The sequence below is a fragment of the Quercus lobata genome, chromosome 7 (genome assembly GCF_001633185.2).
Source record: "Quercus lobata isolate SW786 chromosome 7, ValleyOak3.0 Primary Assembly, whole genome shotgun sequence".
NCBI lineage: Eukaryota > Viridiplantae > Streptophyta > Magnoliopsida > Fagales > Fagaceae > Quercus > Quercus lobata.
The window spans coordinates 10296209-10357772 of record NC_044910.1 but is presented as its reverse complement, the minus strand read 5'-3'; the positions used below and the strand labels follow the sequence as shown (position 1 = coordinate 10357772).

Sequence of the window (61564 nt, the reverse complement as noted above, 5' to 3'; positions counted from 1 at the left end):
GACTTAAGGAAAGCCCTGAGGCATATAGGTGGAGGGCTATGATGCAAAGAGGAAGGATATATAAGAGAAGGGGAACCTCCCAGTTATGGGGATGATTCTCTAAGAATTTAAAAAACAAGAAAGTGAACAGTGAATTATTTGGTATAGATGTGTCGTTCATATATAAGAACTAGACCTCTGACTCACCCGAGGATCTCAATATCCTCAGTTGTTACTTGAATTATCTTTCTTCATTACTTTAGGTTCCTTGGCTTTAGACCTGAACTTAGTCCCAAAATTACGTTAGAAATATTTTCCCATTCTCTATAAAAATACTATTGTGTAGACTTGGTTTGTTCTCAGTGGACTTGGGCCATCAATTTCCTAGTACTTACAAAATATATATATATATATATATATATATATATAAAGTAGGAAAAAGTATTATGTATTTTATATATACTTGAAATACAAGATACCATCTCTTAATCTAGTAGGTATCTTACCAAATCATGCCATATCATTACAATGCATGAGAAATAGTATAAGTGGTTAGTCATGCATAAGTACTCTAATCACTCTTTATTACCTCAATCACTTATTGCATGAGAAATAGTTAAGCAGGGAGTCTCTCTAATCACTGTTTATTACCTCAATCACTTTTTTTATTATATATATATATATATATATATTATTTTTTAAATTATGAAAAATAATATTTTAAGCAAAAAAAATCTAGGACCACGAATAAATTCATAATTTTGTCACCTTTGAATAGCAAAAAAAAAAAAAAAAAAAAAAAAAAAAGTAGTTAATGTGAAAGTCACAAGTAGATTGCTTTACTCTTTTATTATATTATGTCTGAACTTTGAAGCGAACCAGGCGGGACCACATCACATGCATACTTTGTCTCTTTGTCAATTAAAGTACCTCCAAACACCAAAAAAAAAAAAAAAAAAAAAAAAAAAAAAAAAAAAAAAAAAAAAAAAGAGTACCTCCAAGCACTATGCTCCACAAAAGTACCATCCTCCTCAAAGGTATGTGACATCCAGATTCTATAGATGTCCAAATTAATTATATAAACAAGTAATTAATTGCATTTGCTTATTTTGTTGAAACTGAAAATTTTTTTGTTAAAAGTATTGTAAATAAATGTAAAAGTTAACTGAAATAGTATAGTGAGATCCATGAATAGAACTAAAAAGTGCATTAGGGCCTATGAATAGTAGCAAAAATAAGATTAATAGTAAAATAAGTTGGGTTTTTAAGCTGGAGCCAAACACACACTTTGACTCTAATTACCCCTTCCCCCTCCCCTAACTCTGAACTTATGAAGGTGGTGATAATTACACATTGTATGTACGAGATACACAAACATAACTAAAATTGTATTTTTGAAACATGATTTCAATTATAATTATGAAATGTTTCAATTAGAGTGTGTACGACAATATATAACTTAGCATGTACCAAAATAATTAGTGACTCATAAAAGTGACAGTTTTCCCATGCCATGCCTAACATTCAAAAAAAAAAAAAAAATGGCATGGTTTGGCACCCTCACACTTTTGACATTCAAGCGACATGATTTATAAAATGGGAAAATTATTTATCGTTGTTGTTATTATTATTGTTGTTGCTGTTGTTGTTGGTGGTTCAATTATGAAAAATAGCTAACAAAATTAATAATTCTTTTATTTTCTTATAAAAAAGTTTATAAAAATACTTACTAAATCAATGTTCTTAGGGTATTTGTTAAATTTTCCCTATTCTTATTAGGATTTGGTGTAGATGATGGCAAGTGCCTTTTATGGGGGTTTGGATCCTTTCCATTTCCAAGTATCCATTAAAGGGCCATGATTTAAAGTGGAGTATATCTAGAATCTAGATTGTACTAACTCATTTAAAAACTTATAATTCTAGTTTTGTTTAGAGAACTTATAACTCTAATTTAGTTTAATCACAATTAAATTTATCCATAGTCAAAATTTAAATGAGTTGACACAATCTAGATCCTAGAATATATCCACTTAGTATCACGACCTTTGATATAGAGAGGAGAGGAACCTTATCCCTTTCATGGTTTTACCAAAAACTATAAGGTTGTGGTTTGAGTACAAAAATCACTCTCCAAAAAAAAAAAAAAAAAAAAAAAAAGAGGAATAAAGTTGTTTGCCATCACTTCTCTAAAACTCTACAAAAGTGAAAGTTTTGTACCCCTTTTACCTGTGCAGTGTATGTTATTTAAATGAGAAATGATATCTCTCCAACATTTTCAGAACAAATCTTAAGTGGTAAGTTGTTATGGATGGACAAAAAGGTAATTTAAGTTGTGGATTCAAATTAGAACCAATAACAACTTAATATCTATAATTTGTTCTAAAAATATTGTAAAAATGTTATGGACGTAGTCACGTAGCACCTCTTGATACCAACATTGCTCAAGAATAAATAGAAGCTCCATGAACCAAAGCTTTTTATGTTACCCAGCGCCAGCGACTAGTGGAGAATCTAAGAAGTTTTCATTTCAGGGGACAAGAGTATAAATAATTTCTCATAGTGGACTTTGTAAAACACATCTAGATTATGGAGTTATCGATGGAAATTTATAAATGATGGGGTATCTCTAAGTCTAACTTTACCTAGATTCTTCTCTATTGTTTCTTATTTTGATAATTCTTTTTAAACGTTTATAATAATTGATTTTGTTATTATATCCCATATATATGGTATATCAGGTGTGAGAGTGAGAAGATATAAAAATGTAACTCTTTATAACTTATCATGACATCTAAAATGAATAATAATCTTCTATTTCATTCTAAGTATTTTATTTTGAAGGGGCAAAATTTAGCGCAATGGACTTTCACGACATTGGGCCTGACGGATCCGAGCCCATGGGCCGGCAATGGTAGAGCCCAGTGGCCTAGAGCAGTTCCATACTCTTGGCGCGCACGTGTGGTCTCCAAGGAAACTAGAAACCTAGCGCAAGGAGCATTCCGGAAGATACGCGCGTTAATCCCCTCTACAAGGAAATGTCTTGTCCATCACGTTTGGGATTACTCAAGAGGATTCCCATAAGGAAAAGACTTCTAGTCCAAGGAAGAGAAGCCGACTTTCTTCTACTATAAAGCTTCAATACTCTCGCGAATCAAGGTACACATAATTTACCCTCTCTAGCACTCTAGAGTTGAGAACAATTCTAATTTGACCGTCGGAGGGTATTTGGTCGACACCACACCGGTGCCCACAGCGAGATCACTTCTTTCTTCTTGCAGGTTGTTAGCTTGAACGAGCGTGGATTGTGTTGCTCACTGGTGATATTACGACATCATCATATTTTATAATTTTTTAAGTTACTAACTCTAATATGCCATGATTAGTGACTTTTAGGTTAAACTAGTCGTGAATCTGCGCGTTGTGTGTGATAATTATTTTTCTGGTGGTTTTATTATTATTATTATTTTTTTACAATTTAAACTAATCTAATAATGAGTAATGTATTTTGTAATTATATTTTTATTTATTATATGAACAATCATAAATGTAATATAGGAACAATCCAAAAACACCAAAAAAACGTAAACTAAAAAAAATTAATAAAACTTAACAATGATTAATTGAACCAATATTAGGATAAAATTTTGTTTTTGATAATCTATTAAGGTTATTTTCTTTGTAGAAATTATAATTTTGGCCGCCCAAAACATATTATCAAATAAATAATTATTAGCAAAATCTAAGAGTTAAATTTCTATACATGCATTGTTATAAAATAATAATAATAAAAATAAAATTGCAAAAGTTAAAATTTGTCACCTATCTGATTGTTTTCGTTTGGCTAACCTTTACTTTTCTTTAAATAAATGGCATTATAGAGTACTTCTAATACAACTATTAAGAGTATTTTGTCCACCACTAAGGATTAGAAAATAAACAAAAATTAGTAAAGTCTCATAGTTTAACATCTAAATTGAGCACTATAAAAAATAATATTATGTAACAGAATAAATACCAAATTATCCAAATCATGCTATGTAATAGAATAATATTATATTTTTATATGCTATATTTAATTCTTTAGAACGCAATAGGATAACATTTAACAATCAAAGAGAATAAAAAAAAAAAAAACAATTTAAAAAACAAAACTAAATCTCATTAACCTAAAATAGAGTTTTAAAGAATATAAAAAATTATCAACCTAAAGTATAGATGCAAGAAAAATAAAAAAAATCCACCAAAAAATTTAGAGAGAGAGAGAGGGAACCTTTTTTTTTGTGAGGGAAAACTATGCATAGAATAGAAGAGATAGTGACAAATTTATAGTAAGAGGGTGTGAATAAGAAGAGACAAAAATAAAGGAAGATGAAAACCTAAAGCTTGAAAGGCTTCATCGTTTTGTTTTTTTTTTTTTTTTTGTTTTTGTTTTTGTTTTTTTTTTTTTTTGGATAATTACACTTTACCCACCTGTGGTTTGCTTCTAATTTGATGTGCCTACCCGTTGTTTAAATTTTGACACTTTACCCACCTATGATTACCACTGTTACTATGTCGTAACCCACCTCTCCCTCAGTTGTTACTCTAACACAGAATATGTAAAAAATAAAAGCCCAAAAAGATCAAAACACTCTCACTCAAATCTTGAACACGAAGAACATGAAGAACATACCCAAACATCTGAAAAATTACAGGAAGTTGAACCCAAAAACAATATCCAACACAAGCCAAATCCCTGAGCTGACCGACCAACAAGAAAAACAGAAGAAAAGAGAAGAAAAGAAAATAAGATCAAAACATGCTATTTCAAACCCAAGAATATGAATCTGGCTCAAATCAAATTTTTTTCAAACCTAGAACACAAACAAAGCTGACCCATTGATGTCGGCCTGTCACCACCTCATTCCGTTACCCATTACACTCCAAAACCACTGGTTTGCCCCAAAATTACATCAAAACATCACAAATTTTCCGATTGGGTCAATTGATCAAATACCCAACACACAAAAAATAGAGGCCTTTCTTTTCATTTATCTGACACTGGGGTCTAGCTAGGGGAAATTCGTTGAATGACAGTGAGCTTATAACACACTAGACCCACATAGCAAATCAAGACGAAAAATCAAAAATTCAAATCTTTGTAGGCTGAAAATGCTAGAAATGTATGCTCTGTATCATTTAAATAACGTAGAAACCACAAGCTAGTACATTTCTAGATTAGTGGCATTTACGACAACAACAACAGCATTTACGTTAAGGCGTCGAGCTCCAATTCCCAAATGACGTTGTCGTCGTCGTCCGTGACGATGTCGATGTCGTTTGACTGGTTCAATAGTGGGGATCATAAGAACATTCTCAAATCTCAAGCCTATGAATCCAAACAAAATTGTCAAGAGGATAGAAAAGATTGAAAAAGAAATTTGTGGTGTGTTTGATTTGGTTTTAATCTTTGGTTGCAGTGGCTATGGGTTATGTTTAAAATTTATGGGTTTAATTTTTGGTTAATCTTCAAGATTTCTGGGTTTAGTTTTTGGTTTGGGTTTATGTTCAAAAATTTTGGGTTCACTTTTTTTTTTTTTAGATAATAGACAGAACTATATTAATGTAAAAGAGTAATCGTATACAAATATAAAAATATAAAGAAAAGAACAAACGTCTGGGCTTGCTCTAGTGAGCCAACTTAAGAGACAAATAGGAAAAGATAAAGTGCAAGTCATATTATGTTCTTCAGATTTTTGGGTATGTTCTTCATGTTCTTTATGTTCAAGATTTGAGTGAGAGTGTTTTGATCTGTTTGGGTTTTTGTTTTTTACATATTCTGGGTTAGAGTAATGGCTGAGGGAGAGGTGGGTTATGGTATAGTAACGGTGGGAATCACAGGTGGGTAAAGTGTCAAAATTTAAACCATAGGTAGACACATCAAATTAGAGGCAAACTACAGGTGAGTAAAGTGTAATTATCCATTTTTTTTCCCTTTAAGCTGAAAAGACTCACACAAAACCCTAAAGCTGAATTGAAAAGGCTTTGGGTTGGGCTTGATAGTGGAACTAAATAAATAAGAGGTGAGCTGGATTAATTATACATATTTATTATAGGGTGATAGTGGAAGTAAATAAATAAGTAGTGGGTTGCATTTATAGGGCTAAAAATTGTAAAAACCATTTTAAAATTGTAGGAAAAATTATATTTTAAAAAAGAAAAGAAAAAAAAAATGATGTGGCAGCTGATATGGCGCAACGTGAGAGCAGCATTAAATGCTATGTTTCAACTTTTAGTAATATATAGATGACATTTCAAGATATTTCTAACTGAGAGTATTTTTCATTGTTTGATTTTTCTCCATTACTTTATAAAGAAAAACATTTGTGTTAGTGAAGTAGGATACAAATTTTCTGTACCACTTTTTATGTTCCCTCTAAGAGAACCAATATCCAAGTTTGCATTTGAACAAAAGAGAAGGATTGTGGTTGATTAGAGGAGGAGATAGACAAGTTTTATTTTGAAGAAAACAATCCAAAGGCTCCTTTGATTAACCTCTCGGAAGCCGAGGGTGAGTTAGAAAGAAACTCCAGCATTCGCACCCTTCCCCTTGTAATCGCCTGCCCGGACAACTCCTTTGACGAAGAGGAAGATAATATGGCCTTGAACAAGGGCAATAAGAGCCTAAGGGAGCTCATGGCTGCTAGGGGCAAAGGGTCAACCTCGAAGGCACCCATTAAGTCTCAAGCTCCCTCCAACCTTCCTCCTGCTCCTCCATCGGTCCCTTTCGACCTCGGCCTAAAGGCTAACCCTGACTTGAAAAAGAAAAGGCCAGCCGAGTCGCTCGAGGAAGGCGACGTGGGTCCTCGGCATGGTACAAAACATCAAAAGGTGATTCCGGAATCTCGGGACAAAAGGGCCTCGTCCGTGGACAGCGGCGAGGAGCAAGATAGAGCTGAAGTGCGCGTGGCATAGCGTACTTGGAGCCCTCGGCTTAAGGTGGATGAGGCACCGATTCCTTGGAATGCCTCGGTCCGAGAATACCAGAGGGGCCGTGCAAGATACATTGCTGTAGCCCTGGAGCAACCCATGCTCCTTCCTAGGGACATGGATGCTTACAGGCGTTTCTTGCAAAATGAACTCTTCCTGTCCCTGAAGAGGGACCTTGCGATGGTAAGGCAACTTATTCCTTTATACACATAAATATTGAATCATATTTTTTTCTAACTCATGTTGTTTTGTGATCTTTGGGTAGATTACTCAGCAAGTTTTTGTGGCCGAGGAGTGGTATCGCAATGCTCACAAGCGGGCTGATGTTGAAGCCCTTTCTCGCGCCGAGATGGAGAAAACACTAGGGGCTATCAAGCAGGAGCAATACAAGCTAACTGAGAAGCTGGAGGAAGCACAATCAGCTCGTCTGAGCGCCGAGGCTGGCTTGAAAACTACAGAGAAGCAAGTTGAGGACCAGCGCTAGAAGTTGCACGTGACTGAGATTAATCTCGCCACTGAGAAACAGGCTGTCTTAGATCTCAAAGCCTCGTTGCAGAAGGCCAAAGAGGAAATCCAACTGGCCAAGGAAGCAGTCGAGGCCGAGAAGAGAGCTGCATTCCAACTTGGCGTGGAGGAGACGCAAGTAAGGCTTGCCAAGGAGCTATCAGAGGTATGTAGGGACTACTGTAGCATTACATGGGACAAGGCCCTCAACGTTGCGGGTGTCCTTGTAGACTCTGTTTGAAGGCTGCATGAAAAAGTCTTCTACCCCTTGGAGATTCGGGAGGTCCCTGCTGATGCCCCAGAATCCTTCAAGCAACCTGCGGCTATCCCAGATGCTATCCCGTTAGCTGAAACTACAAAGGGGTCTAGCCAAGTTACTGACCAAGGTCAGGGAGCCGAGGGGGAGAAGGGCAAGGCAAAGGCAAGGGCAAAGGGAAAAAACTCTCTGCCAAATCAAAGGATCCCGCCAAGGAGAAGGTTGCAGAGGCTGAGGATCATGGAGTTAACCCCCAAGCCAAGGATGTTCCTCCTTCTCAGCTAGACCAAAATGAAGACCCTCCTGCTGAAGCTTAGCCCCTAGGGTTTTTCTTGTAATATCGTTTTGTAGTAGAAGTATATTTTTGTTTTTGTTTTTGATGACATCTCGTCCGAGCGTATTGTACTATCTTTATTACTTAATGTGAATGCTCTTCCTTTCATCCTTTGTCCTTTTGCCTAATGTTGTTTGGATTTTATTACATAGTTCTGAATTAATGTAACTGTGCCTTCAGTTAGAGTTTGCAATAATGTTTTGCCAATATGACTAAGTGTTAAGGGTAAAACTATGCAGTGAATCTTAGTTAATGAACGCTGACATGCAGACAGTTTGTATACTGCGCATAAGTATAGGTTTAAATTTGCCTTGGGTTTGTTTAGGCTTCAAGTCCTGTTTAAAAATCTACATATATGCATTTTAAGATTACGGAATGCATAGTTTTATCCCCATATTTGGTTCGAAAGACCTGACCCACTTTAAGATTCGTTTGATCTGTTTAACGCTCAAATAGATGTCATAAGTTATTAATTTTCCCAAAACTTGTGGTCCGAGGAGCCATGCAGGACTTAGGTTCTGTTTAACACTTGGATAGATGCCATAAATTATTAATTTCCCCTAAGCCTGTGGTCTGAGGAGCCATGCAGGACTTAGGTTCTGCTTAACACTTGGATATATGCCATAAGTTATTAATTTCCCCAAAGCCTGTGGTCCGAGGAGCCATGCAAGACTTAGGTTCTGTTTAACACTTGAATAGATGCCATAAGTTATTAATTTCCCCTAAACCTGTGGTCCGAGGAGCCATGCAGGACTTAGGTTCCGTTTAACACTTGGATAGATGTCATAAGTTATTAATTTCCCCTAAACTTGTGGTCCAAGGAGCCATGCAGAACTTAAGTTCTGTTTAATACTTGGATGGATGCCATAAGTTATTAATTTCTCCTAAGCCTATGGTCCGAGGATTCATGCAGGACTTAGGTTCTGTTTAACACTTGAATAGTAATGAACCGCATGACTTGCAATTACAATAAATCATAATGCAAGCAAAACTGCTTTTATTAATAATAATACATTCTTAGATTATTTACATTCCATGGACGGGGTACAGCTTTCTCATCTAAGTCTTCAAAATGATATGCACCTATTCCTGCTATTGAAGTGATGTGATATGGACCTTCCCAGTTGGGCCCCAGCTTTCCCTAGGACGGGTTCTTGGCATTACCCAAAATTTTCCTCAACACCAGGTCTCCTAGCGCTAGTGGCCGTAATTTTACATTGGCATCATACCCCTGCTTGAGTTTCCGGTGGTAATAGGCTAGTTGAATCATTGCCTTTTCTCTTTTTTCTTCAATTAAATCCAAACTCCTTCCTAGCAGTTCGTCATTGTTGCTTGGAGTGAAGGTGCCCATTCTTAGCGTTGGGAAGCTAATCTCTAGGGGGAGGATAACCTCGGCCCCATAAGTCATGGAAAAGGGAGTCTCTCCTGTTGACCGTCGTGGTGTAGTCCGATAGGTCCATAGGACGTGTGGCAGCTCTTCCACCCATCTTCCCTTCGCATCATCTAATATCTTTTTCAACCCATTGACTATAACCTTATTAACAGCCTCGGCCTGCCCATTCCCTTGGAGGTAGGCCGGAGTGGAATATCAGTTCGTAATTCCCAAGTTGCAACAGTATTTCCTGAAGGCCTTGCTATCAAATTGAAGGTCATTGTCCGAGACGAGGGCATGAGAGACTCCAAATCGAGTAACGATATTCTTCCAGATAAATTTCTTTGCATCCACGTCTTTGATGTTGGCCAAGGGCTCGGCTTCGACCCATTTGGTGAAATAGTTTGTGCCGACCAACAGGTATCTCTTATTTCCTGCTACTTTAGGGAAAGAGCCTACAATATCCAGGCCCCATTGAGCGAACGGCCAAGGACTAGAGAGGGGATTAAAGACCAAATGATCAACAAGTGTAAGGTCTAAATGATCAGAAAGGAGCTATATAATGTGGAAGAACCCCATGAGTGAGGGGGTGAAAAAGGAGGGAGAGTAAACACTGTAGCATACTAAACAATCTTAATATTCAATTGTGATCAGTATACGTTAAACTTTGGCCTCCTCGGACTAAGAATCCATTGACACTGATGTCTTTTATTTGTGCTTAATTATCTCTTAACTTAATATTAGCTATTGCCCAACTCATTAAGATCTAGTTCTTTGACTCATATTCTACAAATTCATTGTATTGGGCTTATTATTAGACCAGGACTCCATACATTTGGGCTTGGGCTCCAAATCTTGCCCTTATAGATATATATATATATATATATAATTTTTTTTTTTGAGAAATATTTCAAAATGGATATTTGACGAAACACGCTAACAATATTTTTTATTTAGTTAATATATATATATATATATATATCTGTATAAGCCAAAGCATTTCCTCAAATAACAGTAACTTGCAAGTAGTTCCTTCCTTGAGCATAAAATTAAATAGCTTTTCCAAATTCTTTCCTCTCTTTAATCTGTCAAGACTTAATCATGACTTTGCTTCTTGCCTATGAAATGGGAAGTATTCTTCTCACTGGCCAAGTCTTGTTGTTCCTTGGATCACATAAAACATATAAATTTCCTTTGGTGTCTGTGTAATTAGCCACCCTATCCCTATCGTGACACTGATACCCCTTTCAAGGGAAAACAGAAATATGGGTGGAGCTTTGCAAAAATTTGCTGCTGGTATAACCTCTAGCTCTATGTCTTTTATATAAAAAGTGGTGTGCACAATTATGTTACATATTGCCTATTCCATTTTTCTTTTTTTGTTTAAAATTCTTTTGAACTATGATAAAGCTGATGTTTTGCTGGTAAATATATGGAAAATGTGCATACATATACGTCAACGTATTTAAAAAGTCCATTGTTGAATTGAATGTTATTTTAAGATTATGTCCATCATGATGGGATCATGGAAAATGTATACATAAATGTTATGAAATGTTATTATTCAATGTCTATAAAAAGTTTGTTGTCGGTTATCCAGTTGAATTTAGTAAATGTTATGATCATCAAGGTGCAATTGAATTGCCCCAACATAGTCAGCATAATCCACAGTAATTGGAGCAGAAGACAGTAGGAGCTAACATGATTTCATAAAATTCTAGATGTTTAATCTCTCATCAACAACAAAAGCAAATCATTTCTGATACTTACAGAAAAGAATGGCTCATTCAAATGCCATGTAATAAGCACAACTTTGTGAATGAAATCTCACAAATTGTCCAAATTGGAAAACTTATCTCATGTAGAAGACCAGCCTTGCATTTTTCTGCACAACATTTTTATGTGTAGATTGTGGATTACTAACACCATTTACTTGTTTTGTTATATTTATAGATTTTCAAATTGACCCTTGTTATTGATATGACCAGAAGGGCTTCTTATTTTTTACTTTCTCATGCAGGAAGTGAGGAAAAGGCTAAAGAAATCAATGAAATTATAGATAAATGCTATGACGCACATTTTACCACGGAGCAGATGAACTATGTTGAATTCTTTCGAGCAGTTTGCGAAACTGTCGAGTAATTATCTACCTCTTTTTCTATATTAGAATTCATTAGCATTGATAAAATTTGCTTATTCTAATCAAATTTTGACAGAGATATCAACAAAAAGCTCGGTAACACACAATTTCGTGTACCGAAGACCACAACACTCACCTTAGCCTACAAGGTAAGAATTGATTCCATCAGGCACCTTCTACCTTTTAAATTGATATGTTTCATATGTTCACTAATTTGATAATTTTCCCTCCTCTGCAGCCCCCCTGACAGGCAATGTGGATGACCTGTGTGTGACCCTTAGTTTTTTTTTTATTATTATTTATTTATTATTTGGGAGACCCTTAGTTATTGATCCTCTTTAGTTTCTTTGCATGTGGCATTAATTACATGTATGTTTCTAGCACATCCAAATAGGGTAGGTGCAACTGTAGTTATTAAATGTGATGAGCAGTCCTTTAGGCCCAAGATTTGCACAAACAAAACAAATATTTATCAAACTAATCTTCTATGAGTCGTTTGGAAAATCAAACTAATATTTGGTCCAGTATTATGGATTGTACCCGATGCACAAAACTCTTACTTTTGCGAGTTTGGAAGGGGTGGTTGGTAAACAACCTTACCCCAAATTTTGGCTTAGTATTATGAGTATTATCCATTTACAATTAACCTTATTATAACATAAATAATCAAAATAATAGTTATCTATTTAGAAATCAATAAAATAAAGGGTTTGATTAACAAATGCTTTTAGGAAATTTGTTAATAGACCACTTAAGGAAAGTTTTAATACTGCTTTTATGGAAAAATATAAAAAACTGTTAAAAAAGTTAATTTCTTTTTTTCTCTTATAAAAAGTTTCTAATAATATTTCCTAAATCAATGTTCTTAGAACATCCGTAAACTTTTTCTCTAAAATAAAATAGAAATAAAATGGGCTTGGTTTAGTTTCTTGGAATTGATCCCTTTTGCAAATTGTTGTCAACCCAAACACATTCAAGATCAATGGATTTTGATGCATTAAAATGAGCTACAGTTCACAAAAACGCTTGAATAAACAGAGGTTGGAGCTGCCAAGTTATCATTGTCTTTATCATCGTATAAGTTAAAAACTAAGTCCCACTTGAGAAAAGTGGTAGCTCATGCTTATGTACCGTACAATAAAGCTTTCTATACCTTATGTTAATCATTGATTTCTACGAAATTAAATGCTGATAAATGGTTAATATCATTTGCAGAAACATTTCAAAAGCAAAGAAAAATCATTGAACAAGGATGAGTTTCAGGATATGCTCAAAGAAGTGATTTTTGATACAGGAGTTACTGGCATTGGTGGAGCAAAAGATTTAATCCTTTACATCTTTGGTGTCCCAATAACTACATTTGTTATCAAGCAAAGCATAATGCCACGTGCAATTCCTAATGAAGTTTTCATCCCAAGCATCACTTCAGCCACAGTCTTCATTCTTGCCAAACTCAACAAGATATGAAAAATATGCAATTGTATTGGTTAAAAAAACAGGTTTACTAAGGACCATTGAATGGAAATTATAATGTTGTATGATCTTCTAATACTTGTTATTTATTACATGGAGTCGACACAAGGCATATATGCTCTTGTACTTGGCTCAATGATTAATAGCTTTCCGTGTGTAAACTAAACTATATGACACAAAACTATGCTCAATGTGATACGCAAATTATACAGATTTGATTGTATTAGATTGTTTGAGTGCGTGTTGTGTGGGCGTGAGCTCAGGGGCGGCTTGATGTATTTGAGGGCGTAAGGCAAAAACTAACATTGAGGCTTTATATATATATGACTTAAAAAAAAATTAAATATTACTTAAACTCTATTATCTTGTTTGATATGCAAAATTATTACTAATTAACATTAACCATGTAATTTTTTTTTTTTTAGAAGTCTATAGACACAAAAAATTTGACAAAACTTTTCACACCTATTGATGTGGTAGACTAATAGTGGTAAGTAAAATAATAATGTTAGTGGTGGATCTAAGTGAGAACTAATAAAAGTTTGCCAACTCAATTATTGTGAAAAATGTTGTAAACTTTTTTTTTTTTTTTTTTGGTGTGTATTGCTCTCTTTTTTATTTTTTGAGAAGTGCTACATTCACAATATTTTTTACAACAAATCCTAAGTGTTAAATTGTTACTGATTTTAATTTGAACCTACTAGTAGAATTATATTTTTGTATCAATAACGGCCTGTAACAACTTACTACTTAGGATTTTTTGTAAAAATGTTATGAAAAAAGTTGTAGACACACTTTTCTCTATTTTTTTCTTGTCTTTCATTTGATAAAAGAATGATTTTATTTGTTAGCTAATATTTGGACTTAATTAATAAAAAAAAAATAACCCTATTGGTTAAAATTTGGGGGCATTTTTTCTACTTGGGGCCTTTGGCGATTGCATCTACTGTAGGGCTGTCACTGCAAGAACTAAGTCTATTGGGTGTTTACTAGGTGGATTTTTTGTTTATATGAAAGTTCACATAAGAAAGTTCTATCCTTATTTTAATATAGCTTAGATCTAGTGTCCAATTGGACCCGTCACAATGGTGACACACTTTTCTTTTTTAAAGTGATAATTATACATCAATTATAATATCAATTGACTAAATTTTATATATATATATATATATATAAATTCTTTATACAGTATGTAGGGCAGTACACATTGCGGTGCGGCCGGTTTTTTGGGGCCTTTTTGTGTCACACCTACAGGGGCAGTTTCCCCTCGTCCCTAATTGCACCTCATCTGTGGAGGAGAAGTAACCGGTTTACACAAGGTGCGGTGCAAGTTACCAGTTCAGTTAATTCCCCATTCTCTTAGGAACTAAACACAATGCAATTAACGTCCCCAAACCATGTCATGATCATTTAAAAATCCAAATATTCCAAAAAAGAGAAGAAGAAAGAAAACAAAAAAATTAAGTACAAACAGATTCACAATATTTCTCTCAAACTTACCCCCATTTAAAATCACAAAAAACCCAAATAAAAAAAACTAAACTAAACCCATAAAAGATCAAGCAAAACCATTGAAAATAAAATACATAAACAAACTTGGTAGGGGCATCTGAAGTCAAAAGTATTACTAGAAATTCCTGAGAATGTTGTGACAAAAAGGAGAGTGGAGATGGTGAAACTCCAAGAAACGTGGCATCGAGCTATAGATTGTGGCGGTACCAAGCAACAGAGGTTGAGAAGAGAGATAGAGAGAAGAGGTGATTGGGAGGGAGTCTGATGAGAGAGTGAAAGAGAAAGGTGGGTAACATAAATAAACATAGGGTTTAAAATCAAGCCAACTAAAACGGCGTCGTTTTATTTTTAGTTTTATTTTTTTTTTAAATTTAAATTTTATTGTAAAACGACATTGTTTGGAACTGATATTAAAATTAATATCAAGTACTAAAATGACGTTGTTTTTATATTTAAAAAAGAAATTAAAAAAAAAAAAACCTAATATTTTTCTTCTACCTTGCGTCTTTTGCTTTCATGCCTTGTTTGAGTTTTCTTCTCTCTTCTAAAACATAAAACTATATACACTGATATATGATATATGTCAAATTATAGTGTGTGTGTGTATATATATAGCAGTGCGGTGTGATTTTTCGTCGGAGTGCAAGATAGCCACTGCTTGTCACGTTGGCAGTCTTCAGTTTGCCTAGATCACCACTGACCACCATGCGTTGGCAATCTTCAGTTTGCCTAGATCACCACTGACCACCACGCCGGACACCTATGGTGGGTCTTTGAAGCGGTCGGATCAGTTTGGTGCCGGCCGGTTTCATTGATGCTGGTTGAATCCTGAACAGGCCTAATAGTATGTCACCATCGTAATGGGTCCAATGTGTAATTATTACTTTAAGTAGACAACCAAAAGAAAATGATATGAAAGAAAAAAAATCAAACAAAAGAGAAAGGAAAATATATGTGTGTGTGTGTTGGTAAAAAAATATCATGCTTTCTGATAGAGAAAAGTAATTGACGCCGTATGATACAATTATTAATTCAACTTTTGAACTAATTAATTTGATGTTATTTTTTGATAGATAAATTTTTAGCATTTGCCCGTTTGGCAACCCTACTCAATACACATTTTTCACATTTCAAACATATTTACACATATTTCAACACACTTTTTCACTCACACATATATCAAAAACACCCAAAATACCTTACTCAAACTTAGTTACCAAACAGATATTTTTAATGAGATATCATTCCTCCATGAATGATGGTATAGGGCTCAATAGAAAATGGGAAAGTCTATAGACACAATTTTTGTCACAATTTTGATGTGGTTGACAACGAGCATTTGAAAAAAAAATTGTGAGTTCATGTGAAAGTGATGGTTCGTCAATTACAGTCGATCATCACATTATTAAGTTGTGAAAAAGTGTGCAGTAGTAGAAAAAATGATAGAAAAATTATATTATCTATGTATGATATACTAATAGGCTTATTCTCATTTATAATATTGCATTTGCTTTCATAAAGGTTGGAACCTCTTGAATGTTTGAAAATTTTTACACATTTTCCTTTCAAAAAAATGAACTCATAAAATTTTAGAGGGCCAAACCATGAATATAACCTTTTAATTATTTTTTAATGAAAAAAAGAAGAGCATTTTCAAGATTTTAGGGGGCCAGTCCGTCGGCCATAAATAACATGCCTCTGTCCTTTGCTGACAAGAATGTTAACTAAACCTTTTTTACCCACAAAACTTCAATATATTGTCCAAACTTCGATTACCAACCTTTGTCTGCTCATCAGTTTGAGGGTGACAAATTGAGTTAAATTGAAGATTAGTTTCAAGCTTTTGCCAAAAGTACTGCACCAAAAAATGACTCATGAACTTGGTGGCAAAAAAGTTCTTAGTAAAAACCTTACAACTAACACTCAGCTCTCTACCACAACTCATAATGGCTATGAGGAAATTGAAATATTCTATTGAAAACTGAAACATTCCACATGATTTGGGCTTGGGTTCGGAAAATGGGCTAAGTTGGACTTACTGATAGTCCTGAAGACTAGCTTTAGAGGAACAAAGAGACAGCCCTGCCCAGTTGAAATCTCTTTTCTTTTCGCATATGCACTTTAAAGTTCAGGCCCATTATCTTTTTCTATGAGTCCCAGGACAAATTCTTGAAGTATTTTCCAGATTGCGAATTTGCGTTTTAGCTCTTGGATACAAAAACATTTTTGCACATGTTACCTTTGTTGCATTTGAGATTTGAAAACGAAAATATATTATATGTACAATAAGAAGAATAATCATGAGAGACAATCTTGGCAATCAGGGGTTTCTCATTTCTTTGTCTTCAAATGTGAATGTTTTCATTATGCTCTCTTTTTGTGAGTGTGTTCATAGGTGGTGTCAAATAGGAATAACAGTGATTAAATTTGGGTTGGGATTGGAAAAGTCTGTCCAAATTCGAAATAAGAATGTTTTGAACTTATAAACCAAACCAACGAAAACCCAACTCAATTTTCCCGTTTCCAACTTCCAGGATTTCTCTTCTCACTCAATAACCATTCCCTTTATTGGGTTAAATCTCAAAGATTTTTCATCTCAAAGGTAGAGAAGTAATGCAAAGCAAACTTTTGAGCTTCTCATTTTTCATATACGAAAGAAGTTTTTTTTTTACAACAAACCATATTTGGATTAGAAAAATGTTAAAACTATTGCCAATCAATATATAAAACTCATGCATACAAACAAACGTGATTATGATTGCTGCCACTTCAAGGATATAATAAATAAATGTTAATTTTTTTTTATTATGATTATTAACATATTGGTTTATAAGACTTATGTAATTGTAATATCTTTAGTATTACTCATTAGATTTAACAAACTTAGGATGATATAAGTGAAATTTTTAATGGGTTTAATTTAAGTATAATTTTAAGTTTCTCAATTGAATTTAATCACATGATTGTATTGACCAATATAAGAAAAACAATGTTATCTTTTCTATGTTCAATGCAATCAATGATTGAGCAATCAATCAGAGAATCTAAGGTAAAACATAAGAAACTGTATCTAAATTTTGGCGATTGTTAAAGTTCAGTTGGTCTCTTTATCTATCCAAAATTAGGAATCAAGTTCCCTAAATTTTTGTAAAGGAACACCCAAGAACAGTAAATAACAACCTTGCTTTTCGCCCTTTATCTCCAAAAGTTACGGCTTGTAGAGGTTCTAGGAGATGAACGAGTCTCTCTCTTTTTGGATCACAAAACCAAAAAAGCACACTAGAGAAAATCATGCTTCTCTGGCCAATTAAGGAATGAAAGTTAATTTCTTGGTTTTTCTTAGTCAAACTTCTTCACAAGAAAATTTTAAAGAAAGGTATAAGAAAGCATGTGAATCCTAGTTTTGAACAAAGTTCTATCAAACACAAACTAAATGTTATTGTTCACTTTCTCACCAGTGACAAGTGTCCACATCTAGTCAGTTCATTGTATACAAACTATGTACACATGCTGTCAGAATAGCATAACGACAAACCAATTGAGAAAACAAAAACAAAAACAAAAAATAATTTGACGACCAAAAATTTACACCACCATGACCGTTTGTTCTGGTTCAGAAAGAGAAAGGCACTCTTTGGTTCAATCGCCCTTTTCGCTTTCTTAACAAAAACTAAGAAAACAAAGAAACATATAGAGAGAGAATGAACATTGAAATATTCAAAATTCTGTGACCCTTAACTATTCTTACATTGGCAATTAACCAGTGCTATTTTGATTCATTTTTTTCATCAGGGTCTTCGTGATTTCTCTCAAACAAGTACATAGTATGGATATCCAATCCCATTTCATGTCTCTATTGTAAAACTTGAGTATGCACATGTGAGAGAGAGAGAGAGAAAGTACTAAAAGGAAAAGTTCAAAAGCATTGCAGAATGAACAAAGAGAGTGGTGTTTTAAAGGCATGGGAGGCCACAATTCGAAAAACACAGGCTGCAAAGAAACGTGCAAACAATTTCTTAGGAACCATGTCCGTGGCCCATGTAGATGACGATGACGATGACAGCAATGATGACAAAGACAACAATGGAAGACACAGTGGGGAAATATACCATGCTGAGAGGGTTCTCCCCAATGGTGATTACTATACAGGCCAATGGTGCGATAACTTTCCTCATGAACATGGCAAGTACTTATGGACCGATGGGTGCATGTACGTGGGAGAGTGGCATAGAGGCAAAACTATGGGGAAAGGTAGGTTTAGTTGGCCTTCCGGGGCTACATATGAAGGTGAGTTCAAGAGCGGTTATATGGATGGGATGGGCACGTATACGGGGAGTAATGGAGATACTTATAAAGGACAATGGATCATGAATTTGAAACATGGGAATGGCGTGAAGAATTTTGCCAATGGGGATTGGTATGAAGGCGAATGGCGGCGAGGATTGCAAGAAGGTCAAGGGAGGTATCAATGGAAGAACGGGAAACATTATGTTGGAGAATGGAAGAATGGAGAGATATGTGGTAAAGGTACATTTGTTTGGACTAACGGGAACAGGTTTGAAGGGTATTGGGAAAATGGATTGCCTAAAGGACATGGAAGTTTCAAATGGGTTGATGGGAGTTTTTATGTTGGGAATTGGAGTAAGGATCCAAGTGAACAAAATGGGACTTATTATCCACCAGAGTCATCCCCAGAAGCCAATCTTGAATGGGATCCTCAAGATGTGTATAATATTGATTTGTGTGATTGTAAGATTTGTCCAGGAGAGAAAGTCTCAATTTTGCCATCACAAAAGAAGCTTGCGGTTTGGAGGTCAACAAAGTCGGGGGATGGTGCTAAGCCTAGGAGAGTGTCTGTTGATGGGAGAGTAAGTGTGGGGATAGAGAAGCCAATGGATAGAATGCGTATATGGGATGGTGATGAATCTAGTGATTTTGTTAGTAGGACACCAATTGAGGAGAGAGATTCTGAGGATGATATGTTGGGTCTACATAACGATGATGTAATTCCAAGGGGGGTACCTAAGATACCATTGAAAGTACCAAGGAAAGCTAAGAGACAAGGAGAGACAATATGCAAAGGGCACAAGAATTATGAGCTCATGCTCAATTTGCAGTTGGGAATCAGGTATTTTTACTGATATAGGATATTATTAGGCTTTTGTCACCTTCTCTTTTCTTTTTCTTTTTTCTTTTTTTGGTGATCTGCTTTGTTCCAAACATATAATCTATGTCATTGCTATCAACGCTATATTGTTTTATTGCTTTTATCTAAAGTTGTTTTTTTCTCAGTTTGTTGGCCTTGTCAAGATGCGTATAGGATTTTATTTAGTTGGATTAAAAAATTCACAATTTTCTTTTTAAGGTGTGGCAATCACTTCTCTTCTATATGTCATTTTTGTCTTCAGTTTTTCTATATGTAATTGGTTCTGTTTGTTTGCTAAATAAAAATTTTAATCTATTAAATTGAATTCGGAGGCTGGACATATTTCCAAAGTCCAAACTCCACTCTAGTGAGTCAAATGCAACTTTTCTGATTTAATCTCATTATTCAAATTTTGTTTCTAGTGCTCAGTTTTCTCAGCAATCGAAGGACAAAAAATAAAACTAGAATTGGCTACATCACTTTAACAGCTGTCACCCAACAATCCTTCCATTCTTACAGGGTTACCATGTTTGTTTCTGAATACCTCCCATGATCTATTCTTGTGAACCATCTAATGGCTCCATTTTCTTACCTTTTAAAGTTGCAGTTAACAGTCTTCTATTTCCAATTCAATTAAATACTAGTAGTAAGTTAACCAGTAAGATTGTGCAATTTGATGAACAAGTTCTAATTCATCTTTAAAGGAGTTTTGTTAAATGATGGCGCATTACAAGAGAAAAAGTGGGTCTAATAATGGAAGAAATACAACTTTCTGACTATTCAAGCTTTGGCCTTTTTGTCAGGCTTACTTTAAGTTTTCTTTAACAATCAAAAAAGGAAGTTTTGTCAACTCTTATCATTTGAAATTCCTGCTCAGGCTATTCTTTTTGGCTACATCACATTCTAGAATATATAATAAGGATTATGATTCTGCTTGCTGCAATGATTTTTGCATGTTTTCTTACAAAAGTGATTATAAAGACATGAAAACTATGATATGTAGCACATAGTCTCCAAAATTGAAGCAATGTATCTTTAATTTTCCTTTTCCTTCACCAGTTTAAAGGTAAATGTCTACATATGATTGCTTTGTGTTTTGTCACTCATTATCAGTATGTGGACTGATTGGACAGGCATTCTGTTGGAAGACCTGCTCCAGCTGCATCCCTTGATTTGAAGTCTTCAGCTTTTGATCCAAAGGAAAAGGTATGGACAAAATTTCCTCCAGAAGGATCCAAGTACACTCCACCACATCAGTCCTGCGAATTTAAATGGAAGGATTACTGCCCATTAGTCTTCAGGTGAATCCTCGAAGTATAATATCTTGTTTCTGTTTTCTTGTTTTCTTTTGCACTTGAGCAGCTAATACTTCATTACCATTGTCACAATGTGCAATAGAGCCTTCCAACCTGGAACATGGGTTATTGACTACTAAGTCTACTATTGCATGTCATCGGAATGTGGGAGCAAGACTCTTATAAAATGATACAATAAGTCACTATTTAAGCTAACATGTTAAACCAAAGTTTTTAGTATCATCTTGTCATTCTCATCTTTTAACTATTTTTCTTTTCTTGTCTTCAGGACTCTAAGGAAGTTGTTCAATGTGGACCCAGCTGATTACATGATTTCAATCTGTGGGAATGATGCTCTCCGGGAACTCTCCTCTCCTGGTAAAAGTGGTAGCTTCTTTTACCTGACCAATGATGACCGCTACATGATAAAGACTATAAAAAAGGCAGAAGTAAAAGTGAGTTTCACATAGTTTTGCCCTTTCTATTTTTTGTTTGACACTGTTTCTAAATATAATTCAGTAATTGGTTTCATGGTGTAGGTGCTATTAAGGATGCTTTCAGCCTATTATAACCATTTTCGAGCCTTCGAAAACACTCTAGTAACCAAATTTTATGGTCTGCATTGTGTAAAGCTAACTGGAACTATCCAGAAGAAGGTAGATGTGCTATAGCTCCATAGAAAACTAACATGTGCAAAAAAAACAAATTTGTATGAAAAAGATCAGGTCATAATTTCTTACCATTATCATACTATCAGTTTTAAATTGTTAATAGCTGCATCAATTAGTATGTATTTATGATTCACATATCTAGAAAGAAAAGTGCTTTCTAATCTATCACTTTTATATGCTCATATGTAATGTGGTTGATAATATAGGTACGCTTCATCATAATGGGGAATCTCTTTCGTTCCGACTATACCATCCACAGACGCTTTGACTTGAAGGGATCTTCCCTTGGCCGCACAACAGATAAGCCGGAGACAGAGATTGATGAAACCACCATCCTTAAAGACCTTGATTTGAACTTTTTATTCAGACTGCAGAAGTCATGGTTTCAAGAGTTTTGCAGGTGAAACATAGTTCATGCCTTTCTAAATGCTTCATTTAATTGCTAGCATGCTACAAAAAAACTATTGCAACCCCAAGAGTTTTGCCACCAAATGGAGCATTGCTTTCCTTTCCATTTTCCTTTATTGGCCTTCCTAAATGTACATTTGTTCCTACAGGCAAATTGATAGGGACTGTGAGTTTCTCGAGCAGGAGAGAATTATGGACTATAGTCTTTTGGTGGGTCTTCACTTCAGAGAAATATCAACTGCTGGTGACTTAATTCCTTCTGGAACTCAGAGTCCTACTGGTCAATTTTCACTCTTTCACAAGATTACTTTGAATTGATATTAATCTCATATTTATGCTTTTTACTTACAACAATGGACTGTTTTTCTTCTTCCAGGTGACTCTGAGGGTGATGGAGTTCCTCGTCTTTCAAGAGCAGACATGGATCAGCTTCTTTTAGACCCATCCAGGTGAATTGTATATATTAAATCATTAAAAAGTGATCAATCAATATGTGAAATAGAATTTACGTAAAACTATCTCAAAATATATTTGTGATTTGATTTCAGTAAGAAAATGTGGAGAATTTTAGATCTATTACAGATAGTAAGGAAAAAAAAAAAAAAAACCAACAACATTCTTCCCGGGAAGAGAAACACCTCATGAAGAACAAGAATTAGAGAAAGACTAATCATCTGGGAGGATGAAATGGCCTTGATGCTCCTCGAAAGTAAATTTTTCCTAATAATCAGTGGGTAACTAATGCAACTAAGGAAACTTTTCACCAATCATTTTTTACTCAATGACTACATAGAGTCACCCCTAGAATTCAAGTATCATTATAGAACCCCTTTGCCTTTTTACTCAATGACCACAAAGTTCCTACCTAGTTGGTTGGGGAAAGGAAAGATGATAAAAATTGGCTTCCTTACATAATCAGGTTGACCTGGATTATGCAATGATCAGCCATTGAGGTTGAGATTACATATAAAATGTTGTTGTATTATGAAACAGTATTAGAGGTGAAAAATGATGGAAATTATCTCCTACAACAGTAATGAAGTTAATAATGACCACTACTTATATATCATCAATGATGAATTGGTTACAGGTAGTGGACATGATAACAGCACTATATCATTTTTACTCAAAAGTAATGAAAGAATTTGTTTTGACATAGTTGAATATTGGCAATTGCAGGTGGGCTAGTATTAAATTAGGCTTGAACATGCCAGCACGGGTGGAAAAGACTATAAGAAGAAATGATTGTGAATTTCAGCTCATAGGAGAACCAACAGGGGAGTATTATGATGTTGTAATGTTTTTTGGAATAATTGACATACTTCAAGACTACGACATCAGCAAGAAGCTTGAGCATGTATACAAGTCCATCCAATATGACCCGACCTCTATATCAGCAGTTGATCCAAGACAATATTCAAAGCGCTTCCGGGATTTCATATTTAACATATTTACAGACGACACTTGAAAGACTTTAAGCAAGTAGCTTTTGCATTTCAGTTCATCATAGCCCAAGAAGTCTGAATTCGCCAGAACTGCCTCCGGTTGCTAGTAGCATCCTGTCCCGGCTAGAGTACCACTGTGGCTAGAAATTTCACCATTTGGAAGACCAACTGTAGCTTTCGGGGCTAAGCTCCACATCATATTGATTGGTCCTGTTGTCCATTCTATTCTTTCCTTTGCTTTATATGCATCTATAGATACATATACAGTATGTGTTAGCATATTATAGAAAATGCTGTGAGCAGAAGCAGAGGTGTGTCCAATTGTAAAACTGTATCAAAATATATTGTTTTGATCAATTTTTTAGTTTCAAGAGATATAGAGATTTACGATTTGTGGCATTTGTTTTCAAATGAAATGTATATAGGAAAATTGTATTTATTAATTATTTTTTCTAATAATATTCCTCTCTCTCTCTCTCTCTCTCTCTGTGGTTCAGTGTCTTGTTTTGCTATGCCTGAGAAGGTAGGAGGGGTCATACAAGACGAAATCTATGTCAAATCCAATGATAAGTTCTACTGTGTCACAATGACATGCCAACAAAGAAAAGGTAATTTAATGAATCAATTGCGAAAAAAGACATGTTCTCATACCCATCTTGGAATGGTAATACTCACAATTAGAATTTGCAAAATTATAATAAGACCTAATGGTATTGGGTAAAAGCGGGATAAAATCCCTTCCCATTGAATCCTCCAATTTCATCTAATTTTGATTTAGATGTAAAAAATGTGGCATTTAAAAATCGAATAAATGTCACATGTTTGACATCCAACTAAAAATTAGAGGGAATTGGAAAATTTAATTCAATTGGTACTTTTATTTTTATTTAAGGTTACACCTATTATGAAGACTAGATAATTTTCCACGCAATGCGCGGATACTTTGCAAATTTATTTGAAATATATATATATAAATATATATATATATATATATTTTTTTTTTATGTTTTTTAAGACCTACTTATAACCAAGGTTTTCAGATCCGGACCTTTCAAAGAACCGGAGAAGAGAGAGGCTCAAGGTTTTTAAGGTCGGACCGAGGTTCAACCGAGGTCGAACTGTGATGACGTCAAAATTAATTTAATATTAATTAAAATACAAATAAATGTATTAAATGTGTAAAAATATGAAAATTTACCCTTAAAAAATATTATGCAGTTAAAAAAACTTTCAAATGTATTTTCGTTATTTTTATAAAGTGAATAGAAAATAATAAATATAAAGAAGCTTTAAAAAATTGTATTTATTAATCTTTCGAATAAAAAATGCATTTTAATTTAAAACAAAATCATTTTTAACATAAATTTACAATTTTCATATTCATATTTATTGATGTAAAAGAATAATTCTTGAACAAAAAAAAAATAGAAAATACTATTAAGTAAATAGTGATAAAATTAAATTCAAAACTATTAATCTTGTAAAATTAAAATAAATAAAATATAAATGTCAAGAAGCACCCAAGGAAGCCTATTGGTTCAGTGGTTGGCGTGTTGGACAAAAGTCCAAAACTCCTGCGAGGTCACTAGTTCTATTCTTGGAGCACGCGTTTTTCCCAATTAAGTGAAGGACCCGTTTTCTTTGGCTAAAGAACCGGATTGGGGCCCGGGTCACGAGTTTTCGGGTCGGACCGTCCGGATTTAATAACCTTGCTTATAATACTCATTCTGTTGTATAAAATTTATGTTTTATCATAATATTTTTGAATGCTTTGAAACTCAATTTTCTTAATTCATAATTTATATATATATAATTGTCATAAAATTGGTTTCCAAATATTGAGTGAAATTGCTCTACTAATCTAAATTTTTGGGGTTGGAACAATCAAGATTTTTGGACATTTTTAGGAGACTAACTTATTATATTATATGTAGACTTTAATTTTTAAATTGATTAAATGATTTTAAAACTTGAAAATTATAAATCTGAATTCAAAGTATAAAATACTCTCATATCCTAAAATTTCAAAAATTCAAGCAACCTCCCAAACACTTCCTCAACTACTCAATTTTCACAATCAAATACCAACCCACAAATTTGAAACACCCATTTCATTATGTTAAAGAAAAAAAAGTCATTTTTTTAGTATTGGAATATAGAGAATGTGATAAAATAAAGAAAAAAAATGGTTAAAAACATTTCCATTTATAAAGATTTAATTGTCTTTAGTTAGGCTTCCACATAAAATAAAATAAAAAATAAAAAACTAACACAAAAAAACACTATAAAATCATCATTGACTTTCACTTTTATCGTCATATCTAATATTGATATTGCACTAAATAACAGTAAAAACTACAAAGAAACCTAAAAATTATGAGTTCTAAAAGATAATAAAAAACAACTAATCTCATTAATATATAATCAATTAGAATGTTTCTTTCTATTTCTATTTAGTTCTAAAACAAAATACAACTATGAATTTCCTACACCAAACACTCTAAAGATTCGAAGCCAACGACATCCTTTACACAACCCACAACATCTGACATTAACATCAAAACAATAAGTTGTTGTCTTCACTCAATAAAAAAAGTAGGCCATCTTCCTTGGTTATAGTAAACTCATACGGGTTAAAATTAGATGGGATGACGAAGTTAGAGCTAAGTAGTTGTCATTGAAAGGTTGAAAATATATAACATCATTCTTAGTTGGGATGTAATTTAAATGAGATGGCACGAAGGGTTGTGGGCATGTATATATAAAGAAGTAGAAGTGCAAGATGTTTTTAGCTTGAAACATTGAACCAAAGAGAACAAGAGTCTTACAAAGTATCATTATTCTTTAATAAAAAAAGTCTTGAAGTATTGAACTAAAGAAACCAAAAGTCTCTATTTTTTTTTCTTATCTTGTGGCTTTTAATATTATTTCAATTATTTTTTCAAAAAAAGCACCACATGGCAGAACATTTTGCTTTTTTGCATGAGGTCTCTGCTTCTATATATATTTTGATTAGATTGCATTAATTATTAATGCATGAGACTCTAATTTTCTTTAGCTCACAATTTAGGATAGAAAATAAATTGAAAAATGAAAAAGTAAGAAATGATTTTTTTTTTTAAAAGATAATATTATTTTGTATTGCTTTGTCATAAACAAAAAATTGAGAGAAAATAATTAGTATTTTTTTCCCTTACATCTTTCACTTCAAATTTCACCTATTTTTAATGGAAAATTTTACCATCTCTAAAAGGAAGATAATGACATATATACCTTTAAATTTCTTTTATGTCCCTATTGGCAACTCAACTACCACAAACGAAGGATGAGAAATTAAAAGCTCTCTATCTTCTCTCTCTCAACCAAACATGATATTGGGGAATTTATTTGGTGTGTATTTTACTTATATACTAATTGGATGTGACCCAAAAATGGGAAAGAATATTTTTATTTTTTAGAGAGAAAAGTAGGAAATAATATAATAAAAAAAGGCCTTAAACAGTTCATAACAAACGATATTCAGTCTAGTCTAGTCTATATACTTGATTCCTATTGTTTACAAACTAGCATTGATATGCTCCAAGATAGGATTGTTCAATAACTGACAAGGTCGGTGCGATGCAGAATGCTCACCAAAAGTCGATCATGCCAACTGATGAGATTGTTGAATAGTTTCATTTCTAAACTCATTGGTGATTGCTGTCTCAAAATCAGATATTCTCTATGCTTTTAGAAGTGAGACGAAACGATCTCCTCAACTAAATATGATCACTCAAGTTATACATAACTATAGTAGAGTAGTTTATGATCCTTAATTTTCAATTTTTATTACTCTCAAATCAATGTCCTTAAAAAGCCCCATCTAAAACATGAAGCTACAAGTAGTATTTTATGCCTACTATCCACTGAAAAACCTACCATCAATGCACTTTGTTGTTTCCGCTTTGTTGTCCATACTGAACTCGATTCCTCTTAACTAAACAGAATGTTAAATTATTAATTCGGTCTAAAATTAGAAGTTCATCTTGACTATAAAATGGCACACACAACAAACAAAACTCCTACTTTTATGGTGTTTCACCATTTGAGAGAGGTGATTGATGGGTAATGTTACTCATATATAGGCAATCTTACCTCTCTCTCTCTCTCTCTCTCTCTATGTATGTATATATATATATATTCTTTTTTCAAGGCACTAATTCCCAAAACTCAAACTAATGATATCTTGCTTTTAATGGAAGACACTTGCTGTCAAACTAAAGCCTCGTATCATTTATATAATATCTAAAAGTTGAAGTGTAGCATTTCGGTCAACTTCGTTCCATTCAGTTTACTTTGATTTACTTTTTGTCCATTCTATCCAATTCGGTCCATTTTGGTCCACTTGGTCCATTTTGATCCACTTTGGTTCATTCCACTTTAGTGCACTTACTCAAGAATGGGAAAAGACATGTTTAGGTTGAGAATACCTATTCTAAATTTGAATTTATTAAAATATTTAGATCTCAAATTTGTGATTATAAAATTAAGGGAAATTCATGAGCTTTTCTCTATTCTTTTTTCTTTTCTTTCTTTATTGTTTCCCTTGTAATAGTCCTTTGAGATTTTATACCGGTAATTACTTCAACATGTGTTTGGGAATCTAATTGTTTTAAAAGAATTTAAAACGATTGATGAAACTTCGAGAGTAACAAGAATTAGAGCATTAGCATTGGATGTGCTAAAAGCCTATAACACCCAAAATGCTATAGCACACCAAACAACAAAAAACAAGCTCCATCTAGTGTGTCATTTCTAAAAATATTACAAATGTGCTACAATGATCTACTACTAGTAGCAATGACTGTAGCCCTCAGCTATATTTTCTGCCATCCTCACCGTGACTTCATTGATGTGGTTTGGAAGTTTTGGGAAAATTGAAAGGAAGGAGAGTTAGAGCGTCTAGCGTGTATAGCGTGGTGCATATGGAAGAATCGGAATGCAGTAAAATTTGAAGGAAGATGCAAAGAAGCAAGGAGAATTGTGATTGAAGCCAATGCTCTTGTGGAGGAATTTTGTCAGCACTTTGAGGTCCCAAAACAACCTGCCCCATCGAGAATAGGAAGATGGACACCACCACGTGATGAATGGTATAATGTAAACGTGGATGGGGCGGTTCTTAAAGAGTTAGGCAACTGTGGAATTGGGATAGTAATTAGAAATGAAAGGGGCGAGTTAATGGGAGCGATGAGTAAGAAGCTGGACATAGCGCTAGGAGCTTTGGAGGTGGAAGCTAAGGCTTTTGAAGAAGGTTTGCAATTTGCTGGGTACCTTGGGCTGAAGCAAGTTGTGCTGGAAGGAGATGCGCAAGGGGTGACAGATGCACTAATGGGTTGTAGCTCCCCTCCTATCTCTATTAAGATGATCATTGAAGGTATCAAGAGGCAGAAGTGTAACGCCCTGGTTTGGAAAGTCAGCTATGTGCGCAGAACATACAACATGGCAGCCCATTTATTAGCTAGGAATGCACAATTTGTAAGTGATAGTGTTGTCTAGGTTGAGGATATCCCACCCATTATTGAACTTCAAGTATCAAAAGATGTATCTGGTTTGGACTTTGGTCCAGTTTAATGAAATTTGTTGAAGTTTGAACCAAAAAAAAAAATTTCCGCGAAGGTGTTGAGATTTATTGGTTTTGCAAAAGTTTGGTGTTTTTCTAGTGGGAATGCTATAGGTTTTTGTGGTAGATGTGTGTTCATTGGTTGTAGTGGTGATGGTTATTGCAGTGGTTGTGGGTTGGGTATTGGTTTTTGCGGTGATTGCGGGTTGGGTGTGTTGCTCATGGTTTTGGGGTCAATGTATGAGGCTCCGATCTCTTAGAAGTCTTTCGAGTTTAGGCCAGGGAGGAAATGCTCACCCAATGCTGAGTTGCTGACAAAGTGGAATTTTGCAGGGCATTTGTGGTATGGTACATAACGGGTAATTTGAACACAGTTTTGGATGGGATGAAAGTGGAGATGGTGATAAATGCTTAGATGAGGGATGTGAGGGGTAAGAGAATGATTGATTTGGTGAAGTCGACATTGAAACATTGGTTGCTTCGGTGAATCACATTCTTTTTTTTGACTTTTTTTTAACGGTAGAGTTATTTTAATGGGAGTTGCATTAAAATAAGATATAAGATGCAAGATGAATTGTGAAATGATTCGTTAAAGTAGCATTTTTTTAGCACACAGGATGCTAATACTCTTATGAAAACTAAAGATTAGCTAAAGAACAGGAATACCAACAGCCGAACAAAAACCTTCCAAAAGAAAATAGTTACAACATCAAAAACCATGTCAAGCATACAAAATGAAAAATGCCAGCAGTAAGACAGAATGGCAGTAACCATAATGGTTAAAAACACCAAATACGTTTCTATTTGCATAGGATACTTATTTATCACCTAACATCCCAATACACCAACATAATACCAAGATCCTTTTTTCTACAAACCTTAAATTTGATAGCTTGAAGCTTTTTAGCAGTTCAAGCAATAGTTGCAACATCAAAATCAATGTCAAGCATACACAAAGAAACATGACGGCAGACAGACAGACAGGATGAAAATAACCATAATGGTTCAAAACACCAGAGGCGTCTCTACTTGCATAGAATACTTATTTATCACCTAAAATCCCAAATCCACCAACATAATACCAAGACCCTCTAACCACAAACCTTAAATTTACTAGCTGGAAACTTTTACGCAGCTCAAGCAAACTGCCTATTTAACTTTTACAGATCAGTTGCCTGCTACAGGAACTATGGCATTGACTAGTAGCACACCCTTCTGAAACAACTCTTCCTTGGACAGTACGTAGAATAGCTACTTTCTTTCAACTCAACTCCAGACGTTTGCCCAACCCCATGGAAATGCAAGGTACACGTTATACGACCAACCCATCCAACCAGGAAAGCATTTATTTTCAGTAAATTTCCCATTTCTCAACCTACTCTCCTTTTCTCACCATCAGCCAGTCTGGAGAGCTCAACATAAGCTGTATAAAAATACAAGAAAACATATTCAGGGCAATGAATAAGTGCAATAACAAAGTAAGCAACTACAACTCTCCAGTTCCATGTATAACATGTGCCAGTTGTCTCATGGCACAAACCCACAGATTGCATCATAATTGCTCAGGTTGCCACCGGCATTGCAGATAATCTAACTAAAATTCTACTGTTCAGTAAATTTACATATATTTTAAGGAAGTTACCCAAACTTGCACCTAAAGTAGTTTCACTTGTCACAAAACCTACATCCATACAGGATGTGCATGTTAATCTCATTACTAACCTCAGAAACAAGTACAACATACATATTGGTAAGCATCATTTATGCATGCGTGTGTGTAATGCACCAGCAAGTGGCAAAAAAATCATATAATGGTGTAAGCAAAAAATGATGAATGATGAGAGAGAGAGAGAGAGAGAGAGAGAGAGAGAGAAACCTGTTAAAAAGCAGGCACCTGCAACACTCCAAGATCATCCATGCTCTCCAACTAAAACTTAATACCATTGGCAGGACTGCAAAGAACTGAGGCTGTACTTGGTTGTGCCAGTCCTCAGGATTGTTCACCATAATAGATTCTTCATAACCTCAATGTAGAAAACATATCAGCAAATTTCAATGTGGAAAAAATTACACGAATATAATCATGAAAAATTTTAACTTCATCGCAAGAAGATGCTCACTCAAGAAGATCAATTAGAAAATTCAGAAGCAAAAAACACTACTGATTACAAACTTACCACACATAATGATCTCACACAAAGAACCGATCATCCCAGATAGATTGTCCTTGATACTGTTTCGGCAGTGGAATGAAATCCTGATTCATTTTATTAGTTTTCTGCTGGTGCAGTCCCTGGTATGCTTTCAGAGGATCAGGAGCCTGGTATTCCTGCCAGTTCATCTGGTTTTCCACTTGGACTTGAGATGTTGGAACTCGTTTTCCAGGAAATGGAAAACTTATCATCCCCATATTGCCCTTACTTGCTTGGTGATATGATTGTGGTGTATGATTTATGGAATTGTCAAACCTGGTGCAATTAGCTGACGATGGCATCTGATATCCATCTAGCCATCTATAATCATCCAACTGCGAGGTCTCATCCTTCAAAGTAGTGTAAGACAAGGACTCATCATCGAAATTTGGAGCAACAGGCTTAAATCCAGGAGGAGGACCAAAGTGTCTTAGTGGCCGACTCACTGGATTCTTTCTTAAACTTGCTGCCAAGGTTGATGATGGATTCAGAGAGAGACTATCAAAGCTGGCTCCAGTAGACATAATTGAATCAAACTTAGACGGTATCCCAGCATCAAAACCCTGAGCAAACTCATTGCCAGAACTTGTATTAATAGAGTGAGGAAAAGGAAGCGACAGTGCTGCATGCTGCAAAACTCCAAAATGTTCTCGCAAACCTGGTTTCACAACAACCCCATTCTCTGTTCTGTTCAATTTGTTTAATCCACTGGCCAGACGAGCTTGCTGTTCAAGCAGCCACTTTGATGTACTTGGTTGGAAAGATTGCACATGCTGGGGCAGAATGGTAGCAAGTGATGTGGGAGGACCTAACTGTGCATTGAGAGCATTTGGGCCTAAATTTGAATCTAATGCATTCCCTGATACTCTACCTTCAAGTGGAGCTGAAACAGAAACATCACAACTTCCCATATCACCCTGGGAATCATTACCACCAGGGACAAGAGCATCATAAGAAGACAACTCTGGATCAATGAAATTAGCATGCTTATAAGCCACAAATGGTTGAAAAACAATAACCTCATCCTCTTCTTCTCCTTCTGCATATAATTGTGCCTTTGGTGGAAAAACTCCCACATTCATTTTCTTCTCCCGTGGTTCTTGCTCCAAGCCATTTGATGCAGGCATTTCCAAAGAACTAGGAAGCCCAAAATCATCGGATATTTGAGGCTCAGCACCAATAGCAAAGTTTTTCAACCTTGGATCAAAATACATGTATTCTTGCCCAACCCGAACTACACTAACAAGAGACTTTCCGGCTGCTATAATCCTCTGAAAACGAGCTTTTTTCTCCTTGTCACTACCATCACTTCCAACTTGCTTCCGTGAAAAATCAAGAATCATTTGTGCAGGAACAAGAGGGAGAAACCCTCTCAATTCATAGTCTTCCCACAATGCAAACAGATTAGCAATTTCCCCTTCATCATACCTACTCATATTGAAAAAACATGTTTCGTCTTTGTCCTCATTAATGGACATGAATCCACTTGACAAGAGCTTGTTCAAGAATGAAATGCAATTATTCCAGAAAGATGATCTAGCAGTAGCTTCTTTCTCCTCAACTTCACTGCGAGCTGCAATTTCTGGATGACAAGCTAGCCACTCCAAAAATATCAGCACTCCAGGTAGTAAATAACTTTCTGTTGGATCATGCAACTGCATGCATCTCTGAAGTATGTGTCCCATAAATTCAAAGGTAGCAGTATATGCATTCTGAAGAAGAACAGAACGTTGTAACAATTCAGCATACGATTGATTCTCACTTTCCCTATTGACATTGTAAACTGTGAATATGAGAATGCTTATAAGCCTAACAATCATAAGTCCATTCTCTGCGGCACTTGAACCAAAATTGTAAACATCTTCTTGCCCAGAAGAAAGAAGCTCAAGAAAATCACTAATAACCACAGAGAAAACATCTACAAATGTTTCCAAGCTGGAAAATAAGAGAAAAAGTATATATATCAAAAAGGAATTCTTTCATGATTCCATCTAAGATGAAACAAAGGGTGAGAATTAATACCTTATGCGAGTAAAGAGTACACCATTAAGTCGGACAAACCGAATGCTGAAAGCTTTAAATGTATCAGGTATACTGGATTGACTTTCCTTAACAAAACTTGCATCTGTTTTATCATCTTTCAATAGGCGCACTGCTCCACCTTTTCCTCTTCCTTTCCCAGGCGTTCTCACATGTGCAGTCTTGATTGTGGAAGCTTTGCCATCTCCAAGCAGCTGGGAAAAATTCTGTCGATTCTACAGGAGGAAAAAAAAAAAGTATTACACAATTTGCCACCTATAATATCTAAATACATATCTTTTCCCCCATTTTTTAAGGAAATGCTTCTAGCCACAAAATGACTTCTAGGGAAATATCAGTATGTATAATCAGAATAGGCTTTGTATTCCCAAAATAATACAGTTAACACATCTTCTAATGTATGAAAGAAAACCTCATTTCAGGCCAAGAAATAATACCTTCTCAAATGCAATAATCAAATTATCTCTTGCAGTTGAAAAGGGGTTATCAACTGCCAGACTCCGAAAATAGCGATAGATTGACAACAATTCATCCCCGGAATAGGAAGCCAATATTGAAAGCTGAAATAAGCAGAGATGAGCGCATACCAACATGATAAGGCAATCAATTATGAAAATATAAGACAGGTGAAGTAATGTCATAACAAAAATGGATTGGAAACAAAAACCTGATGATGAGGGTTGCCACTTGAAGGCCAGAGTGAAGAAGCTTGCAAATAGTAACTTGATGCGGCTGCAAAATCTCTACTTTTGGAATCAGCTTCCCCATATAAACCTTTATAACGTGATAGGTCACCCAGATAAATCAGACAACGATGACAAGAAATCAAGCCTTTCTTCATCTCAGCAGATTTATTTCCACCTTTAGACTTAACCATCTTATTCTCTTGATCATCTGGAAAAGAACTCAGGGGTAAACCATACTTTGCTCTGATTTTCAACATCAGATCATGATAAAATCCAGTTGCTTCAGAAAGAAAGGTTTTAAACTGAGAGCGTATTTTTGTGATTCGATCAGGTCTTAAAGAAGATTTCGCACCCTGGGAAGTGGCCGAAACATTTGCAGCCACAGCAGCATTAAGTTGTGCACGGAGCTCCTCGATTCTCCTGTAATGCAATTGCCATAGAGCATACTCTATATCATGTTGTTCACAGAAAGCATGATCTTCAAGAATAATTGCTTCATAGTTCTCTCGCATCTGTTGCCAGGCAGTGGGATCTGAGGGAACTCTTGCTTGGGCCAATCTCCTACGCCTATTCTCCAACTCAACATTCTACAGGACAACAAATATGTCAAAAAAAATATATTCATAATTCTTAACACTTCCCCTTCCCCCCACCCAAAAAAAAGTACTTGACGGTAAAAGTTGCTCATAGTAGATAACCAGCTGGAACAGCCAAACTAGTTATTCATGATAAGTTTAATAACAACCCCTATAGACATATGCAATATGCTTACTTTTAATGCCTCATGGAAAATATATGATAAACTTAATTTTGCATGCCTCCTTTTCTTTCCTTCCTTGCAGCACTATGTTGCCAAATATAGATTGACATTTTTCTCATGCCTGATGGCAAAGTTGACAGTGATGCCAAGTGACTAACTCCAAAAATTTTGTAGTACAAAAGAATAAAAATAAATCAGGAAGGGGGGGGGGAGGAAAAAATTGAAGCAAAAGCTACAGACTAAGACCAAACATACATCCACAAATGACATATAAACACAATCAGAAAATTTGAGAACACATGGCACAAAAGTTGAAGAATTTTAAAAATATAAAATAATATATCTGCAATAAAAGTAATGACATGCCTTGTTGTAAAGACGTTGAACGCGGTCCCTCGATGAAACCAAAGAATTATCCATCAGAACTGTCATCTTCGATCAAACATGTGTCACGAAATTTGACTATGAAAAATCCAACTTCAGTAGCAATAAACAGCATCTAACCTGCAAAGAAATTACAGGGAATAATACCGTTCAATCAGAAAACAAGCCTCAAATGAAACCAAAAGAGGAGGAAGGGGGGGGGGCAAAATAAATGAACAACCTTATGCATAATCAATCATATTCAACAATAACTGGTTTACGGCATACTGCACACATTAGCTTCAGACATTAAATTTTTTGATAGGCAAGAATGATTTTATTAAACGAAGAGTACTTCATTACAATGTACACAAAGTAGACTAAAGAATTACCAAAAAAAAAAAAAAAAGAAGGAATTATGTATAAAAGGACAAAGACCCTAAAAACAACAGAATGGAATCTCTATGCATAAAACCCTCTACACAAAACCAATCAAACAAAGAGCCTTTGAAGGTGGCTAGTAGCTAATCTCCCATACTCTCCACATCGTCTGATGTATCCTACTGCATTCCCACCATATAATCCAAAACTCCACAGCAAATATAACAGAACCAAGTCAAAGAAGACCAAACAATATTTTGTAACTCAACTGCTACTTAAATCAAGAAAACACCAATATCTGGAATATCAATTGATAAAGAATCACAACAAAAGATATGCCCAAATATATATTTTTCTCCACTCTGGAGCTCTTATAAGAACCATTTATAATATAATTGAAGCACTAATCAAACTGTAAATTTGGTCAGGGTTATTAAAAGCAAGAAACAGCCAAAGGTTCAAAAACAAAATGTGTAATCAAAGCAAAAAGTAACAAGATTTTTCATAAAACCATAAAAACAAACAAAAAACTACAAAATAGTTTTAGGCAAACCGAAGGTTATCCATATATTAAAATTCTAAGACAATTGAAAGACACCACTCAACTTTCTCTTTTTAGCTTACCAACAGAAAAAAAAGACCACCAAGTCCATTATTTATCAATGCCTCAAAGCTTTATCACAATTAGTTAGAAAACCAATAAAACCAGTTCATAAACATTCTATTTTTTCCAGGCCCAAAACACTGCAGTTATAATTCATAAGTTTTCCCTGACAAACTCAAACTAAATTCTTTCAGCCATCACCATGATACTCTTTAAGCTTTACAGTCACCTCATGCAACTACTTCCCAATTATGCACCAGTGTCCATACATTTACTTTGATATAGACTTTCTCCTTCCAATCTTAAAGACATCCTTAGAACACAAGCAGATTTCTTTCCTATTATATGCCTCTCATCTAAAGAATAATGACAACGCTTCTTCACAAAGCTCATCTAAAGAAAAATAACATCGTTTCTTCACAAAACAACAAAATAGCCCTAATTCCCTAATACTACAAATCCCCAAAAACTCCCCACTTAATGTGTATCAAACCTTTTCTTATTTATTTATGAATAATATAAATTTTATTAATAAAAAAGAACACAGTAAAGAAAAATATGCTATGAGAGCAATAACGTAAGGTAAAGCCTTGTAGGTTGATGTTACTTCTCTTCCTTGTAGGTTGACTAACAAAATTTCTATGAGAGCAATGACGTCAGGTAAAGCCTTTTAGGTTGATGTTACTTCTCTTCCTTGTAGGTTAACTAACAAAATTTCTACTACTGATTATGGCTGCTTGAAAAATTTCAAAAATTACACAGTGAGGTCACAACATCCAGACAGGAGGGGAACAAAAGCAGGGATGCATAACTAAAATCTCATTGTGCTATTTTAGATCTTAGGGTCCTTGAGTTGCATTTACCTATTAACGGAAAAAGAAAAAAGCAAAAAATACAATCTCCAAGTAGAAAGCAAAAAGTGGCTGTCCATGAACAACTACAAAGGGCCCACTTTAAATGACCTCCAGTCTCTTCAATGTGGGGAAAAGCCATACAATATGCATCAAATTCTTAACAACAACAGTCTGAATCTTTATTGAAGAGCCCTTGGTACCTTACATCTGATAAATAAATAAATAAATTCTCTTATTGGCTACTTCATTCATTGCACCCTAAACCAATGACTGTAAGCAACATCATCATCATCAACCTCTTCTTCTTGGTAAACAACCATTGAATATGCATCAAATTCATATGAACAACCGTCTGAAACTCCGAATCTTCAATGAGGAACCATTGATTGAACAATAAATACCTCGATACCTATAAATTCTCTTATTAACTACATCATTCATCACACCCTAAACCGTACGAGCAACATTATCATCAACCTCAGCTTATAAGAAAACAACTTGTTTACCATAATTCCTATTAAACAACCCGATATTTACACGATTTGAACAATAAATATCTTGATATCTAAAAATTCTCTTATTCCTTACATCGTTCATCATGCACCCTAAACCCTACGCACAACATTATCATCAACCTCAGCTTATGACTCTTGTTTAGCATAATTCCTATAAAAAAAAACCCGATAACTACATTATTGATCAAAACAAAAAACCCGATAACTCCGATTAATACGAAAATTACATACATAAAGATTTAAACAGCATCAACTAAAGAAGCGTAACCAATCAACCATACGTAGATCTCATTCGCACACCCTACATTCTTGAATTCCGAGCATAAATTACGTAAAATTAATATTGTTAAAAGCAGAATTTCGAAACCCTAATTTTCAAATAATCCGATCAAATAAATTGGAAAGAATCGCTTTTATAAACTAAACAATTACCACAAAGAATGTAGTTGAAAAGCTTAACCTCAGATCTGCGAAGAAAACGACGTCGTCGTAGTCGTCCGTACACGAATCGCTGTGAAAGAAGAAGGATTTGGGCGATTGTGAGGGACGAGAATAGAGAATCGCAGAGGAATGTAATCTCTCTAGGGCTCAATCACTTTGTTTAGGTGGGTTTGTGAAAGATTTTGAATTTTCTTTCTTTCTTTCTTCGCTTCCTTTTTCGTTTCTGATTTTTTTTTTTTTTTTTTGGATGATCGAATACTTTGAAGTTAATAATGGGTCTTTTTCCGGGTTGGGACTTGGATTTGAGTATAGAGGCGGTGGAGATTTTTTATTTTTTTTATTTATTATTTTTTACTTATTCATTATACTTTTAGATTAAATTCTAATTTACACTATCTAATTTTTTATTAATTTTCAAGCAATCCTTTAATTTTACTTTAATTTTAATTTTTCTTAATTTAAGTCCTTCAACTTTGATTCGTGCTCGATGCAGTTGTCTTCAATCCAATCCACATGGTTATATTTATCAAAACGATTTCATCATTACTCTATCAAAAAAAAAAAAGATTTCATTATTATCTATTCTTGTGATTTTAAATATAAAATTAAATTGCTGGTCAAAAAAAAAATTTAATTGGTTTAATAATTAATATAAATATATATATATATATATATATATATATAAAGGAATTCTCCTCTTACAACTAGACATTTTATGATTCAAAAATACTGTTATTAGTGAAGGGTAATTTCATTTTAAAAACAAAATCATAAAAAGGTCAAATAAAAAATTTCATTTTGAATTAAAAAAAAATTCTAAAATTTAGAATTTTTTTCCCTTCACCTTTAAAAAAGAAATTACGGCTTACCTTTAAAGTTTAACATTTTTATTTGTTTGAAAAATAGAAAATATATTTCTAAATTATAATAGATGCAAATTATTAACCTTTAAAAAAAAAATTAGAAGGGTCTCTGAGTAATTAAATTAGGAAATATATTTCTAATAAAACAATTGTTTTATAAGATGAAAAGGTTATAAAATATATATATATATATATATATATTCCTCTCTCTTTCCAACCATTGACGCAACCTAGCCACCATCAACACCTATATCTTGGTCGCAACCTAATCCTTATTATCATGACAAGGGGCAAAATGGGTAAATATTCTTAATTTTAAAACCATGAAGCAAAACATCGTTTTTTTTCCAAACTATTTAGCAAAATGCCCATATTTTTGGAACTTGATTTTAATAAAATCGAGTTACATGTAGAACTCGAGTTCTATGCATATTTTGTCACTTTTTTTTTTTTTTTTTTTTGAAAATTTAAGTAGAACTCGACATTGCTAATGTCAAGTTTTACTTAAAAATGTATATAGCAAATCAAGTTCCAAAACATAAGCATTTTACTAAATAGTTTGGAAAGAGGGGTATTTTGCTACATAGTTTTAAAATTAAGGGTATTTACCCATTTTGCCCCATGAAAAGCCTTCATTCAAATCTTGGTCCCCACTCCTAATTGCTCCACTCTGCCTCCTTAAGTTCTAAAAAAAAACTCCCTCAATAACGCCTTCATGGTACCTCAAAACTCTTGTAACTTCTCCTCTAAGAACTTGGATTGTAAATCACAATATTTCTTGTTACCTTGAATTATTTGGATTGTGAGAAAATGAAGAGGGAGATGAATGAATCACGGTTTTAAAAACTGAAACAGTCAAAGAACTGAAAATGAGTCCGGTTCCCGGTAAAAAGAACTGAAAATGAGTCCCGTTCCCGATTTTTACCGGTTCAATCGAAAGTTTTCACGGCTGAGTACCATTAATTTTCCCAATTTTTACCAAATTGGTTGTGTCCAAATTCCGGTTGAACCGGTTTGAATTGTCAATCCAGTTTTAAAAATCTAGGAATAAACTGAGTTATATTTTGGATTTCTTGTTACTTTGAACTATAAAATCGAATTCCATATTTTGTTTAGTGGGTGTTAAAATTTATATTTGGTTGGACCTGAGTATAGAAATATTGTATTTGGATAGAAACTTTTTTGCTGAATTTGTAAACAATTTATAGAAATTTTTGTTGATTTTGTATATGGGTTTTGATGAATCAATAAATAAAAATTTCGAATTCTTATGAAAAATTGTGCGTTTGAAATTTGATGTTTTTGTGGGTCTATATTTTTCGCAGGAAAGTTTGTATATTCTACAAAAAATCTGTACATTATATGGGAAAGTTTGTACACTTTGAAATAAATCCAATCCCAATATCTTAATTTCTAATGGTAATGCATCGTGGGCATATATATATATATATATATATATATCATCTGCTAATACACAACCTAATGTTTGAATAAAAATTCTTTCAGGTATCGTCCCATTTTGAGGACTCACAAAAATACCTCACATGGTACCACAATCTATTCTACTTACAACAATGTGTTAAACTATTTCAACAAGTCTATGTGTAAGATATCCAACATCTTATGTTCATATAGCAATATCTAGAACTCCTTTGCAAGCACCATATTAAATCTGCACCTTTTGTGGGAAAGTCTATATATTCTATGTGAAAGTTTGTACATTTTGTTGGAAAGTCTTTACATTTCATGAGAAAGACTATAAATTATATGGTAAAGTCTGTACATTTCACGGGAAAGTCTGTATATTCTACAAGAAAGTCTATATATTGGGTGGAAAAATTTATATATCCTGGGAAAGTTGGTACATTTTGTGGGAGTGTTTATATATTTGGCAGGAAATTTTGTATTTTATGTGGAAAATTTTGCATATTTCATAGGAAAATCTGTATATATTTATGAGAAAGTATTTACATTTTGCTGGAAAATCTTCATATTCTGTGGACAAGTCTCGATATCTTGTGAGCAAGTAAGTACATTTTGGTGGTAAAGTATATATATTTCGTAGGAAATTTTTTAAATCTTATGGGAAATTCTGCATATTTTAAAGGAGGTCTATACATTCAACATAAATAAAGTATGTACATTTTGTGGGAAATGTGGACACCCCCTTCCTCAAAAAAAAAAAAAAAAAAAAAAAAAAAAAAAAAAAAAAAAAAAAAATTGGAGTTTGGTGGTGTCACACATTGGGTGCTTTGGAGACGTGACTCTTATGTGTATATGTATATTCGATGATGTGTGTGTGTGTGAGTCTCTTGTTTATTTTTATTTTAAGGAGTCACCACCAACTATTAGCTTTGTATTAGGTGTGATTGGTCACCTATTTGTATAGATACCACATTTTGTACCCATTAATAAATTTTGGTCCCCGTCTCCAATGATAAGCTTGAACCAATGGTAATTAAAGAGTTCACAATAGTTTGGAAGTAATCACAACTCAAAATTGCTTAAATCGCTTTGAAATTGATACTGAAAAATGATCTTTGCTCACTGTTTTGACTATAACTTTTTATCCACAAAGACATTTTGAGTGAGGTTTGTTCATTGGAAAGTAGACATCCTAGGCTTCAATTTGAACTCAAATTTTGCATGAGTTGAACTTATATCGAGTAAGTTATGACAATTTGAAGTTGGATGAACTAAGCAGTCCAATTTTCTAAGTTTTAAAACTTTATTTTAAAAGCTCAAAATATCATGCTTTGATGTGGGCCGGCCCCTAAACCCTTGGGAACATCCAAATACCATTAAAAAGCTCTGAAAACCCTAATTTTAATTTATAAATACTCATCTTGTGTTTCCAATCAAAATCCTAGGTAGAGAGTTATTTTTTGGCCTCCATCTTCTCTAAAACCCTATTTTCCCTTTTCAAAAGCCGAGAACATTCCCTTAGCACGTTTTTTACAAATTAAAAAACTATCTTTAGTTAGACCTAAGGCAGAAACTAATGCTCTAATTTGATTTCTCAAAAACCTTGTTCTTGAGTTATGATTCCTAAAAACTATTGTTTTCTTTAATTCTTTTGTTCTATCAATCTAATCTTTGTGTTGTAGGTATTAAGGGGTCGGTTAAACAAACTCCAAACTTATAATTTTAAGTAAGGTGAGTGTTCTTTCCATGAAATTTTTCTTTGTTTAATAGGATTCACATGAGTTTCTTAATGTATTTTCTCTAATTGATTTATTTGATTTGTTTGTTGATTTTAATTCTTTTAATGTGTGTTAATATGATTTTAGGTTGTTTATAATCTGTTTTGGTTGTTCTTGCTTTATTATTTTAGTTTTATGTAAAGTTTAACATGTTTATTTATTTTTTGTTAGTTTAGTGTATTTATTTGTTTTGTTTCATGTTTATTTGTTTATGTTGATGTTTTGTGTTATTTGTTTTATGTTAGTTTAGTTTAGGGTTTCTAACATGCTTATTTGATCTCACATGCTATATCTTTGTTTGATTAAATCTATAAAAATGTGATTTTCATTTATGTGCTAAAGGATGCGTACGCATCATCGAGTATGTTTGCCTATGGTTCAACCATGCATACGCATAGTTGAGTATGCGTATGCACCTCGAATCCAGATTAAAGCAAAAATCTTGTCTTTATTTATTTAATCATTTTTTACATGTTCTTTGATTTTTTTTTTTTTTAAACTCTGTTTATGTTAATATACTGTATTTAATTATTTCCCATGTTTGTTTGTGTCTTTTTGCCATGTTTGGCTTATTTGATATTTTTTCCTTATGTGTTTTATTTAATTGTTATCTTTTCCTTTTTTAATATATTTGTTTGATTGTGTTTTATTTGTTTCCTTTTATATTGTGATGTGATCTTTAACATGTTGTCTGTGTTATTTTATTTAAGTGCATGATGTATGTTTAGGTTAAGGATTATGGCTCTTTTAATAACTTATTTATTTAAATATGGCCTAGCAACACATAATGGAGGCCGGCCCACAAGTTGGGCGATCATGGGTGCCTAACACCTTCTTAAGCCGTACCTAAACTCCAGACCCATAATTTGGTATGTAGGTATGCATGTAAGTGATTGGTCCAAAAGGCCCAATATGCTTTCTAAACCTAATCTAGGTGGCGACTCCAATTTTCGCCCTTTGCCACAATCCACTTCCAAAGGCTGAGACGTACTCCCTTGCACCCACAGTGGCGACTCCATTGGGGATATAGATGAAGTTTAACTCCAACGTGTTGGTAGGCTATAATTAAATAAGGATTTTATTAATTGAGCCCAATCCTGGTTTTGTTTTTTGTTTTTTGTTTTTTTTTTTTTAAACACATGCACTTTGTACCCATGTCACCTTGGTTGGTGATGAGTGGGAAAGTGGAAGCTCCATTTGGGCCAAGACTTTCTGAAGTTCATTCCACCAACTCACAATCTGTGACATTGCCTATGATAGGTTTTGAGTACATTAACAGTTTGCCACCAATCCATTACGGTCCATTTAGGCCAAGGTTGGAATCATGACCCACCTAATTGTGAGTGACCTATTGATCTGTCTCCTTAGCTTTAAGGAGCTTAACCACACATAGATGAACTTAAATCCCAACCTTGTAGGGTTACCTAATTATGTGTGCAAGTGTGTGTGCTTTGTTTGAATTGTTTGTTGGGTTAGTAAGATGGGTCAATCTCTTAAAAAAAATATATATATATATATATCTTTTTAGTTTTCAGAAAACCAAAAAAAAAAAAAAAAGGTAAAGTTCTAAAGTTCTTTTTTTTAAAATAAAATTTTTCAAGAAAATTTTTTTTGAAGTTCTCAAAAAAAAATTTCAAAAAAAAAAGAGTGAGTTTTTAGTTAGGTTTTTTTTTTTTAAATTCCAAAAAGATTTTTTTTAAAGAGTGAGTTTCTTGTTTTTTAGAAGGAGTTTCTTTCAGAAGAAATATTTTTCAAAAAAGTGTGAGTTTTTAGCGAGGTTTCCTTTTAATAAATTCCAAAAAGAAAAAAAATTTAAAGTGATTTTTCTGTAAATAAAATTTTTTCTTCTTAAAAAAAATCAAATTGAGTTTTCAAGAGAGAGTTTCTTTCAAAATAAAAATTTCCAAAAAAAATCTTTTGAGTTCTTCTTTAGTAGTAAAATTTTTCAAAGGTTGGCCCATTCTAGTAATCCATTTATGTTTGATGTTTTGAGTCTTTCCTTTGTTGTGTCTTAGGCTTAGGCCCATTTGTGTCTTATTTTGTCTTCGGCTTTAGGCCCATCTTTGTCTTGCCTTGGGCCTTAGGCCCATCCTTGTTTTTTCTAGGGGCATTAAGCCCAGTTTTGTCTAGGCTTTAAGCTTTCCTTATTTTTGTTTTGGGGCTTTATGCCCATGTCGTGTTGTCTAGAGTTGTTACCTTATCTTGTCCTCTTGTTTTGGGCCATAGGTCCATTCTAGCTTGTCTAGGGGCATTAGGCCTATGTTTTGTCAAGGTTTGTCATCCTTTAGTATCTTCATTGTTGTGTCTCCAAGTTTCATCCTTTTGGTCTTATCTTCGTGGGTCTTGTCTAAACTTTGTGCTCTCATTCTAGGGGTATGATTAAGTGGCAATTGAATGTATAATTTATTTTTGGTGATCTTCATGAAATGTTTCTCATAAGGATAAGTCTCTTGTAGGTGACCCATCATTGCTTCTAAAAAGGGTCTTGCACAACCCTCTTCGTCTCAAACTTTTGATAATTGCCTCATAAGAACCGAGCTTACTTCTATTGATCAAATGGCATCAAGTGACCAAGATATTTTGAAGCAAGTGGAGGAAATTGTTGTAATGACGATTGCTCCTATCCTTGAAAGGTTATGTCGTCTTGAGAGTATCCATACCAAGCATGGACAATTGGGACAAATAGTTCAAGATCTTATCTTTGAAAAGTATGATGAAGGAAAAAGGAAGCTAAGGTACCCAAAGGAATTTAAGACAAGTAGCCCATGCAAAGGCAAGTCAAATGATGTTGCTATTGTTCATGCTCGCAATGGACCAAGAAAGCTAACCCCATCGGGCATGTCTTTGTCGAAAGCATTCAAGGATTTATTAAGCAAAGGAATTATGAAGCCATTGGATCTTGGTACTCCAAATATCTCTTCTCCAACTTACTTTGCCAACAAGTATTGTGAGTACCATCAAAGCAAAGGTCACCATATGGATAAATGTGCTCAACTTCGTTATGACATTGAAGACCTTATCAAATCAAAGAAGATTTCAAAGCCACATTTTGGAAAGAATTCTCTCCCAGAATGCCATGTTGTGCCTCCCTTTACTTGGGGTTGATTGATTAAGAAGTTTAGTCTTTGTTATTTTAATTTAGAAGTGTCTTCGTTTTTCAATTCAAGTATGTCTTTCAATTAAGTGAGTCTTTCAATTCATTTACTCTTTTAATTCATCAATAAAGTGGTTTGCAATGGTTTGAGTTTTATGATAAGTTCTCAAAGTTTCAAGTTGATTTGTTTCAATATGTGATGTTACATGAATGAACAATGGAAACCGGGATGAAGAGAGGTTGTTATTCTGCTATCTTAAACACATTTCCCTTTGCCCACTCCTTTTGAGCCTTTAAAGTTATTTTCTCCCAAAGTAACCCTTGTCAAGGATTAAACTCTACACTAGGGGGAATGCATGAATAAAGTGATGAAAAAAAATGAAGTGAAATGAATCGTAGGTGAAAAAAAAAAAGTGAAAAGTGAAGTACAAAAAATAGATGAAAGTGAAGAAGGTTCAAAAATGATGAAAAGTAATCATTGACCAAAGTTTTAAGCCTCAAGAGAGTAAGTTTGAGCCTTTGTTATCCATTCTTTGTGAGCCAAGAACCTAAGCCTTCATTACAAGTCAAGTAAAAGTCCTTTTTGATCAATTGAAGTTGTTTGTGTGAACTACATTAGGCTTGATCCCTTTTGGGTATATATGCAACCTTGTGAGGTGCAGCCACATCGCATCATGTAAATTGTATAATAAAAACTAATTATCATGGAGTACTGGGCGTTATAGGTTCTAAATTTTCGTACTCAAAAATCACGTGGGTTTTAGTTAGCTCAATTGTTAAAGTTTTTTGTTATCGAATAAAAGACCTGGGTTTCGAACTCCACCTACACTAAAAATAAATTAATGCTTTGGCGATAAAAACTAATTATCATGGAGTGGACGTTATAGGTTCTAATTCTGTCATACTTATTGAAAAAATAAAATAAAAAATAAAAAATCACAAAAAATAAAAAGAAGGAAGCAGATAAGCAATAACATATGGGGGGCACTCCTCTCAACATGTACAAGCAATTTGAAGAAGACATTTAATACATGGAAGAAAACATCAAGATTTTCAGCTACTTTATCAATATCATGCAAATCAAAAGAAAACTTCAAAACAAGGCATTTGTCAAAAAATTTGAATGCTATAACCAGAAAAGCTTGGGTTGACAATGAAAATCAAAAGAAAGTAGACCAAAATGTGATAATTTCATTGCCAAGGGTTTCTTTCTCTTTCATTGGACCTTAGATATATATTACTTTGCAAAGAGGTGGGTTAAGCATGCATCACGAAACTAATTTTAAATGTGTAAAGTGATACTTTTTATTTGGCATCTCTAAGAGCATGAGCATTAGAAAATGCTACTCTATTCTATTTTACCATCTCAAAAAGCCACTTTATTACTTATGTCATACCATTTTACAATACCTTCAACATCCCAAAACTCTATTATTTTACCATTTTATTAAAATATTATTTTTTAAGGCCAAAAGCAAACATAAAAAATAGTTTTTTGGTTACTTCCTCTCTGTGCTCACTTCCTCTCTCTCTCTCTCTCTCTCTCTTGTCTCACTTCTCTATTACTTATCTAGGTTTGATTGTGCTCCGGTTGTGGATCGTGGGTCATGGGTCATGGATCGTGAATTCATGATATGGGTTTCGCCGTGTTGGTTTTGATCCGGTTGTGATATGGGTTTTTTGGGTTTCACCGTGCTCTGTGGTGTTGGGTTGGCTGTGATGTGGGTTGCTGTGCTGTGGGTTGGCTGTGCTGGTGAAGCTTTAGCGATGGTGTCACCGTGTTGGTTTCACCGTGCTTAGCATCCGATGGGTTTTTGGGTTTTGCTATGTTGGTTGTGATCTAGTTGTGATATGGGTTTTTTGGGTTTCGCCGTGCTCTGTGGTGCTGGTTGGCTGTGTTATGGGTTGGTTGTGCTGGTGAAGCTTCAATGATGGAGAGACAAAGATGAGAGATGAGAGACAGAGATAATATATATATATATATATATATTTTTTTTTTTTTACAATACTACTACAGTGCAGTTCTACATGCTACAGTGCAATTCTACATGTAGAATTGCACTGTAGCAGTATTGCAAAAAAAATTGCAATTCTTAGGTTTACAATTCTCTGATACAGAGCATTTTGAAGCATTTTGGGGCTGCAAATGCCAAATTCTCCTTACATTTGGCATTAGCATTCTCTAAAGCTAATGCTCTAACAGCTCACCCTAGCAAAAAACTCAAAAAAAAAGAAAAAAAAAAACTTTTTATTAGGTCTCTCTCATTCTCAATAAAATACATTTTCTCTCTAACCGTTCTCCATTTTTTTTTTTCTCTCCAGCCCAGCGGGTCAAAAGGGTCAAGCTTTTGTCCTGTGCACTCATGTCCTAAACAAACCAACTTTTGATTGTGAGTAGGACTGTGCAAAACCGGACCATGGCTGACCCAACTGACCAGCGCCGATGATACCGCACCACCGCTGGAGCCAACTGATGGAGTCGACGTCAGCAAATGGAGGGCAACCCCAGTTCCGACACTGGTGCAGTACGAAGCTCGGAATGAAAATCTGAAACCAACGATATCACCAAACCGACCGATATATCAAGTATATATTAACACAACATCATTTCAGATATTTTCCTTTCTATTTTTTAAACAAAACAGTGTTGTTTCACTTAATTTTAAAATAAAATAAAATAAAATAAACCATGAAAACGGCGTTGTTTTGTGCACAGCCCTAACCCTAACTCCCTAAGAGTAAATACTTTCTTTTCTCTCAGGCCTCTTAGCTCTCTTGTGGGCTGGCTCTCACTAGTCACTGGCTCACCGCCTCGCAGTTGCCAGCCACTCACCGCTAGTAACTCCATCTCTCACCTCTCACCTCTCACCTAAAAAGTTCTTAAGATTCTCTCTCGTTCTCTCTCTGCCTCAAGTTCCAGCCCATTAAGTTTTTAAAAAAATTACATAGCAAATTAGTTAGTGGGGTTGTTGTGAGTGCAATGTGGTTATGGTAAGGTGAACTCTGATTTTATCTAGGAATAGGTGTAAAATTCTACAATAGAATAGTGGGCTAATCGGCTACAATAGGAAAGGCACAGACTTGCCTTGGGGTGCTTCGTTTGCAATCTCCGAGTCCAACTGTCCAAGTCTACATCTTTTCTTTTTTACAGTGTTACATCTACTAACTCTAAGAGCATGTTTGGTAGACTGTAATAGGCATTGTAATGTAATAGTTATTCCTATAGATTAGTTATTCTTTAGTTTGATTATATTTTTATTACAAGGAATAATCATTCTTTATGAATAGCTATTCTTCAAAATGAGAAATAATTATTCCTCTTTAAAATGTGGTATTAGCTATTCCTTAGTAAATACAATAATTTCAAAAATTAATATATTTCTAAATAAACAAATTTTCCATATACATCTAACAATTATAAAAATAAAAAATCATAAAAAATAACACATATCTCTCTTAAATTTAAAAATAACAATTTTTAAGGAGATATAATTGTATAAAATATTTCCTAAAATAAATGTTAAGTTTCATTCTAATGTTATAACTCACAACCAAACTAATAAATATGTTTAGTTATTACATTACAACACGCTTTATTACTAGTAATAAAGATTACAATTCATGTCGTAATCTTCATTCAGTGTACCAAACGTACCCTAAATGCTAACATTTTTTTTCTTTTTTCTTTTTCTTTTTTTTTTTGGCATTTTTTAGCATTTTGAAAATTCTAAGTGGACATTTTGCTTGATGTGTGAATAGGTTTGTGTGAATAGTTTGTCAAAGTGAACAATTTGCTTGAAATCTTGAACGTGTTGTGTATTGGGCTAGAAAGCTTAATTTTTTTATTAAAAAAAAAGTTATTTAATGTTTCAAACCGATCAAACCGATTAAACGAATTGCAGAAATCACATTGCTATAGGTCGGAAAACTGACCCTAAACAGTATGTATCGGTTCTAATTATTAATAAACTGATCCTTATCGATTCAGTAATAAATTTAGAAAAAAATCGAGCCGACCGAATCACGTACACCCCTAATCGTGAGTGATCTATTCCCATTTACTTTCTTTGTTTTCTTCAAAAGCCATGACAACTTTTTTTCTTTTTCTTTTTTTTTTTTTTTTTGAGAAAAATGACAACTTATTTACTTTATTGTCGGCGCACATGATGTGAATAATTATGTCTGTGTCCCTTTGGTTGTTATTGCGCGCGTAGGACTGGTAGGAGTTTACATGGACCGCCTTTTTTGAGAGAGACAGGGAATCATTCTCGAGCATACAATAATTCTCTCCAGAAAAAGCCAGATCAAACACATAAAACATTAGGAGAAATCATTCAGTTTTCAAGTGGCTTTTAAAAAAGTCATCATAAATCAAGCAAAGATGAGCACAAAACTTCATGTAGCAATGTTTCCCTGGTTTGCCTTTGGCCATTTCATTCCTTACCTTCACCTTTCCAACAAGCTTGCAGAGAGAGGCCATGGAGTGTCCTTTATAGTGCCCAAAGGAGCACAATCAAAGCTACAAAACCTCAACCATTATCCAAACCTTATCAACTTCTATCCTCTTCTCATTCCCCACGTAGATGGACTACCCCTTGGTGCCGAGACTGCCTCGGATGTTCCTCTTCCACTTCATATGCACCTTGCTATAGCTCTCGACCAAACCCAACACCAAGTTGAAACTATTCTTACCACTCTCAAGCCTGACTTCATCTTCTTTGATTTTAGTTATTGGATGCCAGTTCTGGCTCACCAATTTGGTACCAAGGCCATATTCTATTCTGTGGTAAGTTCGGCTACACTTTCATTTCATATGGTCCCTTCTAAGAAAATTGCAAAATATTCCACAAATGAAGAGCTAGTTCAACCCCCTCCAGGCTATCCTTCTTTGTCAGTGCTACTAAAACCCAAGGAGTTCGAAATTGCAAAAGTAAAAATACTTGTGGAAGATCAAGGAACTGGGACGTCCTTGTACTTTCGAATCACCTCTAGCTTGAAAGACTGTGATGCCATAGCCTTAAGGACAAATCATGAGGTTGAGGGGACTTATTGTGACTAAGGCAGCAGTATTCCAAGCCCATATTGCTAACTGGACCTGTCCTGCCTGAAATACCAGTGACGAAGCTTGATGAAAAATGGACTAATTGGTTATCCAATTTTGAGGAAGGTACTGTGGTGTATTGTGCATTTGGGAGCCAAACTATATTACAAAAGAACCAGTTTCAAGAATTGGTTTTGGGGTTTGAGTTAAGTAGGCAACCATTTTTTGTGTCGCTGAGTGCTCCAGATGGATGTGCAACAATTGAAGAAGCTTTGCCAGAGGGGTTTGAAGAGAGAGTTAGAGGGAGAGGGTGGGTGTATGGGGGTTGGGTTCCACAAACACTGATGCTGGAGCACAAATCTGTTGGGTGTTTCGTGACCCATTGTGGTCATGGATCCATGTGGGAGTCTCTTCTTAGTAACTGTCAAATAGTATGTGTTCCATACCTGCTGAGTGATCACATTATGAGTGCTAGATTAATGGTGGAAGAACTGAAGGTTGCAGTGGAGGTGGAGAGAGAAGACAATGGGTGGATTTCCAAGGAGAGCTTGAGCCATTCCATTATCTCTGTGATGGACAAGGACAGTGAGGTAGCTGGGTTGGTGAAATATAATCATGCCAAATTAAAGGAGGTACTTACTACTGAAGGTCTGCAAGGGAGGTATTTACACAATTTCATTCAGAGCCTGCAAGGCCTTTTGGATTGATAAATAAGTGTTTGTATGGACTCGACTATTTTTAATTAATCCCTTGTACTAAGATGAGTACTAGATTCTCAAAAAAAGAAAAAGAAAAAAAAAGATGAGTACTACAGGTTTCATTAATGGAGGAAGTATTCACTCATGTTGTAGTTGAGGGGAAACCAAAATGGTCTTGGAAGGAAGTGTTGCAAGTTATCAGTTCAGTTATGCCTACTTTTAGGAGCACTTAAAAAAAAAAAACTTTCGATGTGGTTTATTTGGGTATATCTGTTTTTTCTTCTTTTCTAGGCTGTATACATATTGTGTTTTATTTCCCTTTCAGCTAAAATCAATTCCATATGTTGAGTGAAGTTGATAGCTTTGTCCATAACTATGTCAAAACAGGCATGCTGTTTCTTTTTAGTTTAATGATATTGAAGCATATCAAAAAAGGAAATGTCAAAACAGGCCTGCTGAAATATAAATTAATTAATTAAACACCAAATAACATTAGCGGTGACTTGGCTTACAGACTTTTTCTTGAAGAAATGTAGAATAATTTATCATATATTCAGAGTTAATTAAGATAAATAAATATGATTTTTTTTTTTATTTCCACTGTCAAAAATTTCTAATATAATTGGCAATTAAAAAATTACAAAATTTTTAGATTCCAAATAGAAGTAACTCTTTTAGGGGCATCAGATGACAATTTCTAAATTTTTATTGGGACATGTTGTTGCTTAGCTTATATCTTCTCACAGTGTAACTAGACCCCTAATTTTGTTGTGGGAGGACTTTAAACAAGTAGATCTTTTTCATGGATTTCAATAAATTAAATAATTTTATTTCTCCTTTTATTTTCTCTTTAAAAATATCTTTAAAAAAGTGATGACTTCTAAATTATATACTAGTAATCAGGATCTCATGCAATATATGGAAAATTAATATAAAAAATATTAATATATAATATGTGAGGCCCAATAATTTGTGGCCCTGGTCCATTTATTTATTAGGGCCCAAGGCCCGAGCCGAGGAAGGTTATGGCTCAGGATCAAGTAATACAAGTACAAGATAGTCTTGGGACACAGCCGAGGATGATTCAGTCCTCGGCATGTCCGAGGTCTCATTGGAAGGAAGGGCAAAAACGGTATAGGAACAGTTTGGAAAAAATCTAAAATATATAGGTCAAAAGAGAAGGATACGCTGGAAAGCATAACGACCAGGGAAAGCTGCCCTTATTGCCATTCAATACTCTGCGCCTGACAGAGCCATACTCTCCAGCTTTTACAATCACTCCCAACCACTCTGGATATGGGCTGATGGAACAAGTATCAGTTTTGGAAAAGTCGATCCTACACATGGACGAAGGATAAGGAACACATGCTAGTATAAAAGGAAAAGTAAGCAATCCAGAGCAGGGGCTGGGAAAAATGGCCAAAAACCAGAGCCTCCCAGCCCCTCTCCTGGAGAAAGACTCCTAGGGCGCACACACTTTAATTATGTATAAACACCATGGAAAACCCACTGTCTTGTGACCAAGGCCTAACCTTTCAAACCCATGCTCTACAAATGATATTGTTTGGGCCTTTTGCGTGCGAACCCAACGTTATTACGGTCGTTACAAATCGTGTCCTTATATAATACATATTTATTTCTTAATTAATAATAAATAAAGAGTCAATTAGAAAAGTTGTAGAAAAGAACATTAGTAGTTTTATTAGAATTTGTTTAGAGAAAATTAAATCTAATTCAATCAAAATTTGTTTAGTTTTATGTTACTTTATAGGAAAAGACGGTGAGTTCTGATTAGTTTAAACTAACAAATTTAGAATTATTTTTAACTTAAAAAATCATTTTAAAAAATATATATTAGAATAACGACGTTCACACTAGTTTTCAAAAGCTTATGGACAAAATTAATAGAACAAGTCAACACAATGTCAAAGTTTTTTATTTTATATTATACTAGTTAGAAACACATGCAATGTTTTAACAAAAAAATTATATTCCTTTTTTTTTTCTCTCTCTCTCTCTCTAATTGAGGGCATAAATATAAGAGGCTTCATTGGGAATTTTTATAGAATTTAAAAAATCTACATTAAAAAATGTAGATTTTCAAAAACTTAAATGGCAATATCTGAAGATGCAAAAAAAAAAAATCAAAAATTTTATTTTATAATTACATATTGATATTTATTATACTCCCGCGGGGGGGGGGGGGGTGGACATATTGATATGTAAAAGAACCTATAATCCTTGGAATAATTTTCGCACTCAGGAAAAAAAAAAAAAAAAAAAAGGTGATAAAACTTAAATAACCTTTCTAACAATAAACTATCCTTGCCACGGACTCAAATGTACAACATGCATATTTCAAGCCCCTTATACTGATTCAAAACCCCAAAAGATCATCAGATTTTCAGTGAGATTGCTGTAATTAATAATAATTTCTAGATTTGACAAACGGGTTAGATCTGGTTTAGATCAACCCTTATTTTTTCACATACAAAAAAAAATTAACAAAAATTACTAAATATATAGTCAAAAATAAAATTTAAATAACGCATAGATTCGTAAGTTTCCGCAATTCAAAGTTTGTTGAGAGGCCCTTTTTGCGTGTAATTACTTTGCTAGACCGGGCTTGTTTTGGGGTGTTAAGCCTGGAACTTGACATTGGGCCAAATATACCAATGGCTTCCATTGCACTTTTAAGCCTACAAAATAGCTAAATCTCAAAGTTTAAGAATCATGATAATGATTTGTAAAAAAATATGGGTTGATCTGAACTAGATCTAACCCATTTGTCAAATCTAGAAAATACTATTAATTACAGCAATCTCAGAATCATGATAATGGTTGAGATAAAGTAATACAAAACTAGACAAAAAATGAACTAATTGGTTATGCAATTTTGAGCAAGGTATTGTGGTGTATTGTTCATTTGGGACCCAAACTATATTACAAAAGGACCGGTTTCAGGATTTGGTTTTGGGGTTTGAGTAATTGAGTTAAGCGAGCAACCTTTTTTTTTTTTTTGGTCTCCAAGTGTTCCAGATGGATGTGCAACAATTGAAGAAGCTTTGCCAGAGGGTAACTACAATTTTTTTAGCAAAATTGGACAAAAATGCCTAAATTGGATAACTTTGAATCTTAAAGGACTCAATTAAATGAAAATAAAGTTAGATAACTGAAATGAATTTTAGTCAAAGTTAGAGGGTATACTTGCATTTTTAGCCTAAAATATCTTTACTTCCATATAATATATAGGACAAAACTTAGGTACAGTACCTTAGATGTTATTCCTTAGATTCATCTTTTAAGATTCAGCCACGTGGTTACTTAACTAAAAAATACACTTCCATCCCATGAAAAAAAATTCATATGGTAGAATCTTAAAATGGGAACTTATAAGAAACAACACTTAAATACTATACCTAAGTCTTGCTCTAATACACACACACACACACACACACACACACACACATAATTAAAGCACATAAAAATACCATTTTTCTTAGTATTAAATCTAACAAATTTACCACCGTGCATCCTTGGTGTGATGGTTACTCCACAAGTATAAGTGCTTGTGGGGTGTGAAAGGTAAAAGCCGGTGTTCAAGTTCCAAGAAGAAATTCACACATATATACAATTTTGGCACTATAAACCAATTAATGGATTGTCAACATAAGTTATGGCCTTGGTTTCTCTACTCATATTTTTATGTCTTTTCGAATTCAACTTATTTCTATATTAAACTACTACTCTTTTTTATTGTCCAGTTAATGAATTTGGAGAGTTTAAGAGTTTTATAGTTCTTTCTCAAAAAAAGAAGAAGAAGAGTTTTATAGTTATTCACTTATTCCTAAACTAAAGTTTAGATACATGGAAAAATGGATTTACCTTTTCTTTTCTTAATCACCCTTCCATGATATATGAGAAGCACATAAATGGCCTCCCCTCTCTTTATGATGCTTCTTCCTATGGGCTCCCCCTCAGCTTCACAATGATATGCATCTCTCTCTCTCTCTTCTTTACAGAGTTTTGTATTAGGAAATATTGTTCAAAATGCATTAATATTGTATTTGCAACACCATATGCTAGCCAAAATATTTTGAATGCTTTTGTGTAGCATACATTATTCAAATAGGGATGGATTGGTTTAGATGAGGATGATGATGTTGTGTAATATTATATCCACTCAATAGAATATGATTAGTTATACAATATGTTTGATAAAACTCTAGGATGCATTTTTCAAGAATGGTTGAGATTTAAAAGGCTTCTTTACAATATAAAATAATTGTAAGTAAAATAAGCACAAAGGATGATTATTGGAAATTGCACTAATTTGTTTAGATCTCAGGGCTTCAGTAAAAATTTGTTTACCAATATGCAAATGATGAAAGATTAAAATATGTTTAAACCTCAAGGCTTGCATTTCTTAATTTTAGGTTGCATGTTTAAGGCTTGAGTTATTTGCGAAGATGAAATATAAGGTGGGTAAAGGTTTATAAACTTTAAACCAAATACCTAATAAAAAACCATGTGAAGCACGAATTAAGAACTAATTTTAAGGATATATTTATGACAAGATTCGAATGAAGTGTGTTAGTATAGGATGTTAAATAGGGAATCCATATGGTTGTTTCTCTGTTTCCAAAAAGAAAAAGGGAATCCTTAGAAAATTTAAACTCATTAAACAAATACATATTAGAATAATGATGTGGAAAATATGAATTCTTAAAAGCTTACATGGAAAAAATAGAAGATGTCATAAAAAATTCAAAAGTTTTTATTTTATTTTATATTACGTGTAGATATAAATTTAGATATAATAAAAGTTGGATCTTAAAATATGTGTTTGTGATAACTAGCTAGCTATCTTCTTTTCTTGTCAAGTGGCTACATTTTCCTTACACGAACATAACACATTTATTAAAAGGTTAATTGTGTTAAATCGAATATGATAACCGGCTAACTTCTGTCGTGTCGTGTCATGTCTTGTTCATAGGTTGTATCACATTTTGCCACCCCTACAAATACCTAAGGATGAAAAATATTTTAAAAAAAGAAAAAAAATAAAGAAACACATATTGCCTAAGAGTAATGCATGTAGGCATAAAATTTGACAACTATTTTCACACCTGTTGAGTTGACAATTTTTTGGTGTATCTAGACTAGATTGAGATCAAGTGTAATCCCTAAGTTACCTAATGCAATTAACCTACCTTTCTCTCACAAATCTTTTTAAACTTTTAAACTTTAATTTTTTTTTTTTTTACTTCTTCTTAATAAATAAATAAAAAATTACTTCTTTTTAATATATTTAATTTCTTTTCATGGTTGAGATTGAAAAAAGCTCAACCATTAATTACAACTACATATAGGTGGGTGTTGTACTTGATGATGTATGAAATCAGTAGGCCATATGCTCTGAACTTCAACGGTGGACCAACAACCTGAAAAAGAAAGAAAGACTATTGAAGGTGATTGGGGTGAACCAGCCAAGAACCCTCCGAAGGTTAAGTCAGTTTCTCTCTAGAACTCAATTATGATAAGTGGATGAATAGTAGCACGTACCTTGGTTTGGTGAGGCTTGGTCCCTTTTATAGAAAGTTTGGAGTGTGTTTACTTGTTAGGTGCCACTAACATCATGGGAGATGTGTGGACTTAGTAGGGAGAGTGGAGCAAATTTTAAGGAACTCACCCCACATCTCTAAATAGTGAATCATGTTGCAACCTTTCTTGGTTTGTAGAGAACCCCTTAGAATTTATTTAGTGTTCATTGGTCATCTACAGTCTCTCATTGTGTAGATGATCTATCTTTCATAGACGACCTTTCTCCTTGGTGTTACCGTTTTTCTCTCTTCCCTCCAAACTATTATCTTGGACGAACTTTGTTTTTGTGGACAACTCATATGGACGATAAACACTTTTTAATTACCTGTTAGTACTGATCTCAATCGATCTTAGACTCTCTCTCTCTATCCCTATGGCTTTACAGTTAGCCTCTCCATTCCTCACCTCCTCCACTCTTCTTTTTCACCAAAGCCTTCAATTCTTGCCTCATCGAGTAATGGATTCCTCTTCATTGATTTCCTCTATTTACTCTACAAACCCAAGCGAACTAGAAGCAAATTCTCTGCGTCTTCTAGAAGCTCCTTGCACTTTGTTTCTTCATCATTGAATTCTTGATCTTGCACGCAACAATAGCGCCTTTGGATGATGAATCAAATTCTCATTCTGATCTGAGACTGAAAGGTGCACTTCTTTTTTTTATTTGCTTGGCTTTTATTTCAGAAAATGCGCTTTTTTAGCCAAACGCATCCTTAAGAATTTGGCTACTTAGGGTGTATTTGGATACAATTTATTTTGCTGAAAACTAAAAACACTATAACAAAATAATTTTTAAATGTGTGAATAGTGTTGTGGGACCTATTTTTAATGAATTTTTTTCTTAAAAAAGAGGTTTGTGGATCCTGTGAACAGTACACAGGACCCACTGGAAAAGCATAAAAGCCACAAAAACGCGCTTCTCCCCAAAAAAAAAAAAAAAAGTAGACGCCAGTTTATGCACTATCCAAACAGGTACTTATTATTCTGTGTTTATCATTTTTCCTGAGATAAACTAAGATACCGTTTGGTTCACATTTTGGAATTTCTCTTGTTGCTTTTAGGAGTTAAAATTCAAGTGTCTTTGACATATACAATTTTTTTTTTTTTTTTTTTAAATCAAAATACTAAACAAACAGTACTTCATGATTTTAGAAGTACATTTATTGTTTTGAACTTTGAAGTGCTCAACTTAATCCAATTTGCTTTCAAAAGCAATAAGGAAATGGTAATTATAGAGTTTGCAATCTTAGCCTTAAAAATAGGTGATTCTTAGATAACAATCAAACAATGACTTAGGTCTTTACTTAGAAGTATTAAAATGCTTTTGAGACCCAAAACTTTATCCATTTTAGGTCTCAAAGCGAGTGTCTTTATTGAAAAGTGAAAGCAATAGGATTGTGAAACAATAATTTCTTTTATGTGCTTAACGAGTGCTGTTGGTTAATGTTAAATTTTTTATTTGTCTAAAGTGGAAACTACACCATAAAGTTTAGGGACTTTTGAATTTTACACGAATTTAGATTTTAACTCCTGATATTATATTTTGTTTGCCTTAGTAGCCATTCCATTTATATTTTTTTATTAAATATCATATAAACTTGTCATGTGCGTTTAGCTCATCCAATAAAATGTCATGTTATTTTCATTATGCCACGCCCTTTTTTAACTTTAAATTTTTAAATTTTTTTAGGCTAAAAAAATGTCATGACATCATCTTATTGGACGAAGTAAACATTCATGACAAGTTTGTGTGACACTTAATAAAAAATATAGATGGATGAACTGCTAATACAAATAAAATATAACTTTAAGAGAGAAAAAAATTCAAATTTTGAAACTTCAGGACGTAAAATTTAAAGACCCCCAAACTTTAAGAGTGTAATTTGCACTTTAACCTTTTTATTATAATCAATAAGTTTTATGGGTGTAGACTACTTCAATTAGTTAAAGAAGTATTTTTTATTTAATTCGTGAATGTGGAAGCTACACCAGGGAGAGTATGAAACAATAATTTGTTTTGTGTTCGGTGGTTAATGAGGAAAATTTACCAACACATGCTGGTTGCTCTAAAAAAGCTCTGCAACTAGAGAAAAATTATTTCAGAAATTGAAAAGGTTCACAGTAAACTCAAAGACAGTTGCAAAAGAAAAGATTTGCAGATAAAGTGCCATAAGAAAAACTGTGACTGTTCAACAAAAAGGAGAGATCATTTCAAGAAGTATCCCTTGAAAAGGAGACACCATGCAGGACCAAAGAAGAAATTTTTCAGAAAGAAAAAATGGAAGTTTCTCAGAAGAAAGCAATTTAAAGGAAAGACTTCAAAAGTCTGTTTTGTGTGCAGAAGACCAAGCCATTTTGCAAAAAATTGTCCAAAAAAAGAAAAAGCAGCAAATCTTCTTGAACAAGCACAAATTCATGCAAATGAAACTCCTTTCTCAAATGTAGAATTTTTTTTTCACTTGATGATGACTACTCTCCTCAAGCTTTAGTAGTCATGGCTTATTCCACATCAGAAGAAGATTCATACTTAGACAGTTATGAAGCCTCAAACCCAGAAATTCAAAATATTTATACATCCCAATCCATTATAGCTCCTCTAACCCCCCACTCCCATAGTTCAAGTACATATCCTCCTAGAAACTTACTCTAGGCCCATCACAATCATAGCCCTTTTTTATACTGGAGCTGCAACAACAATTCTCCATCTTAAGATTTTACCCGTAGAATTCTGGTTGCCCCATAACTAGATGTTCCGTGCAGTAAATGGAGAGACATTCTTAATTACTCAAAAAAGTAAGCCCATCCTTATCATAATTTTCCCAACCCTCACCATAAAACACCAAGTCCTTGGATCCCCTCTTATTGGCAGAGACCTTCTTGTAGGGTTTGATCTTCGTCACCAAATACCTAGCCTTAGATGGTTTTCAAAAGGAATTTTGCACAAACAACACCTTCTCTCTTGGACCCAGGTCCCTCATCTATTTACTGTTGACTCCTTTGACTCTTTGAGAATCCAGATCATCAATGATTGTTATGCGAATAGCCATTCTAAGTTCCTCCTTAAAAATCCAAATCCCTTATGGAAGAACCCAAACTTTTCCATACATCTTTCCTTCAAAAAGAATGAAGATGTAAACCCCAGAAAAGCCAGCCACAGAGGAATGAACACAAAATATTTAGCCTTAACTAAACTAGAGTTGTCTACCCTCCTCTCAGAAGGCCTCATTGAACCCACAACCTCCCCATGGGCATGTAAAGCTTTTTATATCAACAAGCATGCTGAGCAAATCTAAAAAAAAACTCAGATTGGTAATCAATTAGCAAGATCTTAATCATTTTCTTGTAGATGACAATTTCCCTTTGCCAAACAAGAGTGCTCTCTTCCAGCATCTTTCAAATGCAAAAGTATTTTCAAAATTTGATCTTAAAGTAGGATTTTGGCAATTAGGAATTAATCCAAAAGAAAGGTACAAGACAACGTTTTGCATTCCAGATCACCATTACCAATGGACAGTCATGCCCTTTGGTCTCAAAAATGCCCCATCCCAATTCCAAAAGCAATGGTAACGTTGTTCCAGCCACTCTTGGCCAATGCATTAATCTATGTGGATGACATCCTCCTGTTCTCAAAAGATGCAGAATCCCATGAAAGGTTGCTCACTGAATTTTATAATTTAGTGAAATCTCGAGGAATAATGCTTTCAGAAAAGAAAATGGTCATTGGACACTCTTCTATAGATTTCTTCGGAGTAAGCATTTCAAATGGAAAATATACTTTGCAGCCTCTCATAGCTGTCTCTCTTGGTGAATTTCTAGATAAGCTCACAAGTGCCAAACAGATACAATAGTTTCTTGGAATTATTAATTACATGTCCGACTTCATCCCAAAGATTTCCAAATACAGGAACTGTTTAGATCAACTCCTAAAGAAAAACCCTCCAAAATGGAATTCTATTCATACAAAAGTAGTCCAAAAATTGAAAAGATTAGCAAAAAAGCTTCCTTCGCTACAAATTCGAGGACCAGGAAAACGAATTTTGCAAACTGATGCAAGTGACGAATACTGGGCAGCAGCTCGTTTTGAAGAGATTGATGGAAAGAGAAATATTTGTGGATATAAAATGGTGCATTCAAGCTTCAAAAATTCATTACCATTCCACTTTCAAGGAAATACTTGTAGTAAGACATGGAATTGAAAAATTCCAGTTTCACCTCCTTAGGTATAATTTTCTAGTCGAAATGGACATATCTTCTTTTCCAAAAATGCTTCAGTTCAAACAAAAAATGCTCCCTCATCCTCAGTTACTCAAATGGTCAAATTGGTTTTCACAATGGTCTTTCCAAGTAAAGCACAACAAAGGAAAAGATAACCTGATCACTGATTACCTTTCTAGAAAGCCTCCAACCATTAACACTACAATTGTTCCTCCACCTTTATGTGTATATCTTATTACAGATCCATCCTCATCCTCAGGTTCTTCCTCTGTAGCCCCTAATGATATCCTTAATATGATAGAAAACCTTCCTCCAGACATAAAAGACCAAATAAAGACCTTGACCCTTGAAGCCGGATCCAAAAAAATCATCAAAGTCCTCCATAATTACCTTAAGGAACACCACAATCACTTTCTTGCTATTTACCCTGACTTGGACCAACCATGAAAAATCCCCTTTGCCTTTTAAATAACCAACTGGACGATCATGTATTATCTTTACATGTGGTACCTACTCAATGAGTATTATTTGTGCCTTCATTTTGAACTAGGATTTTATAAACTTGTTTTCCCCTGAAAATAGATATTTTCAAAAGTTTTGGTTTGAAATCCTAAAAAATGATGCTCATAATGGAGATTGGAAAAAGTATCCAGTCACAAAACATCCAGAATTTGGTCACAAAATTACTACATTATGTATGGTTGCTAAGCTCAATTCAAAAAAGGACATTCGAGTAGAAGGTATCTTTCACCCGTCAGAAATGCATTGGGTCACTAACCTAGATGACACCCTCCATTTACACATGGACACCACTTGGGCATTTTGTCACCATGCTCTTACAAAGACAGAATCCCTTAATAAGGGAATCTTATCTGAAATAGTACCAAGTACCCCAGAAGTTTACAGACAA

The 61564-nt window shown here is 34.1% G+C and overlaps 3 protein-coding genes and 1 pseudogene across 6 annotated transcripts; 3 read left to right on the top strand and 1 right to left on the bottom strand.

Moving 5' to 3' along the window:
* The first annotated feature begins 10584 nt into the window (after window positions 1-10584).
* Window positions 10585-13172, top strand: LOC115954126. The gene is made up of 4 exons (XM_031072024.1): window positions 10585-10710; window positions 11435-11552; window positions 11631-11703; window positions 12770-13172. The coding sequence occupies exons 1-4, from the start codon at window positions 10680-10682 to the stop codon at window positions 13019-13021; spliced, it is 474 nt and encodes a 157-aa protein (XP_030927884.1). The 5' UTR covers window positions 10585-10679; the 3' UTR covers window positions 13022-13172.
* A 4911-nt stretch (window positions 13173-18083) lies between these two features.
* LOC115953681 (phosphatidylinositol 4-phosphate 5-kinase 4-like) lies at window positions 18084-23812 on the top strand. The gene is made up of 8 exons (XM_031071439.1): window positions 18084-19667; window positions 20819-20986; window positions 21270-21435; window positions 21520-21636; window positions 21858-22051; window positions 22209-22339; window positions 22436-22508; window positions 23239-23812. The coding sequence occupies exons 1-8, from the start codon at window positions 18472-18474 to the stop codon at window positions 23525-23527; spliced, it is 2334 nt and encodes a 777-aa protein (XP_030927299.1). The 5' UTR covers window positions 18084-18471; the 3' UTR covers window positions 23528-23812.
* Window positions 23813-29854: 6042 nt separating this feature from the next.
* On the bottom strand, window positions 29855-38205 carry LOC115952588 (protein SMG7-like). 3 transcript variants are annotated; one of them, XM_031069760.1, is made up of 8 exons: window positions 37931-38205; window positions 35148-35285; window positions 34003-34608; window positions 33773-33895; window positions 33318-33550; window positions 31281-33230; window positions 30980-31118; window positions 29855-30526 (listed from the first exon to the last, which is right to left on the bottom strand). In XM_031069760.1, the coding sequence occupies exons 2-6, from the start codon at window positions 35211-35213 to the stop codon at window positions 31295-31297; spliced, it is 2964 nt and encodes a 987-aa protein (XP_030925620.1). In that variant the 5' UTR covers window positions 35214-35285; window positions 37931-38205; the 3' UTR covers window positions 29855-30526; window positions 30980-31118; window positions 31281-31294. The 3 variants fall into 3 exon arrangements, with proteins under 3 accessions (XP_030925620.1, XP_030925622.1, XP_030925619.1); XM_031069762.1 differs by having other exon boundaries at window positions 30980-31127; window positions 37959-38205; XM_031069759.1 differs by having other exon boundaries at window positions 37959-38205.
* An 11265-nt stretch (window positions 38206-49470) lies between these two features.
* On the top strand, window positions 49471-51198 carry LOC115953947 (annotated as a pseudogene). Its single transcript, XR_004083801.1, has one exon. The product of XR_004083801.1 is annotated as a UDP-glycosyltransferase 79B9-like (transcript).
* Window positions 51199-61564: the final 10366 nt, after the last annotated feature.

Excerpts from the sequence above, each read along its gene's own strand:
- LOC115954126 (XM_031072024.1), top strand. The coding sequence starts at position 10,680 with ATGGGTGGAGCTTTGCAAAAATTTGCTGCTG. Across the intron at positions 10,711-11,434 it reads TTTGCAAAAATTTGCTGCTG|GAAGTGAGGAAAAGGCTAAA; the intron begins GTATAACCTCTA and ends TTTCTCATGCAG. Across the intron at positions 11,704-12,769 it reads CACTCACCTTAGCCTACAAG|AAACATTTCAAAAGCAAAGA; the intron begins GTAAGAATTGAT and ends TATCATTTGCAG.
- LOC115953681 (XM_031071439.1), top strand. The coding sequence starts at position 18,472 with ATGAACAAAGAGAGTGGTGTTTTAAAGGCATGGGAGGCCACAATTCGA. Across the intron at positions 21,436-21,519 it reads TAAAAAAGGCAGAAGTAAAA|GTGCTATTAAGGATGCTTTC; the intron begins GTGAGTTTCACA and ends TTCATGGTGTAG. Across the intron at positions 22,052-22,208 it reads TGGTTTCAAGAGTTTTGCAG|GCAAATTGATAGGGACTGTG; the intron begins GTGAAACATAGT and ends TTGTTCCTACAG.
- LOC115952588 (XM_031069760.1), bottom strand. The coding sequence starts at position 35,213 with ATGACAGTTCTGATGGATAATTCTTTGGTTTCATCGAGGGACCGCGTT. Across the intron at positions 34,609-35,147 it reads TTCAACGTCTTTACAACAAG|AATGTTGAGTTGGAGAATAG; the intron begins GCATGTCATTAC and ends GTTGTCCTGTAG. Across the intron at positions 33,896-34,002 it reads GTGGCAACCCTCATCATCAG|CTTTCAATATTGGCTTCCTA; the intron begins GTTTTTGTTTCC and ends TGCTTATTTCAG.